Genomic DNA, 72,089 nt, shown 5'->3' on the forward strand with positions numbered 1-72,089 from the left:
TATTGGATTTCAGTACCACTCCCTGCTCAGTGGTTATTTCAGGAATATGAAGTTTTTTCCTTCTCCCTTTTACGTACGAATGGAAAAATTTAGTATTCATGTCTCCTTCTTTGAACCACTTCATTCCCGATTTTTGTCTCCAAAACTCCTCCTCTAATCTCAGATATTTATTTAGGTCCGCTTCAACCTTACTTAATGCTGCCCTGTTATCTGCGGATGGATGTATTTGCAGCTGCGCCTCCCTTACCTTAATAATGTCCTCCAACGTAGCAATTTGTTGAAAAACATTGCCAAAAACTTCCCTACTCCATGTGGATAATGCTTTCTTAACATTCTTCATTTTAACATGAAGTTCAAGAAATGGATTACCCGCAAAATCAATTTTCCAGCTATCCTTTACAATTTTCTTGAACTGCTGATGTTTACTCCAAAAATTCATGAATCTGAACGGCTTGTTTATGGGAACTTCATCTGTGCTGCAGCTCATATGAAGTGGGGCATGATCTGATCCCTGCCGGATGAGATGTTGTACCTCAGACACAGGAAACACCTCCAAGAACTCATGATTCACCAAAATTCTATCTAATCTTTTAAATATACAAGCTTCCTCAATCCTTTCATTCCACCAAGTATATTTACTTCCTGAAAACTGTACTTCTGACAGAGCATTACTGCTAATGAATGAAGCAAAATCAATAGCTTCATTTATAGTGAACTCCAACCCTCCCAGCTTCTCCTCTTCATTTAGAATAACATTAAAGTCTCCACCAATGACCCAAGGGCATCGTACATTCTCCGCTATACTTTCTAGCTCCTCCCACAACTCGAGTCTCTCCATAGCATTGCACCTCGCATACACTGCTGAAATCAGAAAGTCCTTCTCATTCTTTTTAAATTGAATAGTCACCTGTTGCACTGTGTCCAAAATTATGCTGCCTTCCCCATCTTCATTCCAAAAACACCAGATTTTACCATTCTGATTTACTCCAGCCTTATCAAATCCAAGCCTCATTTTATATTGTTCTAACTCTGATGGATTTTGAAATGGTTCCATTAGAGCTATAAATGAGTAATGATATCTATTATTCAAATCCACTAACCTCTCAAAAGATTTTTGAGTATTAATGGACCTGATATTCCAAAAACTCATTTTTTCAATCATTGATCAACGCTAGAACCCCTGTCCCTGCTACTCCTTGTTTTGACTTGTAATGGAATTATTGGTCTACCTTTCCTTGCCCCATATTTTAAGTTGTTACTATGCCTTGGAGACAAATCGCCAGCCTTACTGATTTGTTGAATGTTGTAATCCATGTCCTCATCTTCTTCTGTGTCTTTTTTATGTTGCATTACTTCATCCTCCTCTTCTATTAAATCTGGTCCTATGGGGATTTCTCCCTCTTCATAGTAATTGTCACTCACCTCTCCATAATCTGATATAAACAGATTTCCTGAATTGGCAATACTTTCTCTCCTGTCCATATTTCTACTCCCTGCATCTGTACTCTTTGTCATTAACTCAACATTGTCATCTTTTTGTACACCATTAGGGTCTACCTGTTGCTCCCTATTTTTTGTCATCAATTCTTCAACATTGTCACCTTTTTGTACACTCTTAGGATCTGTACGTAACACCTTATTCGAACTTCACTGATTGTACGTTCACTGCTTGATGCATTTCCTGCCTCATTTGTGCCTAAAATATTGTTGTTAACACATTTGTTGTGCGACTGCTTGTTTGGCTCATTTTCTATCTCATTATCAATTATCTGTTCCTTTTCTTGGTGCAGACTTTGGTCCTGATTTCCAGTGCCCAACACGTTAAACTTGTTGCCTGTTATAATGCCCACTCTATTCCATACCTTTTGAGGCTCTTTATTTCTTCCTCCTCCCCATTTTTTGCTTCTTGGCTCCACGAATACATCCCTTTTACGCTTATCTTCATCTAGCACCAGTGTATCCTTTCCTTTCCCCTCCTCTTTGCTTAGATTGCCATCAATCTTCTTTCCCTCCTCCTGACTTGATTTCTCCTTGTATGGGTGTAATTCTGGATGCACCACATAACACTGTTCTTCATTATGCCCTTGAATCATACACGTTTGACAGTACTTTGGGACATAATCATATTTGATTTTGATCCATTTCTCCACTACTTCCTTATTTTGCATCCTCATTCCAATTTTAATTCGTTTAGGGAACTCCCTTAACAAATCAACTTCCACCTTTACTCTAGCACAACTTGGCCTCGTCTGATTCTTCGTGGCCGTATCAACTTGTAAGGGTTTCCCCACTGCTGCTGCCAGTGAGAAGACCGCCTCCTTTCCAAAAAAAATTGGTGGAAGAGAAGGGAATGAAATCCAAGCTATCGCTGTTGATGTTTCCTCTTCCGGGTTAAACAGTGGATCCCACTTTAACGTTCTCATCGGGTATGACCAATTGTTCTGAGTAATGTAAAAAGCAGGTTTCAATAAAAGGTTGACATAATCTTCTAATATTGATGCCCTGATCAACACATGGCGATTACTCAATAATCCGATATTACAATCTCCCTTTAACTCACATTGCTTTGGGATGAGTCTTCTCAAATCTTGTATATCTGGCCAGCCATATGAAAACTTCCCAATTACTGCATATTCAAGATTTTCATTAACAATCATCTGGGTCATCTCGTCATGCTCCCATATTACTTGTGGCTCTCCATGTAGATATGTGATTGGTTTTAATGGAATAGATTGATAGTGGACTGCTTTTGGTTTCAATTTTTCAGCATAAGTACCTCCGGACGCAGAAGTAATAAGGCCTACCTCAGGAGGAGGTTGACATGTGGCCGTGGTGGCCATGGTTACTGGATGCAAATTGCCGACGGCGGTAGGGTTTAAACTTCGGCTATGCTATTTACCCAATAACTCAATATTAAAAAATCAAAACGGATTTTTTTTTATAAAATCAATTAAAACATGTTAACCCAAATAGCCCAATAGCAATGACCAATAACATTTTTCAATTAGATTTATCAATCGGTTCAATTTTTGCACACCCTTATCTATAATCCAAATGTGCAAAATTATCAACAAATCTTACTAATTAATTATAAAAAGACACTTATTAGCATGATTCTCTAGCAACCCGCAACATCTTTCTCTTCTAGCACTATATTTTATAAACTTTTTTTTACGGACACTTCAAAATGCCTTCTATAGACAAATTCATATAAGTGGCAATATCAAAATAAATTCTTTACATTAGTTTTTCCCTTGCTAGACTCCGTATTGTTTAAATTATTTTTGTTAAAATACCATTATATAATTGCAGGGTATACAAAGCATTGTTGTAAACATTGATTTTTGTAAAGATCATCGAAATTGACGAACATAAAAGAGAAAGTTACTATTACCCGTCAGAATGGTATTTTACCTATGTTATTTTACCTTTTAAAACATTTTTACCCTTTTAACTCTAATACCTTTTAATTAAAAAATAGAAAAAAGATCAGTTTATTTTAAAATTTAAAAAATATTATAGACTGTTTAAATTTTTGGCTAAATTCTGACTAAATTTTCTGGCCATTTAGCATTATCCTTTTTATATTACTTATCAAAACTACTAAAGGTCGTAACTGGAAACTTTCATCGTGGTACAATTTCGAAGAAATAGGTAAGATGTATGTAAGACACTTATTACAGGGAGTGTATGTAGTTCCAACTTTGATTCTAAGACAATATTATCAATTTCAATGTTAACTTTTATATCACAATTTGATCTCATGTCAAAATGAACTAATACATACTTAATGAAATAATACATACTTAGGAAAAAATAAAGGAAAAAGTTAAATCTTATTCTCTTTTCTATAGTTTTTTTTTTTTTTGAGTTTGTTTTTGCTTCTAATGTGGAAAAATGAAGAGCAAGAAGAGCCTAAAAAAAATTGAATCCCTTACTTAACTCAAATTCCTTTCAAAATCAATTGTTTCTTCCTGGGTTGGAATCTTATTAATTGGATTGTCTTGAATTGGAGTTTTAAGGGACAAATCCAATTTAGGATCACATAGTTTTCCTTTTTTATCATTTCTGCTCTGTAGCCTTGAATATCATCACATGTTTATCTTCCTCACCAGAGACTCTCCCCAAAGTAGCAGCATATTCATCAGTAATTTGTGTCATCATTGCACACATTCAAACTGCTACATTTGAATTATTTGTGGCCTGATATCCTTTGAAGCTATTGAGAAACTTTTTGATAGCTCCCCACATTGTGTGATGAACCTCCAATTATGCTACATATTTTGAGATGCCCATAACAATCTACATAATAGATTTATAGTAGCACGTCCCCTCTCTTCGATTCCATTGCAATGGTCAATTTAATTTCAATAAAGTCACTCAATGCATTTAACAAAAAGAAAAGTAAGGTAAATTTTGATATCAACAAAAACATATTGGGAAACTTTCTGGACCACCCTCACAAGCGATAGTACTAGAGTTATACCAAGTAAAAAAGTTAATATAAATGGAATTACTAAAAATGAGTTATTAATGAAGGAATAGCAAGTGTTTCTTGATCCAGCATATCCAACACTTGATCGATATTTATAGAACAAAGAAAATGAAGTGCACATGCAAGTGGCACTCCTCAGTCTCTCGAGAGTTTTGTGCAAAATCACGAGGGTGGCATTCCTCAGTCTCACGAGAGTTCTGTGCAAGGATCACACGGATCGTGCTTTGAAATACAAACAAAAAAGCACAATCCCCATCATTTTTGCACGAAACTCTTGTGCAGAGTGTCACTTGCCTTTTCATATGTTACAACTTTGCCACTTTACCAACATGGGTTGTGGTGCACTGGTGGGAGTGCTTCACCCTTAACCAGAGGTCTCGGGTTCGAGCCCTGGGTATGGAGAAAATCTTGTTGGGAGCGCCACCCCCGAATGGGCCCTGCAGAGCGCGATCCAGATTTAATCGGAGCTCCAATGTGGGCTCCGGACACCAGGTGGAAAACCAAAAAAAAAAAAAACTTTGCCACTTTCACCAGTATCTCGTCCGGATGCATTCATGTTTCGCTTTCATTATTCTATAAATATCATTCAATTATTGGATATATACTGGATCAAGCAACATTTATTATTATTAGCAAAAAAATATTTTCTAAAAAATATTAGCAAGAATGCTTTTCTTACTAGTATATCTCATTAAGTAAGAAACAACTCATTTCCAGAGATTCTTATGTCTTTCCTTTGTTCCTGAACATCTGTAGTCTAACATTTCTCTTTTTCACCAGAGATTCGCCCCAAAGAATTAGGGGCTTCATCAGAAATTTTTGTTTTTAGAGGTGCTATCATTTTTTCCTATACTTGATATAAAATTCAATGAGATCATACATTTTATTCATCAAATGGTCCCAATAGGCAAAGAATTCAGATATAGCAATTTCAAGGGGTGCAATGATGGCATGAATCACTTCAAAAATATCATCTGATAAAGGTGTTGGTACTTTGGAGCGACTCTCTAGTGAAGAAGATAAATGTGAGACTATCGATATCCAATGTTAGAGAGAAGGTGGTGGCATCAATTAGAGATGTGTGATTAATGAGATGGGCTATGGAAAGTCAGCCAAGAGTTTCCTCCAAACAGTGAATACATAGTGTTTAAATTACTATTTAAGTGATTGAAAAATTAAAAGAGAAACAAAAGAAGTCAAATAATATTGGAAAAAAGAGAGGGTTTATTTATGAACTTAGTTTATAAATTTGATTTATATATTTTACGACCTTTGAGTTGGGGTTGAGAGTTCAAGAAACAAGGGTTAAAAAACAAAGGAATTTATAAATTCTTATGAATTGATTGAGTACATTAAATGATTGAGTTGTAAACTTTGATATTCGATGTGGTCTTGGTTTTAGGATACCAATTCTTCGACTTAATCAAAATTTTATTACATAAGTTCGAAAAGTAAAAGTACCCCCAAAAGTTCATGTCCAATTACACTTGACCCAAGTCCAAGCCCATCCTTTTTTCTCAATAGTATACATTGCTTGACGAGTTGCTAGAAGTAAGAGATGCTTCGAGAGGCAACACTAAAATTTAAGGTATTAAACTCAAATAATTAATTGTTGTGATGTGTTTTCATAAATAGGCGATGAATTATGATAGTTAAGTAGAAAACTAGCACGCCTAGTAGTTCAGATATGAAACTCAAAGAATCAAGACTTTAGATGTGTTTTTCTCCCTTCACTTCCGATTATACTTATTTCATGTTGGAAATCTCATTTTTCCAACATTTCATGCTTTCAGTCCTTTTCGCAGGTAGATATATATGTGTTTTCCATCCCATTTTGAATTAAACTTTAGTACACAAAACATAAAATAACTCATTTTTAATTAAACTAGTAGCGAAAAATAGTCCATTAATCAAGGCTTAGGCTCAAACTAAAAAAAATGAATCAGATTTGTTTCATCCATCTGCTGAGGACTTTGATACTTCCGGGTCGTCACAGTCAGTGGGCTCGGGTCGAAATCAAATTCGGGTCGGAAATGATATGCGTTTATGTGATTATTATACTCCCTCGGTCCCTTTTTTTAATTTTGTACTTGCATTAAGAAATGATGTAACTTTATCCTTCTACCCTTATTTAATTTTTTTGAAACTCAAGTTTTCAATCAATGAATATGAATTAATTTATTTTGATTAATTAATTTAACCAATGAACACGAATCATTTACTTAGCTTTTCTAAGTTTGTCAAATGTATATTTTCAAGGCTAATAAGTCACAAGGGTAAAAAAGGAACAATATGGTAATTTATGCATTGATTTTATAAAATGACAAGTAATATGGGATCAACTATTTATAGAAAGGGATGACATATAAAAAGGAACGGAGGGAGTATATGTTGTTTTTATCCCTTGCGTTTAATTTCTATTTACCGTACAACATGTTGGAATTTAAAGTTTATGAATTTTAAATTTATCACCGCACTTGCAGCTAGTCTTAATTATTGTTTATAACTAAAAATATTTATACATATTTAATTTAACAAAATTATATAAATATAAAATTTAACTAAAAATTATTGAGTTTATCAGAACTCGTATCTAATTCTAACCTCAACGGACGTGACTATCTATGGTTTTTGATATGAAAGACATGCACAACTGTCAAAATGGAGGGTGAGTTGTCTTGATGTGAAATAATAGTCAATTCGTTACTTTATGACAATGAGAATTAGAACTATTTTATTTAATTAAAGGGATATATTATATTATAAATATTAAAGCAAAGAGAGCTTGTTGCATGCAATAGGACTGGCCAGTTACATAATTGTTGCAAAAATTAAACTTTTTGAATATATAATTTCTAAAATATTTTTTCATATTGAGCTATTTATAAATATTGAAGGAACTATAAAAAAAAATGGGATTTTAAAAATAATGCACTTTGTTCCCTCTTTGCTTTGTATGCTTGTCACTTTATTCTACTTTCGATATTGATAACTTTCATGGAGTCAAGAGTGATATCAAAGGGGAGAGAATAGAGCAATTATGAGTATAAATATCATCATTTTTTTCCTCAAAAGTATATAGTTTGATTTTAAAATGTGTCTGTAACCGCTATTTTATCGTATCAAAAATCTCGAAAAGACCCCCAACACCCTCAACCCCCACCCCCATCCCACCCTCACAAAAAAAAAAATGAAAAACAAAGCATGAAAAAGGAAAGATAACTTTGCTTTTCCTTCAAAATTAAATAAAGCTAAAACATAAATCTTTTCGATAAGGGCGAAGATCTCATCCATCTACAATCCTCTTTACTAAATATCTCATCACAGCCATTGTCTGGTGGCATATCTTTAAATATATACGTAATTAGATAAATTATAGCTGCTAATGATAATTATGATCTAATAACTTATTGATGTCAGTTCCTCAAATGAATACTTGAACAAAGATGGAAATGTCAAATCTCAACATATTGGGCCAAGAAGCCTTAAACATCTATGGAATCATTTAATTAAATTTAGGCCCCACTTTTGGGCCCATAATTTTGGATTAGTATTGACCACGTGAGATGCATCTTTCAATTTTGTCAAATAGCTATCAATTCTTCCTTTAATGTTAAAGGTCCCCTCCCCTCTTTAGCATAAATTTGACTTCTTACCATAAAAAAAATCATATGGGATTTTCATGCCAATTCAAAGAGTAACATTAAGGCCTACTTGAACTTTTCCTTAATTGTTTTTAAGTGATTTCTATCAAAATAATCTTTTTTTTCTCTTTTATATATGAGAAAAAGATATCTTCACATGCTAATTTTGATACATTAAATATTTGATTTAGTTATTGAAAACAAATAATGTAAATGAGGGACAAAAATAAAAGAAACATATGAAATAGTTGCACTTATGCTTGCAATATCAATATATAGGTCCAACGCTAGTTCGATAAGTACAACCACCGTTTGATTTTGACACTCAAGCGGCCCGTCCTATTTTTGATAACTTTCTAATATTTTAAACAATTCACTTATTTTAAAATATAATTTTTTTTAAAATCCAATAATTCACTTATTTTAAAATGTAAGAACAGAGTCGAGTAAAATGAAACGAAAAAAAGTAAAAATACAATTCGAAGTATCAAGAATGTCTTTTGCAATAAGTTCTTTTAAACTGAATTTTAGGTAGGAATTGTCACTTTCCACTAGGTTTGTCACAAGGGATAGAGCTAACAACGTTGGAAAATGAAATTAAGACAAAAACTTTCATTGAGTTTGATTGAATATCTCACCCCTCTTGTTTTCTTTTATTTATTTTTAGCTTCACATCTCAACCATATTTAATTTATTTAAACAATTGTGAATATATTTCAATTAAATACATTGAGTCAATTTTCACAAAAATCTTCTTCTCCTTTAATAGTATCGGAGAATTTATAGCATGTTTGATCAAAAATTCTATAATAATTAATCTCTAATTAGTAATTTAATTTTATATACATACTTTGTCGGACCAATAGCATGATCTTCACTACTATAATCACAATTAATATTATTATCATGAAATCATAGTACTATTTCTAACCAAAAATAGACCAAATAATTTGTTAGTGAAATATCCTACCATATATATATAATTCCTACAACCCTAGAAGCTCCAAAAGAACTAAATTTTTTGAAGACTCAAACATGTTGGAAGACAACAAAAAAACCCAAAAAACATGTTGGAAGACAATTCACGTAATCTTCATTTTATAATAGTACTTATTCGTTTCAATTTATTTGTTCTATTTTGAACTTGTTACGAAATTTAAGAAAGTAAAAAAACTGTTGAATCTTGTTGTTTGTTCTATTTTAACTTGGTACGAAATATAAGAAAGTAAAAGAGACGGTTGAATCTGAAAATAGGGATTTAAAAATTATCAAAAAGAGAAAAAAAATTTGTAAATGAACCAAAATATAAAATATGACAAATAAAGTATTATTGCACTTATTAGTCAATGATTTTTAATTATTTTTCTCATTTGCAATCTTTTTTTTTTGTTGTTGATTATATTATATTACTCCCTTTATCCCAATTTGTGTGTTACATTTCGTTTTTTAGAGTCAAACAATTTAAGTTTGATCAGAAATTTGCGCATAAAATCTTCAATTTTTTTGAAATAAAATTTATATATTTGTAAAGTACGTAAAAAGTACTATAACTCACAATAATGGACAATACAAAATATTTTTAAAATATATGAAAAAATTATGGTCAAAGATAAACTTGTCTAAATCTTAAAATTCGAAATATGTCATATAAATTGAGACGGATGGAGTAATAGTTTAATAAAAAGCCATGCCCTAATCCAAAAAAAAAAAGGAATAAAAATAGAATTTTTCAATTCCATGTTGATCACCTTATCCAAAGACATAAAAGGCAAGTTATATCCTCCACACCATTTATGTAGAGTAATATCCAATCAAATAAAGTACTACTACTTATTAAAAGGTGATATAATACAAAGTTTCAAACCATTAATTATTTCCCAATTAAGCAATACAATATTTTCTACTAGTAGTACTATTTTCTTTGTACTTGAAGTGGTTAAAATAAAATAATTCCATTTCCAAAAGTGGACACTCTTTTTTCTCCCTTTTTTGACTCCAAGTTTTCAACTTACACATTCTAAAAATGGCAAATCTTTAACAATTTAGCTTTGATTGCAAATCCCAAATTGCCTTTTGTGGACACAAGAAACTTGGAATTTTGTGTAACACACAATCTTCTCAATTTTGCAGAATTATTTATTTTTAAAACTTTGTGTTTAATTTATTTATTAATTAATTAAAATGAAATGAGTAAAAGAAAAAAACAAAGTCTTATTTATAATATTTTTGTAGTGATAAAATTATCTCATTAAAAATAGGATTTAAGTTTCGTCAATTATTATTATGTTATCTTTTTTATATTATCTTCTCATCAGATCACCTTTACATGATATCATCAATAACATATCTAATATAATTCATGTCGAGTGAAGTTTTAATCTTAAAGAAAATTTCTATAAAGGAATTTTAGTTAATTTAATAATACAAAAATTATCTTATACCAACGACTAATATACTTAAATTCTTAAAAAAGAAAATATTTTTTGAAATAAAATGTCATTCATGATGCAACAATAATAACAACAATAACAATTCGGCCCCTCGCTCGTAAATACTAACACACGAAAATTACTCGATTAAGCAAATTTATACTATTTAATTACTCATCATTGCTATAGTTTGCTATAATTACCACTCGCGACTAACATTATACATTAATTACGTGGACTGATTTCGAGTTTGTATAATTAACCACGTTTATATATGTATATTTCACCACATTTTATAATTCACAGCTAACAATTCTTTGTTTGATTTGTATTTGTATACGATTGTTTATATTTATATATGAAGATGATTTTCTTTGATTGTTAGTTTTGTCATCATACACATTCAATCTTTTTGTGTAACTTTTTAAGTTTGTATAAACGTGTAGTTTTTTGGATTTTGTATAATATAATTTATATAATGTAATTTGTATAATATATTTTGTATAATTGTTTAAAGTTTGTACGTTTGTGTTTGTATCAATTTGTTATTTCGAGTTTTATTATTTTGGTATAATTTCCGACTTTATATTACTCAATTATACAAAAACACATGAATTATACAAACGTACATGTGAATTATACAAACGAGATACGAATTATACAAATTATTGTGCTCTCTCGCTCGCCTCTCTCTTCCCTCTCCCAATCTCGCTTGCCTCTCTCCTCCCTCTCCCAATTTCTCTCGCCGGAATATTCAAATACATATGTACAATATACAATTATCTAACCAATATGCATATACAATTCACCTCTCTCCCATTCTCTGCCCTCTCTCGCTCGCCTCTCTCCTCCCTCTCCAGTCTCGCTCGCCACTCTCCTCCCTATAACCTGTAGCTACAAATCGTAATTAGCAAACTATAACTATGAAGTGTAATTAGGCTATTTTTGAGTGGCTATATGTGAAAGTTCCTCATTATTTGACTCTTTAATCGTCCCATACTAACACAATTAATAATGATTCGATTTCTTAATCCACAACAATTATTAGCGGTTATTCTCCTCAATCGTTTGATATATTCAGATTAATTTTATAAATAATAACGAAGTCATAATATTAATTAAAGAGTATCAATATATATACTCACCGACTTTTCTAAGATATTGAGAAAGATAGAGTATACGCATATCTAACTTGTGCGTCAATCATGATAATTATAAATAAATAAAATATAGACAAAAATAGTGTAGTCTTTCATATTGAAATTCACTGGTTTGGAATAGTCCACGTAGCATTTTCTCAACCACTAGTCAAATAAAGTTAGTGTATACTGCCTTTGGGACTTCACAATTTTTGACAACTTAGGTTGTTTCTTCTACTATACAAAAAAAACACATTGTACATACCAAAATTATTATATTTTTTTGCAATTTCTCTAAGTATCTCAATTTCATCGTCTGTTTCTTTACATATCAAGAAAAAAATAGCTTTTTTTATTATTATTTTTGGTTACTTTTTTAGTACAATTACTTGTAAAAATGATGTGGAATTGAAAGAAATGATAAAGTTTTGATTTTTAAGAGATATAAATGAGTTTGCTATGGATTTTTGGAAAAAAAGGTACGTGGGTATTTCTTGATTTGTTTTAATTTATAAGAATTAATACTTAGTTGTTATGTTTTCTTGATTAATTAGCCATAAAAATTTATGATTTGTGGTGAAAATAATTAATTAATGTGATGGTTTGTTCCTTCTTCTTCTTGTGGAGAAAGGGAATTATTTATTGTGTTTACTTAGTCAATCAACTGAGCTACTAAGATTTCTGTGTTTCGTTAGTTAATTTTGAATCATGGGTTTTTTCTTTAATATCTTCTTTTTTTTTTACTTGAAAGTTTTAGAATATGCTATAATGAATATTTTTTCTGGATTTGTTAATATGTTTGAATTTATTTATACTTTTTGTAGAAGAAGTTGAAAAGTTCTTGATCAAGGGCTTTTTAAAAATCATCTTTTGATGTCTTTAAGACTGAAAAAGTTTTTTTTTTGTAGTTCATAACTATTGAAACTTGCTAAAAGACCAATCTTTTTTTCTTTTTTTTTTGTTGAATATTTTGTCTTATTTTTTGCAGTTAGCAACATTATGCATGAGCTAAATCATTGGTTTTGTTATATGTGATGATATTTAATCATAGTTGATTAGTTGATGAAATGTCTAGTTATTGATCTGAAAATCTAAATTGACATATCTTGAACCATTGCCCAACTAATTTGAATTCGCATTATATAGGTTATCTGAGTGGTTAAGCTAGCACTGGTTTAAGGGCTAAGGATTTGAACCATCGCGTCGATCGGGGTAGTTAATAGAAGTATTAGTTCATGAGATGTTGTAATTTGATATATTTTGGTTGCTCAATTGGAAACTGCAGATAAGAGGAATCTTAGTACCAAGTTGTGCTGAATCTGAATCTATGATAAAAGAGAATGCATTAGATAAAGTAGCATATGCTTGCCATGTTTTTTATTTTGCTATTATAATACTTTTCGATCTGTATTTGTAAAAAGAATGCACCATAAAAGTAGCATATTCCAGATTTTGTGGTGTTGGGAAGATGGGGTTGTATTAAGAGTCTGCAGTGTAAGATGGTTCGAGTCGTGGAAGAAGTCACTATCTCTTTTGAAAAAGAATGCACTATAGAAGTAGCATATCACTTTGATAATGCTGATGACAGCTATAAAAAGGAAAGTTGTGGTGCAGAATGAACTATAGTTCAGGAAATGATAAAAAATGTTTCGAGAAACATTTCTAACGTAGTTTTATTTGTGTCGTCTCCCAGAGAAGATTTTCATGTGATTTGGTAGTTGTCATTTAAATACTTGTTTTGCATGGACTCTTTGGCTATTTACTGAAATTGACTGAGATATATATATTTGTTTTTATCAGGCTTCATTACAAGCTGTAGTCTGTCTTGCTGATGACAAATTTCAACGACGATGATATTGATTTAGGACTTGCTCTAGGTTGCACAACCACTCGTAATGTTTATGCGAAGCTAAAAGACGCTGTAGGTGCAGGTGTAAATGCAAGCTCAACCGTGGGTATGACATTTGCAGCATCTGATCCCCTATCGGAATTAGTTTGGTCCCCTCGTAAAGGTTTGAGCCTCAAATGTGCTGAGAGTGGCTTAGCTGACAAGAAACCTTTTCGTCTGTGGAATGTGGGACCAACCACTTTGATTACCGCACCATCACAAAGTGACAGATTTAAGGGGACTTATGATGAAAATGCTGCTTATGAGAAGATAATCGATCAAGAAAGGTTGGAGACCAATAAAATGGTATTAAAAAGTGGAAATGAAATTGGTAAGGCTATTGCCCGTTACATGTATACAGTAGCACCATATTTATGGCGGTGTTGCTCACGTTTATTTTCTTTATATTATTAGTCACTGAGTAAATAGTCATCTGACAGGCTGCAGCAGCAAAGTGAAGATAATGAACACTGCTGACGGAGTTGATATGGTAGACGCTGATCAAGATGAGGAGAATGTGAAGAATACTGAGAAGGGTTTTTGTGTTCTGACAGTTGAAAGTTGTGAAAAGGATGCAGGTATAGTCTTCTATCCTAAACTCACTTTATTCCTAATGGTGTCTGTTATGTTAAGATTGTGGGGCGTATGTAACACCATCTTGATTTAGTCGACTGACGAAAGAATGGCCAGCTAGACTTTAAGATATCCAAATTTCCTAACATGTGTCTTATTTACTCACTTGTTTTAATGCAGGCAAAGGAGATTTTGGAACGGAGAGATTTCTGCTACATGGAGCCAGTTCCAAGGTTGATATGGGAACCACTGAACCTCTAGCAGGGAAAATTAATCAAGAAATTTCGACTAGCGATAAGTGTAGAAATGAAGATGTTTCCGGTGGCAGTCAGGCTCTAATTCCTACTGTCAAAGACTCAGAGGCCCCTGCATGTCTGCTTCCAAATTCACCAATCAAAATGGAAGCAGACAACACATTAGAATCTACCGGTCTCCCAGCATTAGAGTGCACAGATGAGAATGATGTACATCTTCCAGGGATTATCGAGACTTGTGATCAGAATGTGGAGCAACTTCTTAAGGGAAGTTCTGTTCCACCTGAAACTCCTCCAACACATAGCAGGTCCTCATCATATAGAAGGAAAGGCAAAGCAAAAGCATTGTCCGACGGAAATTCCAATACCAAAATGTCAAATGATGAGGAAGATAGCCATGAGAGTGTAGAAAGCTGCAACAGTACAGGGTTAAACCCAAAGGGTAAGAAACGTTGGCACTTTGAGCAGCAGTTTTTTGTCGGAAGTAAACGAATCAGAACGGATATGCACCGAGATCCTGCCACAGAATCGACAGTTGCACATAATAGCTCTTTTGTGACTTGGATTTCAAACATGGTAAAGGGTTTGTCTAAATCCAAACTTGAAGGGTCTCCTACTCTTGCTCTCACCTTCACTCCTAATAATGAGGAAAGTCATGGAAAAGAGACTAATCATCAGGAAATTGTTATGTATGATAAAGATCATGATTCCGGTAGCAGGTCAATGGGGTTCCGTTCTGTATTTCAGTCGTTATACTGTCCAACCTTAAAGGTGTCTGAAACAGAAATACCGAAAGAGGATCATTCAGTGGGAGAGCCTAAAAAGCTTTCATCAGCTGACAAAATCCTCATTGATGTTCCTCCAATATCCTGCCATCCGGGAGGCGATATGTTAGATGCACACATGCTAATGTCTAATGACAACTCCAACCAATCTACAGTGGCTTGCAAGGAAGTTCCACTGATGGAAACTCAGATTACACCAGCAGTTGTTGCTCCTCGGGAGGTTAGTAGAACCACTTCAGCAGAAAACAAAGCTTCTAATGACTCGATGTCTAGACTTAGAACCAGCACTTGTGAGGAAAAAAATACCTCTCATTCATCTGAATATGACATGTCTAGTAGAAATCAGTCTCTTCGTAGCCTGTGGATTACTAGATTCTCCAACAAAACTCCTGGAACTGTTGTAAACATAGATAATTCCAAGCCAACTACACATGAAACAAGTGTGGTGTGTCGGATTGAACAGGCAAGCTCCGATGTAAAGGAGACTTCGGATAAAGACCAATATGATGATGTTGCAGCCAGCTCGAAAGAGATTCGTGATAATAATTATGAAAGGTCCATGAATAATCTGCATCCTATTGTATCTTCAGCCAAGTTCAAGAAGTCAGAGGCACTGGCCTCACTGTTTTCTAGGAGATTGGATGCCCTTAAATTCATAGGACCTTTTTCAACAAGAAATGAGTATAGCTACACAAGAACAACTTGTTTCTTCTGTGGCAAAAGTGGCCATGACTTACGCAACTGTTCAGAGGTGATAGAATCTGAATTGGAAGTTCTTATTAGAAGCATCAGGGCTTACGAAGGCGCTGAGGAATCTTCTTGTTTGTGCATTAGATGTTTTCAGCTTGATCATTGGGCTATTTCCTGCCCAACTTCAGCTTCAAACAGGAGCGACAATTTGCGGGTCTTATCTGGCAATGAATGTTTGCCTTGCCAACTTGAAATAAAGCAAGGTCATCCCATTGAACTTGCTAATCGTGTTCATCACAGTAGAGATAGATCATCTAGTGACCTAATGCACAACAGAAAACAGTTTTTGTTTGCAAGAACTTCTGGTTCCAATCAAGTTCCGAAGCAGAGAGCGTTTGATTCTACGGAGAACAGTTTGAAAGAAAATATAATTTCTTCCAATTTTGTTAGTAAAGAGATAGCAGATGTTCCAAGAGGAATTTTTGATGTCATCAGGGGTCTTCGGTTGTCTCGTATAGATATTCTCAAGTAAGCAAATCATCTATGCAACTCAGTATATCAATTTCATGTTTATTACTTCTTTAAATGTGGAATTTGTGCAGTTTAAATTCTAGTAAGGAGCAACGAGAGTTCAAAAAATTTCCACATACTAAGCTAGTAGTGTTAGATGCAGTGACATACATAATATTTTGCACAAGCAGTGTTGATCTATTATCACAACTCGTCATATGTTGTTTTGATTCGAGTATATAGAGGTTCTAAAGCTATACTTCTTGCCCCAAATGAATTTATTCAGCATTGTTTTCACCGGTAGTCACTTGTTACATCTATTTACACTGTTTGGTTGCCTTAGATGGATGAATTCCCACACTTCACTATCGCATTTGGACGGGTTTTTCTTGCGTTTGAGACTAGGGAGGTCGGAAGCAGGGCTAGCGGGTACAGGATATTATGTTGCATGCATTAATGGTAAGCTTTATAGTAGTTAATGTTCATTTCAAATTCTCTTCCATCTTTCAATGCAGAATAGATAGTTATTTTTTTATCTGTTTACGTTTGCCACGTCTTCCTATTTATGGAATCCACAGGTCTAAAAGGAGAAAATTTAGAGAGAGATTCCAATAACTGCATATATGTTAATGTCTGTGGAGTCAAATGCCCTGTGGGAAGCCAGTATATCTCCAACCAAGACTTTTTGGAGGTAATATAATTTTTACTTACACATCATACATAGTTTCGGAGATTCCTACGTCTCTGAGCTTGTTATTTTCTAGTTTAATTCTCTTTCTTACCAATTTTTATGGACCTTCTAGTGATAGTTTTTATTGTGAGGGTCATATCGTGTTAAGTACTCCCTCCGTTTCAATTTGTTTGTCTGATTTTGACTTGGCACGAAGTTTAAGAAAGTAAAGAAGACTTTTGAATCTTGTAGTCTTAAACTATGGATATGTAGAAGGTAGTCATATCATGTTAAGTACTCCATCCGTTTCAATTTGTTTGTCTGGTTTTTTAACTTGGCACGAAGTTTAAGAAAGTAAAGAAGACTTTTGAATGTTGTAGTCTTAAGCTATAGATATGTAGAATGTAGTCATATCATGTTAAGTACTCCCTCCGTTTCAATTTGTTTGTCTAGTTTTGACTTGGCATGAAGTTTAAGAAAGTAAAGAAGACTTTTGAATCTTGTAGTCTTTAACTAAAGATACGTAGAATGTAATGTCATATTATGTTAAGACAAACATATTGAAACAAATGAGAGTGCTTTTTTTCTTTTCTTTAAGGAAGTAATCCTTTTGATAGATTCATAATTTTTGACTTGGGATCACAATTAATCTAGCTTGATGTTGCATCTTGTCCTTGAGTTGGTTTTACTTGATTCCTTACGCGAGTGAATCTAGTTAACTGCTCTCGACTCGGGCCATATGGATGTGAATAAAGTACAGAAACTTGTACACGTAATGAATTGCAAATCCACTGACTTTAAATCTCAAATCCGTCTCTAATTCCTTACAGGATGAACTATCCACTTGGTGGCACAAAATGTTGGAGAGTGGTGGAAAGGTTCCTGAAGAAGGCGATTTAAGGCTAAAACTTGACGAGCGGATGAAACTAGGGTTCTAAGAACTCATCAGAACACACACCAAGTCCCGAGTTTGGATCGTCGAAACCAAACCAAGAAATCAGCTATTCCACCATCTTGTAAATAAGATTTTGGGTGCTATTTCACAAATTCTTTGTTTCTTTTTTCTTTATTTGGTATTCTAGACATTTGAGATTTGAGAGTTCTTTTTAGTGATCATCTTGTGTGTATAGATGAATGTACTTGTTATCATAAGGCTTTTGAAATGTTAATTAGATAACATGAGAAAAATTGTTTGAAAAAAGAAAAAGTTGTTGATAAACAACATTATTTTCCATTATGAGGCATATTGATCTTTTTTTGTGTTTGGACTTTGGACCAGTAGTATATATTCCATGGTAAGTGCCTTTGTGAGAGTTTTGTTGGAATCATTTTTGGTCTTTTTTATTTTGATGATCTTGTGAGAATATAAAAGATGTCCACCAGTTTGAACTTTTGTCTTTACTTCTCTTTTTGGCTTTAGATTTTTGTTGTGGCTATAGATCGTCACCCCTGAATGGGTCCTACAGTGTGTGATCTGAATTTTGTCAATTCCAATGTAGACTTCGAATATCGAATGAAAAATAAAATAAAAAACTCTTTTCTTTTCTTTTCTCTTTCTATATATATTTTGTATTATATTTTGAACTCCACAACTATGATAAAAGTATGTATAGCTCGCCAACTGAGTTGCACCCCACTTGTATGCTTATCTAAGATTAATTGGATTTCTTATCGTCACTCTCCAATCTATCCTTCCCATGATTAAGAGAGGGTTTTTATTTAGTTTTTTTAAGTGTTCGATAAGTAAAATATTATCTCAGAAGTATTTATTCATAATTTAATGGTGGAATGTGATGAGGAGTAAGGGTTTGGCCGTTCAGGGCTATGATGGTCCAGGGATAAGGGTTGGGGGTGTTGGATGAGTGGGTCCTGGAAAGGAGTCGGTGAATTTAGAAACTAGAAGGTTGCGGAGTTTGTTTTCTCGACTTTCATTTTAATGGAGGAGTTATTTTCTCATTTTTAAGGAAGTTTATTTTTCGTCGAAGATGAATAAAAGGAATTCACGATGAGTAAAATTCTTCGTCAAACTACTGCTTATGGCAACATAATTATTGTAAATGAGTTCATTTTTATCAAATAATGTGGCTTTTTAACATTATAAATATACATATAATATCGATATTTTACATCACATTTTCTTACTTCCTCAAAGTAAAGTTTAGTTGTGGAAACCAAAATGGAGCCTACAAACATTGAAAGGTTGCTAAAAACTCCAATTGAAGAAATGAAGTATCATGAGCTTCAACAATTGGAAGAGCTCCTGAATGTAACACTTGAGAAACTTGATGAAGTTTTGGCAAAGCTAAAAAAGGAGTGTGGTGGTGTTTTTCCATCTGAAATCCTTGGAAGTGATTTGGCTCCTTTAGAGGATGAGTAAAATTCTTCATAAAGATCGATGTTTGACCAACTAGGTCTTGCTAATCATATCTATGATTTTAATTTTTCATTTCAATATGTTTATCATTATATGAAATGAAATAAAACTTATGTCTTTTATTCAGTATGTGTTAACTTTTCATTCATTGACGTTGGAATTATATGTGTTGAATTCTCAAGTAATAAAAGATAAAAATTAAATAACAAAAGGAATTAAAAATTATGTTAGTTAACTGTTTTAATAAAACCTAAACTCATTTAAAAGTAGGAAAAATTGCGTAAAATAGCAAATATTTAGACCATGTTAAATGATATAGCTATTGTTTGGGTAAATTCTAATTTGCATCAATAATTTCTTCATATCTTGTTTTTAGCCTAATTTGTATAGTTCGCCGATTTGTATTAATTCAGAATTTGTAGAATTCGATTCTGGATTGTACAAATTCAGAATTTTGTATATGCTTACCCTATCTATTTGTATACGATTTATGAATTCATAATAAATTACCATGTTTGTATATTGTCAAGTGAAATATACAAACAAAGTTATGAAAAATCTCTAAATACATAAATACAAAAAATTTATATACTTGCCCTATTTGCATATTCGCAAGTGAAATATACAAACAGGTAAAAATATACAGCCGCAACCTCCATAGCAAAAGGAACTATTGCTATGAAACGCAATTTTCTCTGAAAAGTATACCACTACAAGTCTTGGGCCTAAAAGTTGGCTCAAAAACAAATCTGTTCCACACTGAATTTTCCCACATCTATAATGGGCCATCTAGTGGGCTTTTCATCCAAAATGAAATATTTTGATAATGGGGAAATATGTTTCTTCCTTTGTGTCAATCTGAATTTAGAGGTGGATTTAAAAGTTTTTAGTATAGGAGCGTACCCTTAAAAAAAAGAAAAAAATGTATTAAGAGTCAATTGATCCCCTAGTCCTTTAGATAAATATCTCGAACACTCAATCAATTAAATTGTTTAGCTTTCTTGTAACATGGGTGTCATTAGATAATAATATACTAATTATAAAAAAAATATACATATAAAACAATTAGTTTTATGAAAACATCACGAATTCACATGTACCATTTTTAGCATTTAAATTCGCCCATGTGTTCGATAGTTAATGAGTTAAATTCTTGACTCAACAAGGTAACTAATCATTTGCAATAATGAACTTATTACTAATTAAGTAGTGAATGACAATAATTTGACAAGATGAAAGATTTGTTTTGAATATAAATTGATTTTTCAAATCAGTTGATTGACATAATTATTACTTGAAATTATATGTTAAATTTATCTCATCTCTATTAGAATAGTATGCTTAAAACGACAAAATAAAAGTCAAAATAATTTTAAAATATTTTTGGCTTTTATAAATACTTATTTTACTATATTTTGAATTGCAGAAGGTTGACCAATTAATTAAAAATGTGAAAGTCCAAAATTGAGGGTCAAACAATTTATACAAAGGATCTAGACGTGGAAATGCACTAAATACTATATTTTTTTCTCAACTTAAAACAAATAAAAAGGAATCCACGATATTTTGCTACCGCTTATGGCAACATAATTATTGTACATGAGTTCATTTTTATCAAATAATGTGGTTTTTTAACATTATAAATACACTCGTGACATCGGTATTCTACATCACATTTTCTTACTTCCTCAAAGTAAAGTTTAGCTGTGGAAATCAAGATGGAGCCTACCAACATTGAAAGATTGCTAAAAGCTCCCGTGGAAGAACTGAAGTATCATGAGCTTCAACAGCTGGAAGAGATCCTGAAAGTAGCAATTGAGATAGTTGATGAAGCTTTGGCAAAGCTAAAAGGGGAGCGTGGTGGTGTTTTTTCATCTGAAATCCTTGGAAGTGATTTGACTCCTTCAAAGGATGAGTAAAATTCTTTGTAAAGTTTCGATGTTTGACCAACTAGGTCTTGCTAATCATATCTATGATTTTGATTTTTCATTTCAATATGTTTATCATTATATGAAATGAAATAAAATTTATGTCTTTTATTCAGTATGTTTTAACTTTTCATTATTGACGTTGGAATTATATCTGCTGAATTCACAAGTAATAAAAGATAAAAATTAAATAACACACAAAATTAAAAATCATGTTAGTTAGCTTTTTTAAGAAAATCTAAACTCATTTAAAGTAGGAAATAACAAATATTTAAACCATATTAAATGATTTAGCTATTGTTTAGGGAAATTTTAATTCACATCTATAGTTCGTCATATCTTGTTTTTAGTCTAATTTGTATAATTCGTCTGATTTGTATAGTTCGCTGATTTGTATAAATTTAGAATTTGTAGAATTCGGTTCTGAACTGTACAAATTCAAAATTTTGTATATGCTTACCCGTATACGATTTATGTTTTTATAATAAATTACCTTATTTATATACTGACAAGTGAAATATACAAACAAAGTTCTGAATAATTCCTAAATATGTAAATACATAATTGGTATATACTTATTATATTTTTATATTTACAAGCGAAATATACAAATGAGTAGAAATATACAGCCGCAACCTCCATAGCAAACTAAACTAAAGCTATGAAATGAAATTATTAAAATTACAGCTATAGAATTTTATTATGTCTATTATGTTTGCTATTTTTGAAATTTTCTCTTAAAAATATACCTCTACAAGTCTTGGGCCTAAAAGTTGGCCCAAAAACAGATCTGTTCCACCAGTGAATTACCCATATCTATATCGGGCCCTCTAATGGGTTGTTCATTCAAAACGGAAATATTTTGATAAAGGGAAAATATGTTGTATAAAATATAGGAACCACATATTATAAGTACTAAATAACATCCTATCCCTTCTAGTTTTCTATTTACCAAAAATCCCTTAAAAATGATGTTTGCGGGATACATAGCGTTGTGCACGGGATACATTAGGTTTGATACATTCCACATAGCGGGATACATAGCGTTGTGCACGGGATATATAGCGTTTGATACATTCCACATAGCGGGATACATAGTGTTGTGCACTGGATACATGCGGGATACATAGGTAAATAAGGGATTTTTGAAATTTTTGAAATAAGTATGGATAAATGGATATTAAGGTAAGTATAGGAGTGTAGTTAAGTAATTTTAGAGGCGGATTTAAATTGAGCGACTTACGATCAATCAAAACATTTTGAATATTTTCCTGCACAGCAAACAAACTCTAATTATTCACATTTCATCTGCTCCCATATTTCTTCTATAACCTACCAATAAAATGTCCAAAAAATAAAATAAAAATTGTCATAATAAAGATACAAATATTGTCTTAATTACACGTTATGTGTGATGGTAAAACTTGGTATTTTTACCTATTAAATGAGACATTTTCTAATTTTAGAAGTTTAATTTTAATTATATAGAATAGAGTAATCCAAATATCATATAATTTCTTAGAATAATCTGTCAAATTAAACCATTAACACTTCTAAACGAGGTTTTTAGTTACCTTAACATTTTTTATGAAGTATTAAAAATAAGATAATTTTATTTTTTCATGTCTTTGATTGAAAAAAAAAGAGTACTCATTTTTTTCTTTTGAAACATTTATTTTCCGGAACTCATAAATAAAAATGAACATAAATCATTAATAATTTTATTTGCACTTTAAATACATAAGTTATTTATAATTTTATTTAGTTATAAAATTTTATCATGTATAATTATTATTTTTTATTAATTATTTCACTTCTAAATTATCTTCAATATATTTTTTTAGATAAAGTTTCTTTTATATATAATTTTAACAAGTTTAAATGTTTAGAAAAATATAAATTACATTATAGAGGGTCTAAGTGTAGGATATTCATAATATAAGGAGTGTATGTGTTTGACTTTAAGATATATGGAATCTATCCATAATTAAATCATAGTATAAACTATAAGGGTCTGTTTGGAAAGCCACTTGGTAATTGGAATTGGTGTAATTACTAGGATAGTAATTACTAGCCTAGTCATTACACTGTCTAGTAATTACACTGACCTGTTTGGTTGCCACAGTGTAATTACAGTGTAATTACACATGTCCTGTTTGGATGCCACAGTGTAATTACACATGTTCTGTTTGGATGTCAATTGCAATCATAAAATTATAATAAATTTTAAAAATAAAAATTAATTATTTAAAATTTATACTAGACAAATAAGAAACTTTATAAATGACATTAAATTAAATATTTAAGACATATATTATTTTTTGAAAATATATTAACTAATAAACATATTTTCTGTAACTAATATTATGAAAAAATAATTGATTTATATTTTTTCAAATTAATATATTTCAATTGAATTGATCGTAACAACTAAAAATATAATGTTTCTACGAACATATTGAAATGCATGTTTGATAAAAAGAATAATATATAAATAAAATGTCAGAAATTATTAAATGTTTGACAAAAATATAATCTATCAAGTCTAATTAAAAAATGACGTGCAATGTAAATTCAATATTACTAAAACAAATGAAACTGAAAATATAACATAGGTTATAAATTCAAAACAAAAAAATTTAACATAATACTCTTATAACAAATTTCAACATAGCAATAAATATGATTTATTTTTATTTTTTCTTAATAAAGAAAACGTAAGTCTATAACCTTATTTAACAATAAATTCTATTTTAATTTAAAAATTAGAATACTAATAAAATTATGCTAATGAGAAAATAAGCATGGCATAAAGAAATAGATAATACGAGAAAATTACATAGAATCACGTAAAGTAAGGTTGAGAACAAGAAGAAAATGAAATATATAAAATAAAAAATAAACTTTTACAAATTTTTAGAATAATAAAAATAAAAAAAGAACTTAAAATAATAGAAGTAAAAAAAATTAAAACAAAATAATAAAAATAGAAATTAAAAAAATTATAATTAAAAAGTAATCAGGTGGTAATTACACCATGTAATTACAAGCAATTCAAAGCCTATGCCTGTGAATTGTAGAATGTAATTACCCCCTGCCAATTACACTAATTACCTGCTGACCAAGTAATTACATATCCTTCCAAACAGGACAAGACAATGTAATTACACCAATTACACCAAATCCAATTATCGGGTGTCCTTCCAAACATGCCCTAAAGGTATTTAGTGTAATTAACTCTTTAACTTAAAAGAAAATCTCAAAAAAGGGAATACAAATATATATTGTATATTAGGTCAGACAACAATGCTACCAAATTGGGCCCTATTTTGGTTTCTTGCCTAGTTCGACCGAAGTTGGGTAATTATACGTTTAAGATAACATAATTTTTTAAAAAAATTATTATTTAAATTATAAAAAATCAGTTTTCCTATTCTCTTTCTTAACATTCGGATAGAACACTCCACATTTATCAGATACTTTACAACTTTGTTTGGGTACAATATATCTGATACAATGTTATTATTGATACATAATCTCAATTATTTTAAACTTAAATCAGTATGAATCTAGTTTATACTATCTGAAAAATAACTTATGTATTTCCTATGTATTGAGCGAAGGAGCAATGTATCCGCGAGTTCTGAAAGCAGAACAGTCTTATCAAAGCGTTCTCTTTAACCAATCAACCAAGACAGATGGAATGGGGGCTGAATAGAGAAGTTCTCTTCCCACGTAGCGCTAAGAAGCAAGTTCCGACAACCTATGATGAAATAGCATAAAACAAAAAAGGGCTACGCGAATAATAGTGTTAGTAGTTTGTGAGGCTAATTTTGAGGTAGATAGTGGATTGATGTTCACTGTAGCACTATCTGACCTTGAAGGTTAAGTTAGTGTTTCGAGATTATTGTAATTCGGGAAACTTTTGAAATAGGATATAATTAGCGCCCAAATTGTTGAGGTTTCTGCACTTTATACTAATTTTTGTGTAAATTACAACTTATTCTTCTCTTTCCTAACCCAAACAATCTTTCAAAACATACTTTTCAACATAGATTAACACAATACTTTCAACTTAAGTCATCATGACTGTTATATCTAGGCCTCACAAATATATTGTATTTTTTTTTAAGGAAACATGCATGTTCAAATCTAAATGGATGTTGTTGGAATTAGTTGACAATAGTCCAAAAGGCTTCAATATGGAGATTTGGTTCATTTGAGATTAGTTTGCAATAGTTATAGAGTAAATTTGTTGAATAAAATACATTGAAGAATGTCGTATGAAGTTGAAAAACATGGTCATTTAAGGCTGAGAATGTGAGCAAGAAGTAGAAATATCTTAGTAACCATTGTTTAAGCTCGAAGTTTTAAAATTTGAAATTGAATTTCGACAAATAATTAAGTTATGTTTCAAATGAATATTGTTGCAAAAGATTTGAGTACATATTAAGGAATCTAAATATAGAATTTAGGGTGATTCGACGTAGTTTTTGAGTGATTTTGGTGTTTGAATTTATTTATGGAAGAATGTAAAGTCAATTTTTGTATAATGATGTATATACATATATGAACATCTCTTATAATTTTATATAATGTTTGTATATTAGTGTATGATATTGTATATCAAATTTTAAAACTGTTGTAACGGGAAAAAATAAAATTTTGTATGATATTGTATACCTATGTTTTAACAACTACTAAAAGAAAATTGTCAGCTATGCGACTAAAAACTTAAAATTTAGCTGCATAAATGCAATAAAGTGTTGTGAGTGTTATTATTATTATTTTATTTTATTTGCAATATTATATGTCCCTAAAAAAAATGATCAGGGGGTATAGAAATAACAATAAAGGGATATTGGTAATATTAGCAAGAATTTAGTTATTAGAAAATACTCGAGTGATCCAAGTTATTTTAAGTAGGCGTTTAACCATATAATAATATACATATTTTATACATTTTCTATATATTGACTAAGAGATCCAAACTACATATTTTATACATTTTCTACATAATTTTGAATCAGTAATTGTGATTCAAATATTAGTTCAATAAATCAATTCCGTTTGATGGTGAAAATTGTATTTGAAGATAATCCATTAAACAAACTTCAATAAGTGATTTGAATTTCGAAAATACAAATTTGGAGTTGTTTTATTAGACATGTTAGAGATAATCTAAGGATATTGTTGACAAAATGAGAAGTCATTTGGATATTTGGTTTGATTTTGAACAAATTACAACTAAAAAATTGCGGGATAAGTTTGTCTATCGACGTTTATATACTTTTATATAATATTATACACTTATATGCAAGACATGTACATTATATATAGGTGTATAAATTTGTGTAAAATCTGTCTATAAACTCATATGCACTATTATATAAAAACAGATTTAATCTATTGTTAGCTTCTTCTGAAGTTTAATTCAAATTGATTTCAAATCACTTAAAATTTAAATTACGAACTCATCTTGATGTTTTCAATCAATTGGAACAACAATCAATCCACATATAATTTTAACTTTTTAACGGCACACATAACTAACTAATTTCAACTCTTAATAACCTTCTATGATGGACTTCTATTTTTCGAGTTTTCAGTCAATTTAAAATAAAAAATGCAATTCTTATATTCGAACTTTTTTATATATATAAAAAAGTAGATTTTAAGTAAATCGAACAAAAATAATAGATATATTTAGGATGGTACAAAAAATTGCCTTTCAAATACAGAATATCAACAATATAGTTCAATAAAGTAAGTACTACACAAGGATGTTTGTACAAGATTCTAGATGAAGTAAAATCACAAACTAATTACCTCAACTGATAGAAACAAAAAATTATTCAATATGAATACAATAAGTCCTCCCTCACTAAATTAATACATGTGGGACTATGAAATATTATCTAATCGATGAATTAATATTTATTAATTTAAAGAGTATTTTGAGATTTAATGAAGGTTAATTTTGATTACATCAAAATCATTGCATTTTACTAATTTATGTGTCATATTTATTGAATTCACATAAAATTTTTTTATTATACATTGAGTACAATGAATATATCAAATTTATTATATCTTACTAACTTATGTATCATATTTATTGAATTCATATAAAATATAAATTCATTATACATAAAGTACAATGTATGTGTATGATTTATTGTAATATATTTTTTTGTTAAATCATTCATTGCAAAATAAATTCAAGAATTTGATTATTCATTATAAAAATAAATTATCATACATGATGTTCATTATTTCTTAATAATCAAATTTATTCCTTGTATCTTTACTAAAAACATTTAATGTATAATAGTGAAAAATAAAACTATATAAAGCAATATTAGAATTTTTTTGAAACCATATCCGAATCATAATAGTTAATCCTAAAAATTAAATCTCATTAAAATCCTAAAACTATAATTCAAATTATTTAACCTTCATTTCCCCCCAAAAATTTACTTTTATCCCAAAACCCCCAATTCTTTTCTTTTTTCAAAAAAGGAAAATATATATTTTTAAAAATAGAAAAAGGTACCATTTTGTTCGATCCGCGTAGTCGATCTTAGGACTCTTCTAAACTGTTGATATCTTTTAATCGAACGGCTGAGATTCAAATCTATATCGATCCGCGTCACTCTCATTTTAACCAATCAGATTTCATTACTTCCCTTTAAATACCATTCGAAGTTTGAGCCATTTTCATCATTTCTCATAACTCAAAAAACAGTACAAATTATCTAGCGTCAATTAAGCTCTGCTGCAACAATGGTGTCTGCTACTGCATCTGCGAAGAAAACTTCTGCCCCGAAGAAACCCAGATCTCATCCTCCTTATGTTGAGGTATTAGGATATTAAATTCTGTTTTTCTTCTTCCTTTTTTTGATAAAGATTTGTACTTTTTGGAATTTTTGAGTTCAATTTATGATTGGGGTTGTTAATTTGATGTTTTAAATGATGGGGTTTGTGTTGCAGATGATATCTGAAGCAATAACAACGTTGAAGGAAAGAACTGGATCGAGTCAAGTGGCGATAGCCAAGTTCATTGAGGAAAAGCAAAAGGGTTTGCCTTCAAACTTCAGGAAGCTCTTGTTGGTTCAATTGAAGAAACTTGTTGCTTCAGGAAAACTCACTAAAATCAAGAGTTCTTTCAAGATTTCCCCTGTTGTGAAACCTGCCGCCGTTGTGAAGCCAAAGAAGGCACCGGCTCCGGCAACAAAGAAGAAGTCCACCTCCTCAACCGCCGCTGCCGCCGCAAAGCCAAAAGCAACAACCCCGAAGAAGAAGGTTGTGGTGAAGAAAGCCAAACCCGCGGCAGCACCACCAGCAAAGAAAGCGAAGAAGCCAGTTGCTGCTCCGGCTAAAGCGAAGAAAACCCCGGTGAAGAAAGCTGCAGTTGCTAAGGTGAAGAAAACTCCAGCGAAGAAAGTTGTGAAGAAGCCGAAAACTATTAAGTCTCCGGCTAAGAAAGCGAAGAAATGAAGAAATTATTCTGAATTTGGGTGTTTGAATCTGTAAATTACTTTCACATTTCTCTAGTGATGATATTAAATCCACCCTTTTTCTTCATGAGTTTTTCATTTTTCTTCTTCCCCTTCTGTTTGCAGTTTTTACTCGTTCTCCATTGTTAGGGTTTGTTTGTTTTAGGAGTATGACTTGTGCTCTGTCGTTTTCATTTAATAGTAACAGATTTGTATGAAGAAATGAAGAACAGTGTTAGTAATATTATTTTAATCCAGAAATTACTTCTATTTGTGTTAATTAATTTGCTTAATTGATGTCATTTTCCTTAATTATGCTTGTTCTTATCCATTTACGCCAATGGCACATAAAGTTAGTATAATTGTCCATGAATCTTTTATCATATGCTGTAACATTTAATTTAACAGATATTACACAATTTATATTATTATTATTATTATTATTATTGTTGTGTTAATTATATTTGTTTAAGTTTATTTGAAAATTTTCCCTCCACAAGAAGATGATAATGGATAAAAGAGAACTGAATTTAATGAATAAAAATTAAGAAAAAGCTGATTAGATAATTGATTAGTTTTCAATAGTTTACAAATAACAATTCAAAGCTAAATCTTTTAGTTGAATTTACAAAATTAATCAAAAATATAGTTAATGTGTACTTTTAAAAGTGTTTGCTCTTGAATCTTCTTCAAAAACATAGAGAAAAAAATTATTGTTTTAAAAAATACAATGCATCCAATAGTTGTGGATTAATGAGTGTCAAAGTTTACATAACTTTATGTCCGCCTTATTTTTGTTAGATAAATTGTTTTCGATAGATTTTTGGTTCAATTATTTTAAAAATTGTTAAAAATGTGCAATTTTTCTAAAAATTGAATTTCTTTTACGTCTAATTGTTTGATTTTACAAATAAATCAAAATAGTAGGTATACCTTACAAAATGCACCTAATGTTTACCTTTTTTTTGGTTAGATAAATTACTGCCTAGCTAACTACAATAAGTTATAATTAATTCTTACCCTAGAAAAAACTTAAAATTAAAACTAAATATACACACAAGGAAGTTAGCAATCTTTGGTCATTAACCAGAGATACGAGTCTCGAAGTTTGAGGTATGGAAAAAATCATATTGGGAATCCTTGCTCTCAAATGGGTCTTCGAGTACGCTATCCAAATTTAATTAGGATCGGGTCGGAAACCCAAAAGACGAGGAAGCAATATTTGGTCATTGATCATGGATCAGGTACTTTGGGCCCAGCCCTATTTCGTGAAATTAGACCCATCACAGCCCATTGAGCACAAAACCTTATCGTAGCTCAAACGCCACTTCATAGTCCACCAAAAAACCCTAACGCCGCTTACCTCCGCCGCAAAGGTTTCCGATTTCCCATCTCCAGAACCATGGCGGACGTTGAAGCCGATGTGACGACCGGACAGCCAAGGAAGAGGACGTTTAAGAAGTTTAGCTACAGAGGCGTTGATCTCGATTCTCTTCTCGACATGTCCACTGACGAGCTCGTCAAGCTCTTCAATGCACGTCCCCGTAGAAGGTTTTTTGCTAATTTCTTTTCAATTTAATTCATTTCTTCTTTATTTATAGCAAAATAATGTGAATTATACTGTTCATACTGTTAACTGTATCTAATTTTCTGTTTGCTTGCAAAATGTACATATTTCATTTTTGTTTGATTAACACTTCGATAATGACCAGTAGTTGCCTCATATGGTAAAAAATCCCTGTATCTCCAATATATAACTTATATCCATATATTTCTGAGACTTAAGATTATGTTAAGCATACATTTGTATTCTGATGCCAAGCATATCCCTGTTGCATCTGTGTCAGTTTTTGTCAGGACGTCTGAATTTGATTTGTTGCAGGTTCTAGAGAGGTTTGAAGAGGAAGCCAATGGCTCTGATCAAGAAACTGCGGAAGGCGGTATGCATATGATATTTGTGCTTGATACTATCATTGGCATGTTGAACCCCCCCCCCCCCCATCGGAAAAAAAAACTTATACCTTTCATAGTAAATTAGTATGGATATATCTGTCTGTTAATTATCTTCTATTCACCTTGTGATGCATTTTGCTTTTATAACATTTGCTATGTATGAAATAGTTTTGTATGCTCTATCAACAAAGGAACAACAGTCACATGCTGAAAAAAAAACTTTTCGAGTTCTTGTTAAAATCTGAACTGTTTACGTTCATGCATATTGTGTTTCGTGTTCTTTTTTCGCTCTGGCCTGTATACATGTTAGTATTAACTTCTATCAACTTTGATATTCATCCTAAAGGAGACCCTTGCAGCACCAAGTTTGAGCTGAAGTAAAATTTGTCATTTTGATCCTCTAAGTCTTATATGAGTTGCTTAACTTAGGGTTAGGGATGGCAATGGGGCGGGAGTGGGTGCGGCGGGTTATTGTGTAAGTGGGGCGGGGCAGGTTAGAGCTTTGCGGGTGTGGGGCAGGTTTGAATATATCATTTCAAAATTTATGTGGGGTGGGGTGGGTTGCGGGTTTGGAATAAGTTTAAAGTCGTAATTCACACAAATTCTCTGTATCAGTTTTGCACCTATTTGGGCCATTGCCATTTGATGAGTTTTAAGTAAAAATGAATATTTACGTAAACTGTTTTGAAAGGCTAAGAAACTAGAAAGAAAAAATTATCTCACTACTTGGCATTTAATTTTTTGTTATTACATCAAATGTAACCAATTCAAATCTACCAAAAAAAAATTGTTGCTGACATATCTAAAAGAGTTATAAAACATCGTAATGTTAAAAATTTAAATAATGTTACATGTTAATTTTAGCGATTAATAGTTAACAAAATTTTAATTTTTTAAGTTGAAAACTTATTGAGCCTATTATTTGAAAAGTTTTTTACAAAATATGTGGGATGGGGCGGGTTTTTGCGGGGCGGGGCGGGTTGAAAATAACAAAATATGTTATGTGGGCGGAGCGGGGCGGGTTGAGATCTTAGCGGGTTTAAGCGGGCTTGCCCTGCAACCGCTCAGCCCCGCCCCGCAACCGCTCCGCCCCGCCCCATTGCCATCCCTACTTAGGGTGAAATCATTAAGTGTTGAATTTGTACTAAACAAGTTGGTTTAGATCTCCATCAACCTAATGACTTAAGTCTTAAGAATCTTTCCATATTCACCTCCTTTTGTGTAAGTTATACAGATGGAGGTGATCGATGTGGTGTAATGTTTAATTCAGTTCGGTGACTTTACTAGTGAAATGCCTAATTTAGCGTGTCGTTGGGAGAATTATTGTTAATTGATTTGAGCATAACATACTAGATATTTGGATCTAAAACCTGTCCTATATATTTTTTAGTGTATATGATTGATTGCTATGTAGACAGAGATTGATTTAGAAACACTACTAGTAAGATTTCATGGTTAAAATATTCTACACTGATTATAATTGATAAGTGGACTTGAAGTGAAGATGATGACAATTTTCTCAACACATGAAAATAGACGTAATCTTGGGGATGTATGGAGTGATGGTTTTAGCTGTTTCTGGGTCTACAAAGCTTCTCCCAAGTTACTGAAATGTATAGTTACTTGGTTTATTGAGTTACCTTTCCTGTTGATAGGTCTCCATGATCTTGTCAGTGTTTGTTTACTCTTAGCAGATATTCATATTGCGCATTAATCTTTTTCATCAGCAGCTACTAATAGATGCATTTTTTTCTGCAGAAACGCGAAGCTCCACAAGGTGAAAAGCCAGAGCCTGTCAAGACTCATCTTAGGAACATGATCATCGTTCCTGAAATGATTGGAAGTGTTATCGGAATTTACAATGGTAAAACCTTCAATCAGATTGAAGTCAAGCCTGAGATGATCGGCCACTACCTGGCCGAGTTCTCTATCTCATATAAGCCTGTCAAGCACGGTAGACCCGGTATTGGTGCTACTCACTCGTCAAGGTTCATACCACTCAAGTGATTTTCCCACCTGTCTATTTTTCTTCTGTTTTAGCCTTGTCAACGCCCTTTAAAAAAACAATTTTGATGCAACATATGAGTTATTTAAAACAGTTTTTTACTGTAGAACTCTTATTTGTTCATGAATATCATTGTTTTTGATGGATTAGTAAAAATTATAATATACTCTACCCTCCTATATTCCACTCGTGGGATCACATTGGGTATGTTGTTGTCTTTGGTTTTTGTACTAAAAATTATTATACTTGGTTTTTGTACTAAAAATTATTATACTTGGTTTTTGTACTAAAAATTATTATACTTGGTTTTTGTACTAAAAATTATTGTACTGTGTTATATCGATTTTATATTAAACTAAGATGGATTTAAATGGATTGACATATACATTGATGACCATCTCCAACCCTACTCTATTTTACACTCTATTCTCTGTATTTGGAGAGTAAAATAGAGAATGCCCTCTCCAAGCACTCTATTTTACCCTCTATTTTCCAATTATTTGTAGAACTACTATTTATGCTCTCTATTTCACTTTTTGAATATTATATTATTATTTTTATTATTTTGTAATTAACATATTATTTTTCATTTAAGACTATTAATTAAATCTCTAATATTCGTAATTCTTTTAAAATGTAATATACATTAAAAAAATATATTAGTTAATATATACTACTTTCATCTTGAATTAATAATATGTATATTTTTTTTAATTTTCATCACTTTGTGATATAATTTGATGTTATTATTAATTTTCACTATGAAGAAATGCACAAAATTTAAAAGAAAAGATAAAAATTTTAATTTAAAAATACAATACATAATATAATAATTTAAATATAAGATAACAATACAATACAATACAATACATAACATAATAATTTTAAGAATCACAACAATAATTTAGTAATTCAGTAGTACGTTTCTGGATTTAACAATATTCAAAAAAGGAAGTATGTAGTGTATGATTTAGAGAAGTTGTGGTTGTAATTACTATTGTGCTTGTCGATTTCTTTTTTCAATTATTCGTAGTTGTACTTTAGAAATTTAAAATAAAATATAATTTAATATTAAATAAAGAATTTCAAAAATTAAAATTTATATAGCATGAAAATTATATAGGATGATTATTAAAAGAAAAAAATATTTATATTACGAAATTAGAAAATAAAAATAATAATATAATATTGAGGAGAGAGAAAAAGATTTTTTTTAGAGAGTAAGATATAGAATTAATTGAATTGGAGTTGGTTGTATGAAAAAATAGAAAACTCTATATTTGAAAAGTAAAATAGAGGGTAGGGTTGGAGATGCCCTTACATAGCTAATTTTGCTCAAGATTGAGAATAATAATTATTGTTGTATATTTTAGTAGTTGTAGGGGGTATTTGGATAATCTTTACAGGGTTATCTACTCATTTTGTAAACACTGTTTTACGACTTATAAGTCAAATCTTTTGATGAATTGTTTCACTTTTACCCTAACACCAAGAATTTAAGTTAGGGGCATAACGAGTTCATCCAAACTTCCTTCGTTGTATTTCAATTCAATCCACATACCAAATTGCATATTTATAAGATTAGTTCCAACACCTAAAAAATGTATATCAATACTTATTTCTTATCATCAATTTATAATCAGTGAATCCAAATCGGTTCAGAGTATCTTAACTCTCTTAACATGTGTGTTTTATTTTTGGGATATCGATGCTCGTAACTAGTCCTCATATTTAACATTCAATTATTTGAGACCACAAAAAGATAGAGATAAAATAAAATTAGGAGGAAAAAGAAGGGAAAGTCCTCTTAGTAGATCAATTGGTCAAAATGAGACGCCAAATAAAAATTTAGTTACCCTCATATTTAACATTCAATTATTTGAGACCACAAAAAGATAGAGATAAAATAAAATTAGGAGGAAAAAGAAGGGAAAGTCCTTTTAGTAGATCAATTGGTCAAAATGAGACACCAAATAAAAATTTCTTGATGAGTACAAGTTGCATAATTTTGTGTGACTTAGAATTATCAAGTCATTCTATCTCTGCTTCAGATAGACTTATAAAAATTTCTTGATGAGTACAAGTTCCTTTCAACTTCAGATAGAGTATTTTGTACTGCTTTTTCTATCTCTGCTGCTCCACTCTATCACAAAAAAAATTGACCATAAATTACTCAATGAATGAGAAAACTTGACAAACATTAAAAAATAAAACAAAGGAAGAAAGAAAGGAACAAGCCATGAACATTTCCGTTATCAGAAACTTATTGATCCGACTAATTTAAATCGAAAATTTTAGTAACTTAATTGACTGACTATTTGAACTTCAATCCTATTGATGAGAGTTCGATTTTCTACCTTATAATCATCTCTCTTTTTCCCCTTCAAATTAATGTCGATAACATTTTATAAGAAGAAAACATTACACTTCTAGTTTATAATTCTTCTCACTCAAATTATTTGTTATGAATTTTTTTTCACAAGCTCCCCTAGGAACAATAATATTAAGGGTGTTTGAATTAAGAGAGATTTATAACTATTTCACCCTTCATTTGTATTTGAGTAGGCATAATATATAAATATGACCCTTAACTTGGCGTCAGCTGGCAACTATGACCTTTAACTTTGGATGTGTACAAGTAGACACTTAAACTTGTATAAAATTGAACAAATAGACACATTCGTCCTACATGGCACCCTACATGACAATTTTGTGTCCTACGTGGTATCCTATGTGTATTATGCCATGTAGGACAAGTGTGTCTACTTGTTTAATTTTATACAAGTTTAAGTGCCTACTTATGCACATCCAAAGTTAAAGGTCATAGTTGTCAGCTGACGCCAAGTTAAGGGTCATGCTTATGTATTATGCCATTTGAGTATTCATCATAATTGAGGCGTTTGTAGTCTTCAAAAATAATAACAACTATTAAAGGATAAGATGAGAAAAACAATTAATTTTGTTTTGAACTTTTAAACGAAAAATAATTTGAGATAACTATTTTTAGAAATTACGATAGATAATTTTAGACAGAGGAAATATAAGATAAACACTTCCTATTAAGCTAACACTCAAATTAATGGTCTCAACACAACCAACTTCCATAGAGCAATACAATGACCTCAAGTGTTGGTAAAAGAGTTTTTTAATCATATATATATAGAGTTTGAATCAAAATTACTGATACTATCGAATTCGTAATTGAATAATATATTACCTTAGTTTCTATTTCAATCAATGTTGAAAATTCTTGGTGAGAGAAACTTGATTGAATGGAAGTTGCTTTGGTTCCACAATTCCTCAAGCACTTGAGAACCTCTAACATTGAATCTACACCACAAATTGGATAACCAACTTTTGCTTTGATTTTTGCCTTCTCAAATTCCTCCTCTTCTTGATTACTTTGTGCTAAAATCAATTGAATTTCATCATTTCTCTTTTTTAAATTTTCCTTGTATTTTTGTAGCTCTTCAATTCTCCTTGTTGCTGTTTGGACTATAGCATTTTTCTCATTCTACAATTAATCATAATGAGAACTTGTTAATTGAACCTTAAACAAAAGTGTTACACAAATTGCAATGAAAAGAGGTCTCCGATTTGAGTACCGGGGATGGAGTGACCGTTAGACTCTTATATTGAACTTTCTATGACAAAAATTAAGAATAACTAAGATAGTAATCGCGTTTCAAATATCAAATGCTTGAATATAACATAAATGTAATTTTTATAGTACAAGACCTAGAAATTTGATTCAAGAAAATAGAAAAACACTAATAAAAATGGAAAATTTTCATCAGAATATAGTCGAAAATGTGAAATTTTCAAAGGAAAGTCTGTGAGAAACATTTCTGACAAGTCAAGTTTCACGTTTTTTTTTTCAAGAAGTGGAATTTCTTGGTAATGGAAATGAACTAACCTTGGTACCCATTGGAAGCAATTTGTACAAGTTCAAATAACTTTGCTTTTGTTTTTCTCTTCTAATCCTCTCTTTAATCATATGTTTATGAACTTTCTCTTGTCCATTTTTGGGACTCCAATTCTTCTTCAAGAACTCAATCATCCTCTTGTTCATGTTTTGACGATTCATCGATACATTTCCATAGCTAGAAACTCCAAATCCTTCATTTGGTTTGCTCCCAAAACTCACAAAAGCACTTTTGTTCACCACAAAATTATTATTATTAGTTTCATCATCACAAAACCAAGAAACTTGAAAGAACTCTTCCATACTAGCCTTTTCTTTCTTTCTCCTTTTATCGAGAATTTTAAAATTTGGTTAATTTAACGATTACCATCTAAGAAAAAGGAAATATTTTCAGAACTTTCTGTTGATACGACATGTTGTTTTTATCATATTAGAGTAAGCATAAAAATAATCCAATTGTTGAGGATCTCTATATATATGACAGGATTTGGTGGATTTTAGCATATGGCTTGATAAATTCACATTTAACATGTGGTCAAATAATGTTGTGACTTGGTCTTTAATTTGTCTTGTAGAGTTCCTTGATTCAATAATTGGTCAAAAGTCTTCTACTTGATAGGAAATGTTTTATTTTATTGTGCTAAAATCCACATCTTTACAAAGTAAAATAGTATAATTTAAACTCCCACTAAATTAACTTTTGGCTTTATTTGATATTCTTTTAGTTAGTGATACTTGCACATGCTTCAATTGAAGGATTTAGTAAAATATTTTTCTTATGGTTTTGAATATTACACTAAACTTCATGTATTGTTTCATTTCTTTTGGAAGTGTTTGAAGAAAAAATGCATAAAATAAACACGAAAAGTGAAGTTAGTTGAAAGTTATGAATCTGGTATAACAATTGAACTAGTAGTGTGCTAAGAAATTCCGATAAGCGTATTCAAATTTAATTTAATGTACGTGGAAGTATTTCATTAATAAAGTATAATTTTGTTATTTTCTGATAAAAGATGTTCAATTGATCTTCTATATATACGGTTACACCACTAAGCTGAATGAATAATATATTTGTTATATATGTATGCAAAATAATTACACTAATGTATAAGGCGAAATTGTCCACTTTTAGGTTAGAATATACTTTGTAGTTTAAATTTTAGAATTTAACTTGAATTAGTGTAAAGTGTGTATAACTCAAACTTTAAAGTAAAAAACTCTATCCCCTATATATGGCCGTGGGTTTTTATTTTTAAAGTGAAAAAAGTGATATTTAAAAAATAGAGTTGTATTTGGTGATGAATGCAAGTTAGAATTGTTTATTAATTTTTGTGAATGATTTAGAGTGAAGAAAAATGAAAATAACTTTTCAATATTTTTCAAATTTCGATATCCAACTTCATGATAAATTCTAAAATTTGATGACCACACATAATTTTTAAAATTCAACTCCAAAAAAAATAAAAAATATTCATGACCAAACTACCACTATGTCGCTCAAATAATTAATCATAGAAGTAGCTAGGAAGGAAGGATTATTTTATATTATTAATAATTAAATTGGACCGTGTATGCTACAAGTCAATATAATAGTACATAGTTATTTTAAAATTTGTCTACCAAAGTGGACTCTCTTTTATCATTATTCTTCCAAAAATGTGCGTTAATTACTAGTGGTATGTAGCTTATCCATAAACATAAAGTGTGAATGAATTATATTTATTTATTTATGATGTTTGTAACCTAATTAAATAAAAAAGTCAATTGATTTTGGCATCCACTACAATATTGTATTTAAATTTTATACATAATAGATTTGAAAATAAAATATGGAATCTTTACAAGTTTTTTTTTTTCCGAATTAAATTGTAAATGATTATTTTAAGTCATTTCCTCGATCAATAAAACACACTTGTTTCTTTTCCGAAAAAGACTGTAAAGTGTTTATATATCATATTAACTTTTATCTAGCTCGTCTAATTTGAAGTCAATCATTACTTAACTGTTTTAGCTTTAGAAACTCATCTGAACATCTCGAATACAAACGAAATATGTTTAAACGAAGCTTGTGTTTGGTCACAAATTTTCAAATATTTTTGGTAAATTAGTTTTGGATGAAGTTTAAAAATGTGCTGACCATAATTTATGGAAACATTTTCTTGACTTATATCATAAATTTTAAAAACTACAAAAAAATATTCATAAGTTTGGCACAAAATCATTATTTTTATAAGGGAAAATGTTCAAATATGTCATTGAATTTTGCTAAAAAAAGACTTATTTATGTCATCTGTCAAAAGTTCAGCTCATCTATATCATTTTCGTTTGAGAAAAGACTCATCATCCAAACCACTATTTGTTAACTGAAATTGCATAGATGAACCAAACTTTTAACGGATGACATAAATGAGTTATTCTCAAAGTTTGATGGCATATTTGAGCCATTTCGCTTTTAAAAATTGATTTAATTAATGATGCGGCCGCATCAAAATTGTACACATATAAAAAATGATTTTACAAAATTGAAACTGTTTTTAGTTTACAAACAATGGCATGGATGAACATTATCTCAAAGTTCGATGACATAATTGAGGCATGTAACGACCCAATTCACCAGGCCGTGGGGCACCTACTCTAACACATAGATAGGAGAATCTTTACGAGAAATTTTAAAACATGAAATGCGGAATTGAACAAATTAAAACTAATCACTCGACCCTATGCCAAGTGACATAGCAAAAGTAGTATCAGTACAAACAATACGTACTAGTAGGCATCATCACTCGACCCCAATTCAACACATAATATTATGCAAATAATTTTAAAACACATGAAACTTAAAGATAAAATAAGGAACCTGCTCCACTCAGTCCCCACTCTCACTACAAGTAGTATTATTTTAAACTCATACACTCAATCTCAAATTACCCCATCTCCTTCCGTTGCCAACTCCGCCATCTAGGTCATTAGCCGAACCCCTTCTTATCACATAGAGATTTTCCGAATACAAGGACACTACTAACCTATTCTCCCCAAACACTTAGGCCAACACCCTGACCCTGAACCAATTTTTCAAACATATAACATACTATTCTAACCACTATATCAGAAACATAATCCTTCAGTCCGCATAAATACTTAACATTCACAATCCGTATAGTCCACACATTACCATTAGTCACACTTGGGTCACCACACCCTTCAGATGCACGAACCTCTAAGGATCCCTAAAATACCACTACGGTATTTAATATGCACTCCTGATCTATTCAACGACAACCTCAGTATATAAATACACAAATCCGACCAACCCTTTAGGGATTAACACGTGACAAATGTGAAACGATAAATAACTTTGGTACACTCACGAAATCAACATGTAACAACCACATCATGAAGAATTAACATGGTTCTTTCATGAAACTCACACACATATTGTTAGTATATTGACATGGTATTCGAGCCACTCATATATGGATATTTCGTATCAAGCGTGGTACCAAGTCAACGTTAGTATATATCAAGAGTGGTATCCGAGTCAATCATGATGATATTTTATACTATGCGTGGTATCCGAGCCAATTATTAGTATATACCAGGCATGGTATTCAAGCCGACCATCAAACAACATCACAATCATAAATACAATAAATAATAATCGCACTTGTACACCCATGTAATACATATTCATTGCATACGAATGACAACCTTTATTATTCAAATTATGCTATTTCATTTTCCCTAATCATATTTCATGCATGAAATACTAATGTAGCAGTTGACAATCACATAAAACATAAACAAGAAAAACGAACAACCCACACCTACTTAAAAGGATTCCTTCTCGAACATCTCCTGATCATAATTTGATTTTCCACAATCACTTTCTCCGGGATTGTCATGATCAGAGCCTACACTATAGACGTGACCGACACTGTAGAACCATTACTGGTCCCTAAGTGAACCTTCATCTTGGCTGGCTACAATCGAAAGATTAACTTAAGCATACACAAACATCAAACTAAATAGAATGTTTAACAATGATTTACTGAATTTCAAAACTCTCTGAATATACTGTCACGACCTAAAACAAGTCAGGAGTGACACCCACACATAACCTTCTAGGTGGACGAACTAACGAATTCAAACCCACGACCCATACGAGTCATGAGTGACACACTCTTAACCTTCTAGGTCAGCGAACCAACAAATTAAACTCCAACTTATATTAATTGTAACTTATATTAATTGTCCAGCTTACGAAATATAATCATAATGCAGAAACTCAAACCTAATTAAAGTAAGAAATACAAATTCTCAAGAGTCTATTACATATCATTCCCAAAACCTGAAAATCTTCACATTAAGGACATCTAATCCCTAAATACTAAGTCTGTGAGTATAAAAAAACAAAATAAATGAACAAAATAGTTTGTTTTCGAAAACTAAGGACATCATACCATGACCGAAAGAATCCAACACGAGTTAGAAGGAATAACTCCCATGGAACCTGATGTGGATGAGACTGGCTAGAGTTGAGGGTGAGTCGAAGTCGCTGGTACACTCGCTGCACTCCAAAAAAGGAAAACGAAGAAAAACACCAAGTAAGGGCCAATACATGTCAACATGTTTTGAGTAGATATTATCGACCAACTCAAAATAAAAACTAATATGCATAAAGTAATAACATAAAATCAACTATATCACTTAGGAGGTGTCAAGGAACAAGAAACATGAACAAGTGATGACAACAATATAATGAAGAAAGTATGTAATTAGTCAATAATATCAAGAACACACATGAGGACTCATGCCTTCACGCCTCGCTCTTTTGGGAAATGAATTCTTTGAGATTGAGTATATTAGTTATTTTAATATGCTTTCTTTTAATATTACCATGTCGAAATGTGACACCCGGTCCAATAATATTGTATCGGCCCGTGGCATTCGATCCAAATATATCGTACCGACTCGTGACACCCGATCCAACAACATAGTTAATTCATCATTATTTATCATCTCTTTCCACTTCCTAACAATATTTCATTGAGCCTTATTTATGCAAGACATCACTTTAATAAAATAAGTTCAAGATTGTGGATTTTGCGGTCTTGGGATAACAGACCAATCACAACAACATATGAAGAATCCAAACCACAACAATTAAGTACATTGAAAATTCACAACATTACTCAATGAATATCAATCATTGTTAAGAGTCTCTCTATCACATATAATAAACCATAACCTACCTCCATCGAAGAACCGAAGTCAAGCAAGCTAATTCCCCAATGCTTTCCTTTCCTCAATGTTTAGAACATTTCCAATTTATCAAGTATATAGTTTTCGTAAGCAAACACGTCTGTAGGAACCCATATTACTATATGTCTAGCCTAAACCCAAAACTCTCCAAAAAACCATAATCAAGTTCCTAATTTTGAGGTCAATTTATATGTCAAGTCTCATATTTCCTCAATTTAAAGCCTAATGTTGAGCCTCAATTCCTCCAAATAACATAAAACTAATGTATTCATATAATATGATACACTTAATATTTAATTACCTATATCAATATATCAAAACTTAAATAATAATATGATAATAAAATCAAAACCCGAGAACAACTAATTATGGAGAATGTTTGTAGAACCTAAAATATTTATCCATATCCTTATAAAAACTACTAATAGCATAATTTTTAGCTACTATCAATCGTCAAATTACAATAATAAGTTGCGAAGATTCATTAGTGAAAAATAATAATAAAGAATAACAATGATTAACAAGCTATTTTTAAATGTAAATCATCTTTTGTAGATACTACTTACTTAGATCAAACTTCTAAATTATTTTCCTAATATAAAAGGTTTGACTAAAAAATCTGGTCAGAACAAGACCAAAATCATAAACTGCATATATTTCAAGATAGTAGCATGTAACTTGGTATCTAATGCACCCCCATTTAGTTACATGCCAAAATATTTACTATCGACAACTTAGTATTCTCTAATTCAAACTATTCAAAAATTTACAAAATCTGAATTTTCCCTATAAATAGGAGTCAATTCTAAGCAAAAAAATGCACGACAACAATAACACAACCATTTGACCCCCTCCCAAATAAACACATTTCTCCTCATTTTTAGCCATGAATAGAAAAGAAATTAAAGTTTGCTTTGATTGAAAGTAAATTGACAAGGAAGTCTCGTACAAGAAAAGATAAAAAGAGTTCTTGAAAAAGACTCATGAACTAACACATTTTATGGTATTGAAATAACTATGATAATCTGTAGTTCTTGCCGCGATGTATTTGTGGTGTTTTCAAATCATGAAGTTGTAATTAATACTTTTACAGAGTTTAGGGATCTTCCAGTGTTGGTGCAATCAAAAAGTATAGTGACGAAAGAAAGTTCACCAAGCAAAGGATTGGAAAGATGGAGGAACCACCACTTAAGGTAAGGAAGAAATCACAGACACGTTGTATGAAGTGTTGAAGGGAATGTCAAGGAGAATGTCTTTTCCTTCAACACATGCTCATACATCTTGTTTGTGATTTCCTTCCTTACCTAACACAGTTGTTCCTTAATCTTTTCAATTGTTTTCTTTGTGAACTCTTCTATCGTCAACATACTTTTTGATTCAACAAATGTTGGAAGATCTATAAACTTTGTAAAAGTCTTAACCGCAACTTCTTGATTTGATTTTCATTGTGGTAAGAGCTATTGATGACCGTAGCCATTTCAATACCATAAAAATGTGCCGAGTTCATGTGCTTTTTTCAAGAATCCTTTTTGTCTTTTTTTGTATGAGACTTTCATGTCAGTTATACTTTAAATGAAAGCCAACTTTACTTTCTTTCTAGTCAAGGCTAAAAAAAGAGAAGGAATGTGTTTGTTTGGATGTGGATCAAATGATTATGTTGTTGAGTGCTTCTTTGCCTAGGATTGACTCATATTCAGAGGTAAAAAATGATTTAATTAATGACATGGCCGAATCAAAATTGAACACATAGGAAAAATGATTTTACAAAATTGAAACTGTTTTCAATTTAGAAATAATGGCATGGATGAGCTTTATCTAAAAGTTTGATGACATAATTGAGGCATGTCACGACCCAATTCACCAAGTCGTGGGGCACCTACTCTAACACATATATAGGAGAATCCTTACGAGAAATTTTAAAACATGAAATGCGGAATTGAACAAATTAAAACTAATCACTTGACCCTATGCCAAGTGGCATAGCTAGAGTAGTATCAGTACAAACAATATGTACTAGTGGCATCACCACTCGACCACAATTCAACAGATAATATATTGCAAATATTTTAAAAAAACATGAAACTTGAAGATAAAATAAGGACCTTACTTCACTCATGTCACGACCCGAGAGCACCCCTTAGTCGTAACCGGCGTACTCGACCTCTCGGAGGTCTAATACAAGCCTCTTAGCATTCATTCATCGCATAAAACTAAAAATCACAAGGAATTAAAAACTTTCTTTACCAAGAAAACATTTCAATAAAAAAAAACAATAGCAAGCGGAAGACTTTCTAGACTTTATACATGATGTCTCAAAACCATCTAATACTTTAGAGTACAAAATTCGGGACCAATCCCATACACAACTTAAACAATACTAAAAAGACATAAAAGAACATATGGGGTATTGTCCTCGAATATATGAGGACTCACCAAGTCTTCATCTTCAACACTTAGAAACCTATCAAATAGCCATGACATGTCATCATCTCCTAATTAATCCCTACACTTTAGTCAAAAAGGGAAAGAAAGGGGTTAGCACAATTAAGTACTAAGTATGGAAGCCATGCAAAAACATGCTAAAAGGGACGTTTATTGGAGAAACATGCTTTTATGCCATTTGGTAAAACTTCATGAAAAAAAATACAAGTATAAGAGTCACAATATCCAACCATAACCAACATACAAGTCATTAACCACTTTAGCACATACTCCACACATAACCCATTCCTTCATCTTAAACCATCCACCTCAAGTAACCCTTGGACAACACTTTGTGCAATGTATGGATAGCGTCCAATACCACCATCCACACTAAAGCATCATCCTAAGGCCACCAAATGTGAATTTACCACTTATCATGCTTCATATCACAAGCCATCATGCACAACTAGTACCAATGTACAACACATGAACATAATTGACAAGTAAGCCTTTTCATCATTTCTTGACCTCTATCTCAAGTTACCCAAAGCCACACTTAAGTGAAACATGAAGTGACCGCCCATACAATCTCTTCATATACACCTAAGTGTTCCTAAGGGTTACCATAGATAAGGAAATTTACCATTATAATATAACATCAATAGACCAACATTCTTTAAGAAACCATTTTTGGAGACATTCAAGCACATAAGGGGACTTTCACATAATAGTCGTTAGACTTAGGGAACTCACTTTAGTATCTTCAAAGCCTACTCGTGCCATGTGTAGATAGCATCCCATACTACTACCTACACGTTGTAGAACCTATCCAATAACTAGAGTGCACATCCCACATGATGGGAATAGGCATAACCGACATAGACCATACTAGCTAGGTATGGAATCCGGAGTCTATCCTACTCCGTGAAGGTTGTTCTACTTGCCAAAGGTAGAACTAGTAAGTAAACCATGTAGGCACATGGTTTAGGGGATGTCCAAGGAAGTTCATTGTGCCTAATCTTATACTCAACTGGGCCACCTTCCTAACCACATCCACTCGGTGCTAGCCTTGTTTCCCATAGAGTATTCAATCACATATGTACTTAGAGAAGGTTCCTTTTCTAGTTCAACCAACTCATAGTACCTCTTCCCAAGGAAGGCCCCATTTCTTAGTCATGGCCAATCAAGGTTCATAAGGATAGCTCATTAAATCCCCCTGGAAGGGTGCCTTAGGCCTACCGATTTTTCATTAAGGGTGCCTTAAGCCTGCCGGTCCAAGGTTCATCATTTCACACATGAGAAGGGCTACCACCATTAGGTCTACCGATTTCATGGTTTTACATTTACTTAGGAAAGCTAGACTTATGAAAGGGCACCATTTCTTAGTTTTGCCGATTCAAGTCTTGGCCTAGAATTCCTCTTTTAGCATTTATAGAAAGGGCACCATTTCTTAGTTCTGCCCATTTCATACATTCATGCATTCAAGACTTTAAGTAACAAGGAGGGACACTTTAGTCTACCAACCAAGTCACAACATTTTCATTTAAGGATACTTCATAATCCAACATCATTTCATATATACATCATGAGAAATCATACTTTAACTCACAATGCTATCCACTTTACATAGGATCATCACAAGGTCACATAAAACTCATTCACATCATACCTTCACACATAGCTTCATATAAAACTCATTCACATCATACCTTCACATATAGCTTCACATAAAACTTTACATATAGCTTCATATAGGACTTTACATATAGCCTCATTCATATATAATAATATAACAATACAATAACACTCATATAATGCCCCTCATGGCCTCAATTCACAATAATACAATATTCCAACATTATGCAACAACTTCCCCAATGCCTTCATGGCTACAATTCACAATAATACCACACAAGAACAAGATATAACACTTCCACCAAAGGTGGATTCAACCTACCAACAACAATTAATTCAATAAAGAAAGTTCAAGCTTTCTTACCATAATTCAAAGCCATAGCCAAAATCACCAAAAATCCAAGCAATCACCAATACTTCACTCATAAGGCTTACCACCCTTAATTCACCCATTATCAACAATTAATCATGAATAAACATTAAACAACACAAGAGATATCAATACAATTCACTTTACACATAATTCCATCAACTTTGAATTTATAGAAATAGACCCACTTCATAAACACATTTTGGGGTTTTGTAGAATACAAGGATTCATGGAGTTTTTCATCTTAAGACATCAAATAAACATCAATAATATCATAACTTATCATTTGAAATCATTTCATGCAAGAACCCATGAGTTTGAGTAGAAATTAGGCTTTTTCACAAACTTTGGAAAAGTTGAAAACCATTTGAAATTGGCTCTAGGGTGATAGCTTGCCCTAGATAAAGAACTCCCATACCTTTACTAAGATTCCCCAAGAAATTTGATGAAGAAAACGTCTTGCATCCACAACCCTAGCTCCCACTTCTTCTTCTTCTTCTCTTCTTTTTCTCTTCTTCTCTTCTTCACTCAAGAACCCTAACTCTTACTCTTTTAAAATGGAACAAAAATGATCCACAATCAGCCTAACACAACAATATAACCTCAAAAGAAATGATTTGTGAAAAGACCAAATGCCCTTAAATTTCCGGACGGACTCCCTGCCAACTGCCCAACTTTCAAAGGGCATAACTCGCTCATACGAACTCGGAATCGAGAAAACTCGGTGGCGTTGGAAAGATCGTTCCAAGGGCTTTCCAAACATAACTGGAACTACTCCTGGATAATCCTGAGCTAGGAGTTATGACTGCTCAAAGTTGGCCAAAAACTCACTGATTTCCACACTTGGCCGAATTTCCAGATTCTGAATTTTTTTCCAAAAATGACTACTCCCAATTTCAAGCTTCTTCATATTCATTTTAAATTGTCGGATGTTACAACTCAGTCACCATTCTAACTACAAGTAGTATTATTTTGAACTCATACACTCCATCTCAAATTACCCCACCTCCTTCCACTGCCAACTCCCCCATCTAGGTCATTAGCCGAACCCCTTCTTATCACATAGAGATTTTAGTATTAAAGTAGCTCTTATTAAGAGCCGAGTATCGTAACCATAGGAACTCACGATTAGAATCACTTAATTTTTCCAATACTTTTAGTTACACAAGTGTTAGCAAGGTTACAAGATTGATTGATTTTATAATCTAAAAGTTAAATAAGAACTAAACAAACGCGATTCAATTTCTAAGGTTTCAAACAATGATTGGGCAAAGTCCAGAGCTGTAGCTTAATTCAGGAATCATGCACATTATCTTGTCAAACGGATATTCATCAACTATCAAATCAATGATTACAGGGTTAAATGTATGATTATGGTCTCCCAACCTCTAATCACCTACAATAAATGGTAACCTAACTACTTCGTTGATCGGGGATAGGTTGGACCAAGTATAGAACATTACGATTTCTTCATGTATAATGACCAAGCAAGTTTCTAGGTATATCCCTATCCTAGATACAAATTAACTCCAATTATTAAGAGAAAATCATGCTCCTTATGCCCCACGTTCTATCCTCTTATTCCTCTTTCGAGTTCAATTCGGACAATATGTTTATTTTAATGGTGATCAGGCATGAAATACGAAAAACAAGACATTAAGAGAGATTCATATGATAGTTAATGGCAATCCATAAAAAAACTCAATAAGTTACAATCATCGTATAGCCACAACCCTAGAACTAGGGAAATTAGCTACTCATAATAGTATTTTCGATCAAGCAAAGTTTAAATATCACAAATAGATCAAAAGTAGAGGAGTTTAGGAAAGAACCCTAAAAACTGATGAAATAACTCTCCAACTCGTCGTCCTTCAAAACCCAGAAAAAGAATAATTAATAAAATAAAAATTTAGTCTATTTATAATTAAGTCAAAACGGCCAAAACTGGCGAGTGGTAGCGCAAAGCGGAGAGGCTAATCAATTTCAGTTTGAAGATCTTTTTTCTTCTCTGCAACGCTGCCTTGACACAGACCGTTCTGCCTCAGATTTCATTTTGCGAACAAAAAGTAAAATCCCTCTCCACAACACGGAGAAGATACGACCATGCCTTCAATATTATTTTCTTTTCTTCTTTCTTGCTGCTTTTTGACTTGGATGCTATCATGCTTCCCGATGCCCATTTTAGTGCTCGTTTCTTCATTCAAGCCTACCTACACAACTAATAATGTGGGTTAGCATATATACAATCAAAAGACTCTACATGACTATAAATTAACACAAATTGATTTCAAACTTGGCTTAAATGTGGGTATTATTCGGTTCCTAGACAGATAATACGCCTTAGATCATCCACACATTACCATAAGTCACACTTGGGTCACCACACCCTTCAAATGCACGGACCTATAAGGATACCTAAAATATCACTATGGTATTTAATATGCACTCCCGATCTATTCAATGACCACCTCAGTATTTAAATACACAAATTCGACCAACCCTTTAGGGATTAACACGTGACAAATGTGAAACGATAAATAAATTTGGTCCGCTCAAAAAATCAACATGCAAAACCACATTATGAAGAATTAACATGGTTCTCTCATGAAACTCATACACATATTGTTAGTATATTGACATGGTATCCGAGCCAATCATATACAGATATCTTCATATAAAGCGTGGTACCAAGCCAATGTTAGTATATATCAAGAGTGGTATCCGAGTCAATCATTAGTATATACCAGGCATGGTATTCAAGCCGACTATCAAACAACATCACAATCATAAACACAATAAATAATAATCACACTTGTACACCCAAGTAATACATATTCATTGCATACGACTGACAACCTTTATTATTCAAATTATGCTATTTCATTTTCCCTAATCATATTTCGTGCATGCAATACTAATGTAGCAGTTGACAATCACATAAAACATAAACAAGAAAAATGAACAACCCACACCTACATAAAATGATTCTTTCTCGAGCATCTCCTGATCATAGTTTGATTTTCCACAATCACTTTCTGCAGGATTTTCATGATCAGAGCCTACACTCTAGACGTGACCGACACTATAGAACCATTACTAGTCCCTAAGTGAACCTTCATCTTGGCTGGCTACAATCGAAATATTAACTTAAGCATACACAAACATCAAACTGAATAAAATGTTTAACAATTATTTACTGAATTTCAAAACTCTCTGAATATACTGTCACGACCTAAAACGAGTCAGGAGTGACACCCACACATAACCTTCTAGGTGGACGAACTAACGAATTCAAACCCACGACTCATACGATTCATGAGTGACACACTCTTAACCTTCTAGATCAGCGAACCAACAAATTAAACTCCAACTTATATTAATTGTCCAGCTTACGAAATATAATCATAATGTAGAAACTCAAACCTAATTAAAGTAAGAAATACAAATTCTCAAGAGTCTATTACATATCATTCCCAAAACCTGAAAATCATCACATTAAGGACATCTAATCCCTAAATACTAAGTCTGTGAGTATAAAAAAACAAAATAAATGAACAAAATAGTTTTTTTCCGAAAACTAAGGATATCATACCATGACCGAAAGAATCCAACACGAGTTAGAAGGAATAACTCCCATGGAATCTGATGTGGATGAGACTGGCTAGGGTTGAGGGTGAGTCTAAGTCGTTGGTACACTCGCTGCACTCCAAAAAAGGAAAACGAAGAAAAACACCAAGTAAGGGCCACTACATGTCAACATGTTTTGAGTAGATATTATCGACCAACTCAAAATAAAAACTAATATGCATAAAGTAATAACATAAAATCAACTATAGCACTTAGGAAGTGTCAAGGAACAAGAAACATGAACAAGTGATGACAACAGTATAATGAAGAAAGTATGTAATTAGTCAATAATATCAAGAACACACATGAGGACTCATGCCTTCACGCCTCGCTCTTTTGGGAAATGAGTTCTTTGAGATTGAGTATATTAGTTATTTTAATATGCTTTCTTTTAATATTACCATGTCGAAATGTGACACCCGGTCCAATAATATTGTATCGGCTCGTGGCATTCGATCCAAATATATCTTACCGACTCGTGACACCCGATCCAACAACATAGTTAATTCATCATTCTTTATCATCTCTTTCCACTTCCTAACAATATTTCATTGAGCCTTATTTATGCAAGACATCACTTTAATAAAATAAGTTCAAGATTGTGGATTTCACGGTCTTGGGATTACAAACCAATCACAACAACACATGAATCATCCAAACCACAACAATTAAGTACATTGAAAATTCACAACATTACTCAATGAATATCAATCATTGTTTAGAGTCTCTCTATCACATATAATAAACTATAATCTACCTCCACCGAAGAACCTATGTCAAACAAGCTAATTTTCCAATGCTTTCCTTTCCTCAATGTTTAGAACATTTCCAATTTATCAAGTATATAGTTTTCGTAAGCAAGCACGTCTGTAGGCACCCCTATTACAATAGGTCTAGCCTAAACCCAAAATTCCCCCAAATCCATGGTCAAGTTCCTAGTTTTGAGGTCAATTTATATGTTAAGTCTCATATTTCCTCAATTTAAAGCCTAAGGTTAAGCCGTAATTTCTCCAAATAACATAAAACTAATGTATTCATATAATATGATACACTTAATATTTAATTACCTATCTCAATATATCAAAACTTAAATCAAATATGATAATAAAATTAAAACCTGAGAACAACCAATTATGGAAAATGTTTGTAGAACCTAAAATATTTATCCAAATCCTTATAAAAACTACTAATAACATAATTTTTAGCTACTATCAATCATCCAATTACAATAATAAGTTGCAAAGATTCATTAGTGAAAAATAATAATAAAGAATAACAATGATTAACAAGCTATTTTTAAATATAACTAGATGATCATCTTTTGTAGATACTACTTACTCAGATCAAACCTCTAAATTATTTTCATAATATAAAGGTTTGACTAAAAAATCTGGTTAGAACAAGACCAAAATCATAAACTGCAAATATTTCAAGATAGTACCATGCAACTTGGTATCTAATTCACCTCCATTTAGTTACATGCCAAAAATAGTTACTACCGACAAGTTAGTATTCTCTAATTCAAACTATTCAAAAATTTATAAAATCTTAATTTTCTCTATAAATAGGAGTTAATTCTAAGCAAAGAAATACACAACAACACTAACACAACCACTCCCAAATAAACACATTTCTTCTCATCTTTAGCCATGAATAGAAAAGAAATTAAAATTTGCTTTGATTGAAAGTAAATAGGCAAGGACGTCTGGTACGAGAAAAGATAGAAAGAGTTCTTGAAAAAGACACATGAACAAACACATTTTATAGTATTAAAATAACTACGATAATCTGTAGTTCTTGCCGCGATGAACTTGTGATGTTTTCAAATCATGAAGTTGTAATCAATACTTTTACAGAGTTTAAGGATCTTCCAGTGTTGGTTTAATCAAAAGTATAGTGACGAAAGAAAGTTCAACAAGCAAAGTATTGGAAAGATGCCGGAACAACCGCAAGGTAAGGAAGAAATCACAGACATGTTGTATGAAGTGTTGAAGGGAGTGTCAAAGAGAATGTCTTTTCCCTTCAACACCGGCTCATACATCTTGTTTGTAATTTCCTTCCTTACCTTACACAATTGTTCCTTAATCTTTCAATTATTTTCTTGGTGAACTCTTCTATCGTCAACACACTTTTTGATTGAACAAATGTTGGAAGATCTATAAACTTTGTAAAAGTCTTAATTGCAGCTTCTTGATTTGATTTTCATTGTGGTAAGAGCTATTGATGACTGTAGCCATTTCAATACCATAAAAATGTGCCGAGTTCATGTGCTTTTTTCAAGAATCCTTTTTGTCTTTTTTTTGTATGAGACTTTCTTGTCAGTTTTACTTTAAATGAAAGCTAGCTTTACTTTCTTTCTAGTCAAGGCTAAAAAAGAAGAAGAAGCAACGTGTTTGTTTGGATGTGGATCAAATGATTATGTTGTTGAGTGCTTCTTTGCCTAGGATTGACTCATATTCATAGGTAATGATAGCTCTATGACAGTTCTATCATCCGCTCCTACTAAAATACATCAACCGTCATTTCATCTGGCGGCTCATTTAAGGACTCCTCCTCAAATGGTTCCTTTTGTGGACTCCTTGTGGGTTTCTCCTTTTTCTTTTCAAATCTTTTCTCTAAAGGTTTTACAATTGTATTTGTCTCAGTGGTAGTATAGAGCGCCATGTCAGTTATCATAATATCATTTTCATATAGTCGATGTATTTTGATATTATTTGTGTTGAGGTGATCACACTTTGTTATTGTGTTACAATTTCTTGTTGTCACAATGGCGACCCATCGTGCATAACACCCACACTAATCTCCGGTTGGAAAACCGGCTAACTACTAACGCACTGTCCATCAAGCAATCAAAATAAACATACTGCCTTTATTTGTTTTGCCATCCACTACAATATTTTATTTTTATTATATACGTAATATATTTAAAAATAAATTATGAAATCCTTACATGTTTTTTTTTCTTATCAAATTATAAATAATTATGTTAAACCATTTCCTCAATCAATAAAATTTTTACGTATCATATTGCCTTTATTTGTTGACTATCTCGTCTAATTTGAAGTACATCGATATCTTTTGCGCGACTACATCATACATAAATCGAATTCCAAAAATTGTCAATTTTTTTCATAAATTTGATCATTTTTGTAGTGAAATAGATAATATATCATCCATATCGACATATCCTAATAAAAACCACTAATAACATATTATTAGCTATTATAAATCGTCAAATTATAATTAGTTACGACTATTTAACAGTGAAAAAATAATAGCAATAGTAACTAGCTATTTTTTAATATACTTTTTTTATATTCTGCGAATAATTTTTTCACAACAAACATACACTTCCATATCAGATAACCCAATATAAATTTAGTTGGAGTATAAATAAATGAATTCTTTTATAAAATAAGAAAGTTTGAGGTACATTTTAAAATTATAAAAGAAATCAATAACTACAATCTTGACCCAAAAATAAATTTTAGCATATTTTGAGATTTTGGAATTTAGTTTTCAAAAGTTATTCAAATTATGACCCAATAAATTCTAACTAAAAAATTCCCGAGAAGTACTTTTAAAATCTACGACCAAACAATTAGTGTATTTGAGTCGAGAATTTTTTGAAAATAACTTTTTTACCTCCAAAATAGTAATAAAATTTACATACACAATCTTTTCCCGGACTGATTGATTGAGATTTCATTAGATATATTGTTGGGTCACAATAATAAACAGGCCCAATACAGTCCAATAAAGCCACTTCAAAACTAATTTCAATTTTACTCTTTATTTTAGCCCTATTCCCAATTGGATAAACTACCTTATTATACATACATCACTACTATATATACTAATATTATCTTTACTTTTAAACAATTACATATATTACCACTTTTAGTATTTTATACCATATATTAATATATTATTTGAAAATACTATTAGATACCCACATCCCTTAAAACTATTATTGATTAATTATCTGTTTAAATAACTCTTTCACTCCAAATCAATCACTATCTCTTAACTCTCCCCTCCCATGTTTATCACTCAGTTATGTCTCCTCCTTTCTGATTCAAGAATTTCACCTTACAATTTCATTTAAACAATAGTTAATCTACTCTCTTCTTCTCAAGATATCATCACCACAAATTCTCCTAAACCAAAATATCATTTTGTATTGTTCATTTATCACGAGTTTCAATCACAATAACTGCTACAGAGAAAACTTTCAATTCATAGTGGGTCTTGATTGTTTGTCTCCGAAAGAAATGGATCTTAGTTTTGATTATGTTATGCCACAGTGCAAAAGGATCAAAGGGAATATTGTTGAGAGTTTTTGTTTGCTGGTGTTCTTCTAAGACTTTCTTTGGTTACTGTGATATGGATGTGGTAGTACCAATATTACTTTGATATAGCCTTTGAAATATGTGTATCCAATAAGTAGTAATCTTAATTACGATTCGAGTTGTATTTTTAGTAATGGGGTATCTGAACATGTATATGTATCCACTATATATTAAATTTCGGATACATGATTTTTAACAACACAATGATATTAATGATACGACAGATACTCTATAGTCGTGATTTGTTCATAGATTCATGTGTTTCAACTACATTCATATTTAGATACACATAATTAAATGTATATGCTTATTATGTATTCGAGATACATGTTTTTGGATATAACGTATGAAATTTAGATACACATAATTAGATGTATATGCTTCTTCTTTTTGTATATTCCATATTTAGATACACATAATTAGATGTATATGTTTACTGTGTATTCGAGATACATGTTTTTGGATATAACATATGCAATTGATACTTGATACATCAAATTCATACTAGATACATATAAAAGATACATGAAATTAATATATATATATATATAAAATTAATACTAGATACGTATAACAAATACATGAAATTAATGCTAGATACTTCTACGATACATATGAATGTACTTGTATGACACTCATGTATCTAAATGTTTAGTTTGTTGGATACATCATATATTGATAATAGATACATCAAATTAATGAATTTATTATTTTAAGAGTAATAATTTGAAAATAATCAAATTACATTACCAAGATATACATGTTTTTATCTTATATTAATAATATTAATGAATTTACTATTTCAAAGAATAATAAAATGAAATTAATTATCTATGTATTTTGAAAATCCTCAATTACTCCTCTAATTAAGGAAATAAGTTACAACCAATTAATTTAAATAAATAAATTTTGTATCTCAATTTTAAAATTCGACAGATACATGTATATCATGGATTCAGACTCATGTATCCTAATCATAAAATATGGTAGAGGAAGTAATATTTGATACTATTGGGAATCTTAATAATTAAGACCTAAACTAGTGGGATTTATGTGATTTGCCCTTCCCAATTTGCTCGAATTCTCACTCATCTTGTTGATTTTTATCTCACATTTGTTTCTTCCGGTGATTTGTGTTCGAGTTTTTTCTTCTCCGATCACCTTCTTTGTGCCTTCTGTCTTTGCCGGTGAGTTTTGGTTTTATTTTTTGATAATCAGATTTCTTTCAGTTGATCTTTTATTAAATTATTTTGATTTTTTCTTCTTCAATTTAGCTGCTTTTGTCTGGTATTTGGTTGTAAACTTGTAATCATTCTCTGCTTTTAATCGTTTAGTATTACCTGAGTACTGATGTGAGTTGCCTAGTATTTTAAGCATGCTCATTTGTGGTATGGAATATAAAAGAAGTAAACGCACAAAAAAGCCATCGAAATAAATTTTACTAGTGAAAGTAGAATGTAATTACATTATCACAACCATACTTGATGAGGTTTCATATTTTGAAATATTTTTCAATGACTTTATTATAAATATTAATAAATACTATATTTTTTTTTCTTTATAAGGTATCAAATAATTAGTCAAAAGTTTATCATTCACCCGATTTCGCGGCTCATTCTTAATGAAATTTATTGTTGAGAAAGTTCTTTGAACGGATACAGTGGAAAAAACAATTTAGATTGATGCAAAATGGAACGAAAAGTTTTTTTCTTGAGAAAGTTACCTGATATTATAAACAAAAGGAGTACACCAATAGTGTGCTCCTACATAGTTACATCAAAAGTATGAAAGGACAGCCCAAAACAAAATCTATCTCCTATATCCCTTATAAACTGTCTAAAAATAGGGTAAATTCCCCTATATCCTTAGGTATAGAATGGATACACCAAAAGTAAAATGTTGCTAAACAGTTCATCTTTATACTTTGGAAGGGAATGCTCTTGTTCTCAAAACATCTCTGGTTTCTCTCCTTCCAGATTGTCCACCAGATGCAAGCAGGGACAATATTCCATCTCTCCTTGTGTTCTGACTGATTTCCATCTCTATTCCAGCATGCTAGTACTTCTGAAGTATGCCTTGGCATGGCCCATCCAATACCCCTCAAATTAATGAACCATTGCCATAATTTTCCAGTCACTTTACAATGCTGAAAAAGATGATTTACTGTCTCTACTTCAGCTTCACAAAAAAAGCATCTAGAGCATAACTGCCTGCCCCTTTTCATAAGGTTGTCCTGGGTCAGAACTGCTTGACTTGCAACTAGCCAAGTGAAACAGGCCACCTTATGAGGTATCTTCCCTTTCCAGATCATCTTCCATGGCCACCATTCCTTGGTTTCTGTTGAGATATTCAACATCTTGTAGGCTGCTTTCACCCTGAACTTGCCATCTTTGTCCAAACTCCATAATAGTTTGTCTTCCTCAAAATTGAGACTCTTAGCTTGCTCTAAGGTATTATAGAACTGAATCATTCTCCCCACTTCCCGATCATTGAGGAGTCTTCTGAAGGACAGATTCCAACCTTGTGCATTTTTGACCTCTGAGATAGTAGCTAGCTTCTGTTAATTGAGATTGTAAATGTCTGGAAACTGTTGCCTCAGAGGTGTTTGCCCCACCCATATATCATTCCAGAACATGGTCTTTCTGCCATTACCCACTTTGATCACAGAGTTACCCCACATTTTTGGCCACTGATTTCTGATAGTCCTCCATAGTCCCTTTTCATAAGGAGTTTTAACTGCCTGAGTAGTCCATGGTTCTTCCCTACCATATCTTGCAATGATGATTTTCTTCCATAGGCCCTGATCATCTGCTGCCAGTCTCCATAGCCATTTTAACATAAGGCTTTTGTTTTGTGCTTTCAGATTCTTAATTCCTAAACCTCCCTCTTTTTTGGATGTTATGACACTCTCCCACTTAACCAAATGGTGTTTCTTCTCCCCTTCACCATTACCTTGCCAAAGAAAGTTTCTCCCGATAGCATCCAACTTTTTGATGATCTTCCCATGAATGGGGTAAAGGGACATCATGTAAGTTGGCATGGCATCAAAAACACTATTGATCTGTGTGACTCTGCCACCCAAAGATAAATATTGACTTCTCCAGTTAACTAGCTTTTTTTCACACCTTTCCACCATAGAGTTCCATATGTTCATGGACTTACTCTTAGCTCCCAATGGCATTCTAAGATAGGTGGTGGGAAGCTCTCCTATCTTACCACCTAAAATGTTTGCCAAAGTACTGATTTCTGGAACTTCATTCACAGGATAGATAAAACTCTTTTCCCAATTTATATGAAGTCCAGAGACTGCTTCAAATATGATGAAGATAACCCTTAGGTGTTTTAGTTGTTCCTTCTCTGCTTCACAAAATACCAAGGTGTCATCCGCATATTGTTTATGGGAAATAGACACTCCTAGAGAGTTTCCTTCATTCACAGTGAAACCCCTGATTCTGTTATTCACCTGAGCACTCTTCAACATGTCACTTAAACCTTCCATGGCCAAAATGAAGAGAAAGGGAGATAGGGGGTCTTCTTGTCTCAACCCTCTCTCAGAGGAAAATAAACCAGTTGGAGAGCCATTTATCAGAACCGAAAACTTTATTGTAATTATGCAGAACCTCATCCATTTTATCCATGTGTTGCCAAACCCCATCCTCCTTAATGTTCTCCACGTATGTTCTCAATTCAAATGATCATAAGCTTTTTCTATGTCTAGCTTGCATAGAATTCCTGGAGCTTTAGATCTGTATCTCATGTCCACACATTCATTAGCCACCAATATTGCATCCATAATTTGCCTGCCCTTTATGAATGCCAATTGTTGTTCATCCACTAGTTTTAACATAACTTTCTTGAGTCTCTCTGTTAAAATCTTTGATATGATTTTGTAGATACTCCCAATCAAGCTAATTGGCCTGAAATCTTTCAATTCAGATGCTCCAAACTTCTTGGGGATCAGGGCTATGAAAGTGGCATTGAAACTTTTTTCAAAGCCCTGGTCATGAAAGTTCTGGATGGCAGCAACCACTTCCTGTTTTATCTCTTCCCAGCACTGTTTGAAAAAGGCCATTGTGAAACCATCAAGGCCTGGTGCCTTATCCCCTACACATGAGAACACACAGTTTTTAACTCCTGCTCTTCTAATTGGGCTTGCAGAGCTGCATTATCTTCTTCATCTATCCTGGCTTGACCTCTAGGGTTGAACTGAGGTCTCCAAAATTCTGTCTCATTGTAAAGTTTTTGGTAGAAGGTAGTAACTTCATCTCTGATCTCAGCTGGTTCAGTCACACTGGACCCATTTATGATCAGTTTATCAATGTTGTTATATCTCTTGTGACAATTAGCAGTTCTATGGAAGAACTTTGTATTCTTATCCCCTTCTTTGAGCCACAGTGCCCTAGATCTTTGTCTCCAAGCCACTTCCTCTCTTGGCATTTTCTTCAAACTCCATTGTCAATACTACTCTTAAATATGACTCATCATCTGATAGGATTCTCTGATCTTGTATCTGGTCCAGTTCAGTCAGCTGGTTAAGGATGCTCTGTTTTTGCATACCTAGGTTGCCATGTGCTGTTTTACTCCATTTTTTCAACTTGACTTTCAATAACTTTAGCTTGCAAGCTAAAATATAATTTGGTTTTCCCACATAAATTGTAGAATTCCACCATTCTTTAACTTTTTCTTTAAAGTCTTTAGTTTGCAACCACCAATTCTCAAACTTAAAATTAGAGGTTGATCTCTCCCAATTACCACATTCCAACAACAATGGATTATGGTCGGAAGTTACTCTAGGTAAGATTGATTGTTTGATCTTTCTAAAAGCAACTTCTCATTCGTCAAATATCAGGAATCTATCTAATCTTGCTGCAATATCATATCCATTCCCTTTCCTCCATGTGAATTTGCCACCTACAAGAGGTAAGTCTTGCAGTTCCATGTCCTCTATAAATTCAGAAAATTCTTCCATCTCCTTGTTGAATCTGTTGCAGTTTTTCTTCTCAGAAGGGAATCTCACTACATTAAAATCCCCAGCCACCACCCAAGGTCCATTAAATAGACCCCTCACTGCCCCCAGCTCTCCCCATACTTCTTCTCTTTCTTCTCTACTATTTGGGGCATAGACACATGAAAAATGTCATCCCAATTCTTGTGCTTTCCCTGTGAACTTACAAGTGATGTTGTAAGCCCTTACTTCACATACTTCTTCCTCCCAGATACTACTATCCCACAGGATAATGATACCACCTCTTGTCCCCCGTGCCTCTAGTTGTTCATATTTCACCTTCCTATTTGCCCACAAATCTTTTACAATGCCACTTATATCTCTACTGATTTTTGACTCCTGGAAATAATACACATCTGCCCTCCATGTATTCATCAAGTTTTTGATTTGTAGCCTCTTACTTGGATCATTGAGGCCCCTTACATTCCATGAGACTATGTTAACCTTCATTAAGATCATCTATAAAGCATCCCCCCTACTCCTTGTACAATTCTTGAGTTCCAAATTCTTGAGTTCCTTTGGTACCTTTCCCATTGGAGTAATAGGAACTATTGCTCCCCCCGCTTTCTTAATAATTTGTCTTTTACTGTCGATTGCCATAAAGAGGTTCAAAGCCACCTCTTCACATCCAATGAAGTGTACCCCAAATTCTTTACTGAGTTTGATTATGTTTTCCTGGACCCATGAAGAAATTTCATTCTCTGCTGATGTATCAGTTCCATGCTCATTAGAGTTCAGTGGTAAGATATCTTCAATTGTGCCTTCCCCCTCTACCTTCTGCTCCAATTGCATGTCGCTCACTGTTTGTATCTCCTAATCTGTACTTTCCTCTATTTGGATAACGGACATATCGTCATCATCACTTAGGTCTGCGACAAACTCGAGATTGTTTCCCTCGTCTCCCAATTCAAAAGGAATTAGGATACCTTCTCTACCCTGTTCCGTTAGAATTCTGCAATTTGCTTCTATTTCATCATGAAAAGGCTCGGAAAGCCTTTCACTCTCACTAGGCTTCTTTTTTATTTGAGCTGCATCTTTATCCGTTGCTTTTCTGCCCTCCTGATCTCCGCTGGACTTGTTTGAAGCTCCCGTGTCTTGATTTCCCAATTCCTCAAATTCTTTATTTGTTGTTATACGAGATAGGTTTGCTTGTATCTCAATGTTAACTATGTCAAGACTTTAGGTTGCATTATTCTTCTGTTGTTGCCTTTTTGGGCCCAAATTTTCCTTTCTTTCAAGCTGGTCTGCTACAGCTGATAAAGGCCCTTTTCCTTTCCTGTTTGCCTCACGTGTAGAGTCACGTGATCTCCAATTCAAATTTTCGCCAGCTGCTGATGTACCCACGTGGTGGTCTGACTCTTCATTTTAACACTAAAGGGGGAAAGAAACCCTTGTTGCCTAACAGTCCATAATGTTGTTCCTTTTTCCTCGTCGTCTCCTTTCGAAAAGTCATCGGCGCTTCACACCAGATCGGCATTGTATACACAAAACCCTCACTGGTGATTTCAATCTCCTTCGGGACCATCTTCCCATCACCCTTCACCTTGATGCGTGCCCAGTGCATGTGATTTTTGAGGGTTGTTTCTTCCTCTGCTTTAATGAAACCCCCACACTGGTCTCCGATAAGCTTGAAGACTTTATGGGACCATAGGTTTAGGGGTAAACCCAACACTCTTATCCACACCCAGTCTCTAGCTACAGCTTCCGGCCAACAACCTGTGATTGGGCTCCACCACTTTAGGTTCAGTTGCATCTTCTTCCAGACCCATGTTCCTGCCATGACGTGCTCTGCAGCCACTTTTGTGGGTAGCTCGAAAAGGAAGTGCCCGTCGTTTATAAAGAAGACGCTGACTCCTATGGCTGACTTCCAAGTGTTGCATGCCCACCTTCTTACATCATTGAGGGTTGGAATCTCTCGAAGTGTGGTCTGGAATTTACCGACAATGCATCCCTTGAGGAGATCGGTCTTCGATGTCGGTGTTACATTCACCACCTTTAGGTGGTCACCTTCCACCAGTATGTGCGCCTTCTTCGTGGATTATGTCGTCCACCTATTGTTCCTTACTGCGTCCTTATAAGATACCCCTAGTGCCTTCCCTTTGTTAAATTGTGTTTTTTTGCTCTGTTGTAGGCTCATAGGTGAATTTTGCTATTTTATGAGCGATGTTTCCCCAACCCGTGTTGTAAGATGATTCCGGTGTAATGATGACTGCTTTGTTCTGTCCTTGAATAGCAATAAAACTGATATATTTGCCCTTTTTGTTGTATTTAAGGGTGCAAAAGAGATCCGAGTACAAGTTCTTTACTTTCCATCTTTTGACAGAGTCCCCTTGGACCTCCGACGCCTCAATAAATACTGAAATCAGCCATCTCAGGACTTTAATGCTAATCTTCCCTCTTCTCACTAACTTCCTGCTACGTTCAGTCCACTCGTACCATGTTTCTGCTCCTTCTTTACATCTGGTGATTTCATAAGACTTGAAACCTGCGTTATAAAGATGGTGTTTTCCCCCATTGATAAGATTCCGGCCAAGGTTGCCGGAAAAGCCCCCAAAGGTGTGATAAAATACGACTTTATGTTGAAAGTTGGCCAACCTCGAAAATCGTGTATGGGAGCAATTTTTTTGTGTTTTTGATAAAAATTGAACGAAAAGTTTATTATGCTATTATGAAGTATATGAGCTTTAACTCGTTCTTGTTTGACATAATGAAGGAGTAATTCAGCTATAAAGTCAAAAGATCATAAATGGAGTAAAAAATGGTATAAATTGTTGTGTGATGGGTTCGAACGCACTACCCAAGCGCTCTGTAGCAGCCCCTCAGCTGCTGTGCCAACTAATCACATTGTGTCCAAAGATCTCAACATTAATATATATACTATAAAATCAAAATTTAACTTATCTATACAATGTAATTTTCTGGGGAAGGGGTGTCTCTTTAATATATATACTATAAAATCAAAATTTAACTTATCTATACAATGTAATTTCTTTTGACACCCATCAGGCAAGGGTAGCTCTGCCCTGTCGAGGAGTCTGCAGGTACTTTGGATCCTCTGACACCCCATCGGGTTGCTTTTCCAAATTTCGCTGGTGTTCAGGTAGGTCGTGATGGCCTTGAGATGGCTGTCTCCTGTCCCCACACTATGCTTTTCAAATCATAAGAACTAGAAATCCTCAGTTTGATCCGAGTGGGGGGTGGGTTTTGATCTTTTGCTGCTCCCATTGACCACAGAGCTAGAGGAATACGAGAGGAAGTGCTGAGCAATGATTCGACATTTCGGTATTAGTGTTCAGTTTAGTTCCTGCATGTTATTCCTTCCTATTCATTTCATTTTTTCTTATTAGTGTTTTTTTTGTGTGTAATCTCTTGATTTTTTCTCAACAATTACCTGTTTACCACCAAAGCGACCTATCTCTTTCTTACTGGTACTATTGTTATTATGCTATCTTGTGGGTCCAACGCGTGTTGACGATTTTTTCAAGGATAGTGCCACGTAGGTCGAAATGGGGTAGAAAATTATATATAAAATAAGTTCAGGGGGTAATAGGACCTTATTAAAGGTTAGGTGTGTCTCAGAGATTTTGGGCATAGGTTGGAGGGGTACTTATACATTTTCCCTAAATTATAAGCCAAGACCTTTCCTTTTCTTGATAGCAGAACATGATTGACTGGCACTAAGAACTGATTTGGAGAAAGAAACTTTACTAATTAAGTTTGAACTGTGACCTTTCAAGTTTCAACCATTAAACTTAATGCGATAAAACTATAATATAAACTCGATGAATTTGTTGGTTTTTCTTCCTCTTTGGTTTATACCAATGGACAGTAGCTAGAAAGGATATGTATCCCAAGATGATTAAAATTTAACTTAGTTACCATGAAGGAGTATATCTCATTAGAGTAAAATGTCTATTTTCATTTGATAAAAATAAATTAGTAAGACAAAATTCTCAAAAAAATAATAATTAGTAAGACAATTTGCAACTTATAATTCCTCTTCTTCTTGAGTACTTCTATTAGAATGAATAAAATTTATGTTTTTCCTTCTTCACTATGTGCAAACACATTGTTTTGATTAGTGTTTTGTGCAATCATCTTATATTGAATTGCCTTAACTAGTTTAGAATTATTTTCAATGTGAGTCGAGTGACATATTGGTGAGTATTAGACAGTTAGAAAAACAAATTTAAGGAAGATTTAATAGCATAAAATTTCTTATGAATATGTTAACACCCAAAAATCGAGAAAATTATAATGTGCTTCTATAAAAGCTGCAACCACTATAATCATACACACATCACCATTCACAATTCAGTAACTCTTTGTATTTTTTAAAAAATGATTAACCATTATATTGATTTCTTTTTACGCTCATTCAAATATTATCAAAAAATTAATATTTCAAAATAGTTATTATTTAATATGTTTGTTTTAATATTTAATTTCATACACACATAAATTAAAAGATAAAAAATTATTCTTTCTTGATGACTAAAATTAGTAAGTAAACACATTTATTATTACTAGATGACCATCTCTTGTAGATACTACTTACTCAGATCAAACCTCTAAATTATTTTCCTAATATGAAAAGTTTGACTCAAAAAATCTGGTCAGACAAAGACCAGAACCATAAACTGCATATATTTCAAGATGATAATATCCAACTTGGTATCTAATACACCCCCATTTAGTTATATGCTAAAGTAGTTACTACCGACAATTTAGTATTCTCTAATTCAAACTATTCAATAATTTACAAAATCTAAATTTTTCATATAAATAGGAGCCTATCCCAGGCAAAGAAACACACAACAACAGTCACATAGCAATTTGATCCCCTCCAAACAAACACATTTCTCCTCCTCTTTAATCATGAATAGAAAGATAGTAAAGTTTGCTTCCATCCTTTGAGATCACCCTTACGATCTCAATGATCTAATTTGTTTAATCACATAAATAATAGAAAGAAAGCAAGATTCACCTTGTTTCTAGTCATGGCTAAAGAGGAAGAGAAATGTGTGCGTTTGATGGGGATCAAATGATTATGTTGTTGAGTGTATCTTTGCCTAGGATTAACTCCTATTTGTAGGGAACGATTACCCCATCGACAATTTGTTCATCCCCTCCTACTAAAGGGCCCCAAACAATTGTTTCATCTGGCGGCTCATTTGAGTACCCCTCCTCGTGGGTTCCTCCTTTTCTTTCGCAAATGTTCCCTCTAATGGTTTTGCAATTGTATTTGGCTTGATGGTAGAATAGAGCACCGTGTCGGTCGTAGTATTAGCTTTTTCATGTAGTTGGTGTATTTTGGTATTTGATATCATCTATTTTTAGGTGATCGCACTTTGTTGTTATGTTACGGTTCCTTGTATATATATGCTCTGCACTAGTTTGCTATTAGTTTTCATGTTTCTCTCCACTGCCCGTTTGTTATTGCTTTGATTTGCTTGAGCCGAGGGTTTTTCAGATCGCACTTAATGTTCAAGATCCAACATTCATAGCTTCTCCATTGTCTTCTCCAGTATTTCCTCCGGTAACACCACAAATTGGCCCTTCAATGAATATCCCCCAAATGGGTGCATCAGTGCCGATCAATTACTATCAGAACTACTTTGTTGGCTTTCCACAGGGTCCAACATTGTCTGAGTTGTGCCCCCATTGTCGAGCTACGAGCTCTACTGCAAGGTTTCCTTCTTGCCCATAAATATTTCCCCTTTACCATTACAAATTGAGATTGATTCACAACCTACTAATCATCTATACTCACACCTTCCTTATCATGACTGCAGGTGTTTGATAGCTTTGCTGAATACTCCAGTAGTTCACCATATATATATATGTAGGGAGCAGAACTATTTGGCAGACAAATTAGCAGGCATTACCAGTACAAACACAGGGATGTTCACTACATCTTCTTGACCAGCCTCTTGATTTTGTGATGGATATACTGCAGGCAGATATCGCAGGAACTCCTTACCTACGTAAAATTAACAATTGCCTAGGATCTAACTTGTGTAATAGTCGGCATAACTACTACTCCTTTTGCTACTGTAAATATGCCTTCTATCAGTATTGCTCTTACTCCTACTGATTTCGTTTCTGATCTGATTGTACAAACACTATGGGGGTTCGTCCCCTACTATGTTATGTTATAGTTGGCTTTGTGTAATTGCTTGCTTGGAATATATCGTGTAAATACAATTCAAAATTTTGGGTGAGCTGATTTAGATTACACAGATGACAAAAGTTAGAGATCCCTAAAATGCATGACATGATATAATTTAATGTAAACATCGAGTAGTCTTTGTTTAACCACTAAATAAATATATGGCTCAACCTTGAAGAAATTAAACCTTGCTCAGATATTGATATCCCTGCTCATTTTTCGGATGCTTCAATACTTGAGGAAATTAAACCTTGCTCAGATACAAGCATTCAATAGTTGGAAGACTATTCAAATGAAACAATTTTGAATCTAGTAGTTGTTTATATTATTTCTTGAGTTTTGCTTACACACCTTCACAACTTTTTAGGCAAAAAATTTTAACCCTTCAAGAGGTGTTGGTATTTTCAGAAATAAGGAAGAAAAGTCTTTTTATTTTTCAAATCTAATTGCATTAGCAGCAAGTAAAAAACTAATACTAGCATAATTAACTGTTGTCAAAAAGACAGATGGGAAATTGTATACAATGTTGTATTTCCTTGACAAATATGTACAGAGGAGCTCAATGAAGCTGTACCCCCCCCCACCACCTTCCCCACCAGGATTTCCTTTTCTTTTGGAGCTAAAAGCCTTAAAATTACAGCATATCATGTAAATTATCGACGATCAGCAAGACCAGAGCCCAGAGGCATTACATGGAACCTGCTCAATAATCAAATTCTTAAGTTCAGTTTTTTTGTTGTTCTGCTGCATCCTAGCTTCAACTTCCTCGATTGTACAAACAAGCCACGACATGCCTTGGAGAGTGTCAAGAACAGTGTTTTACTCAAACAAGCTCTCTTTCTGATTCATTTTGATGAACATACTGGAACTCTCTTTCTGGATGTGAAATATCGTCTGAATCATCACTACGATTGACAACATCGTTATCATTGTCAAAAACCTCTATGTATGCATCATCTCCTTCCTCCTGTTAATGAACCGAGTTAGGTGATTTGACAATAATAATGAAAGAGTTAAAATATAGAAAGGGTGCGCGCCTATATTATGCACATTGTGAAGAGGGAGGTTGAACTGTCCGGAATGACCTCCTTTCAACTCCTTATCCTTTACCATACTTTATAGGATGATGCAATTAAACAAGGTTATCAAGGAGATTTTCGTGATGTTTGTGCATTGTGTTTCTATGCAGTTCAAATCGTCAATAGACAAGAAATTCCGCATGTATTCCTTGAAAAAGGTATCCTTTGTAGAAGTTTATCCTGATACAGAACATGCTCTTTTTTTTAAAAAAAACGATGGTGGTGTCCGTGACAACTTTCGTTCACCACATTTAATTCCACCAGGTACCTGCTACCTCCCACCAACACAAGTACCGGTAACTCTGCACATGATGACAGTGTCTTCAACTGCAACTCATCACATCACTAATTTGCAGACTAAAATTTCAAGTTTTGAGTGAGTTACAACGTGAATTGTTATAATCTACACTTTAGAAGATACATGTGCCTATATAACAGAGTAAAGCTCAAAGTAGATAAAATGCACCTCCTAATTTCATGTTTTTCTTTTGCACAATTTCTACATCTAATTTTTTGTTACATCTTTTTCTCTTTGATTTTGGAAAGAGGCTTTCACCAATTACGTTTATCCATTTTACAAACATTTCGGAATTCATCTATACATATACATGCACCTGAATTGAGTGGGAGGATAAAGAACATATGCCAAACATCCGTTAATGCTTGATTAAGCCAAGGTGACACTAATTTAACATGTTTTGGCCTGAGCCAGAATAACGCTTTAACAGGAAAAATCTCGGTTTAGTCAGTTTCAGTCATTAGAACTGCTCCTTGAGGAGGAGAAACAGAAATGACATTCCATATGCAATCTAAAGAAAAAAGAAACTGAATAATCAAGTGCTGCTAAAATGCCAGATGGAGATACTAACCTCACTATCCTCGTCTTCAGAAGAATAAGAAGAATTTAGTTTATCATATAGTTCATCATCCGTAGAGTCTTTCAGACTAGCCAGTTGTTCCTACCATCAAAAGCATATGGCAGAAAAGGTTCAATAAAATCCAAATGAGCCAAAGCGTGAACAACTAACATAAGGATCTACTTAAGTTAACCAAAAAATACTAGATACGAGATGCAGAGTAGCAAAGAGATTATACAATTTCTGCTGTAAGCTGTCCAACTCTTGTTTGAACTGCTGAAATATGTTCCAGAAGAGCCTGTTACAGCAGCAAAGCCTTGTCATTAGCACAAATCTCTTAAAAAATTAAAACTTATTACATATGTACATGACAACTCTTACAGAGGCAGATTCAAGCAACACAAACCGAATGGGCTAAAAACTGCTTGTACATAGCACATAAAAGAGAAAAAATATTCAAAGACTAAAGGAATTAGGTCAAAGAAGGTACCTCACGTCTCTGAAGCTCTATTGAACGTGCCAGTGCCTTTCTTTTGGTTAAAAGATTTTTGGGCCTAAGAGTAAGTGGTCGACTGTAGTCCTTACCACGGAACACAATTATAGCATATCCTTTGGACACTTTGTCCACTGAAACCAAGACGCCTCCACTCTCTGCTTCAAGGGCTAGTGCAATTTTTGATACTTGTTCGAAATTCTTGGCCTTCACCATGATTTTAACCAATTCACGGTACTTCCAATGCAAGTGCATATTCTCCACCGTACCATCGAAAATTCCACGTCTACCTGAAAAGAGAAGAGCATTTCATGTCATTTTCTGGTTGTTCAGCACAAAAATCGAGTTTGAGAAAGAAAGTTACCTAAAAGTAAGAAAGCTTTCATCCTTAGCCCAAGCTTCCGAAACATAAATCTCTCCTCATCTGTTAAGCTATCAGGTTCTGCACGCCTATCCAAAGGATTTAAAGTTTCCTCCACCTTTGACAAGACACGCTCAGCTTTCATTAACTTTCTTTCAGCCTGAAAAGTACATTTTGCTTTAATGTCTCTCACTGGACTCTTGAATCTCCAAGATATTACACACTGATTTGAAATGAGCTATCTCACAATTTTACAATAGACAATTGAAAGAACTAAAATCATGACAAAGCTGCCAGAAAACAGAAAACCAGTAACAAATAGGCTTTTAATAAAAGTAACCTGGCTTTTGCAGAACTTACAAATGCTAGTTTCTTTTCAAGCTTCCTGACCAGGTCACCATGCCTTAATAGTTCAGCTTCTCGCATCACATTCTCCTTGTCCTTATCATCCAGCCTTTTCCCCCATCTAGCATCAGCATCCAAAGTTTCTCCTAGTGTGCCAGCAGTCCTTGAAGAATTAATTGTTGTAACACCTGCTGTGAGTAAGAGTGATGCTCGTAGCCTAGCTTTCTCTTCTTCATCTTGCAAGGTCTTTGCCAATCTCTCCTTCTCTAACAAGGCTTCTGCAACCTCTGGTGACAAAAAATCTTTCCCTCTGTAGAATACCAAGAAGTCCTTGTTTCTAGATAGTAGCATACCCCCTGTTAATTTCTGAACACAAAGCCAAATAATATGTAGATATTGTTAAGCTATATTACTATGCTATCGACATTCAGTTAATACAAAAAAATATTGGCCTGTGACAGAAAATATCCGACTCTTAATTAGATCTCGGGAAAGCGTCAAACTCAGTATGAAAAAACATTTTGATAACAGTGAGAATGGTTTCAATGTTAGAAATGGAACTTGTGAAGACCTTTTCAAGTGTAATATGAATTTTTATTCAACCTTGTGGTTCTTTTGTCTTCTAGCAACTATGATCCAGTATAGAGGCGACAAAGAACTAAATCCTAGTCAGCACACAAGTCTTCCAGAGAGCAGAAATGTCATTTGGAAGACTTGCTTTGGGTTTTGGTTGGACAAACATACAATACCGTAACAATATCCTTTTATGAGACAATATCATTGCAATATGTACTTTTGAAACATTGAGAATTTGGTAAATTGCATAATTCATTCATTCTATGTGTATTTAAGTAAGCTTTTCGTTGCCTTTTCTTTTGGAATGAAATTCTGTCTTGTCTGTTTTAAATCAGCAACTGTCCGTAAGGCCTATTGAACCAAACAAAGTGTGACTTGAAAGTAAATAACTGGTATATCACAGTAGAATACCAACTAGAAGGCATGGAAACGACACCACTTTTTTGTGAATAATGTACAGAACTACACCAAAGCACTCTTTTAGTACCTTAATATCCTCAGCCATTCTCTCACTTGTTGTAAGCTGAACTCCACGTTTTATAGCAATCTTTGCAATTGAACTTCGTTGCCACATCTTAACCATGACTGAGGCCAAACCTTGATGCTGCCTGCTTCTACCTGAATACTTGAACTACATAATATTTAGAGTATATTTTGAGAAATCCAAAATACTTAGATAAGTCCAGCGATGCATACCTAAAGCAAAATGTGGAGGTAGAACTCTGGCAAGCCTTCTTAAAGCAGTTGCTTCTCTTGCCGCAAGAGTAGATCTCACCCCATATGGAAGAATTCTGAAAGGAGGTTGATATCCAGGGACTATACCTGGAAGTAAATCTGCATCTACAGGAAGTGGACCAGATCCTGGCCAATCTGTATACCTAGGCCCCAAGCCATCTAATAGTTTGTCTACTTCATCTTCATAGTTCACTTCTGATTGTCTATCAATATTTTTGTTCTCTTCAGAAGTATCTACAGAGTCTTCTCGGAGGGAATCCACATCATTGCGAGGATTCTGATTACTTTCGCCATCAACTATTGGAGAGTTCTTATGAGGAATCTCATCTCTTCTCATTATCCTCTTCTTCATTTGCTCAGATGGAGTCTCGTAACTGACACCTCTGTAAAGAGCCACAGAAGTGCCAGATCTCCAAATCACCAGTCCACCAGTTTTCCTCTGAATAGTCGGAAAAAATGAATCAGTGAAGGCTAAAAGCTAAACAAAGACAAAATGTCATTGTGAATTATATGAGATCATAATGCTTCAAAAACTAAACTCTTTGCTCATTAAGAGACAGCTAATATTGTCAATATACACTCAAGCGGTTTTATCTCAAAGATGCTGCAAAATTAAAGAGATAGCCATCCATAAAAGCTCTAACAAGAATGCTTCTACACATGTTTCCCCGAGGAAACTCAATACAAGATAAAAGACTCTTGAGTAAGAAAAGTTGATACAAGATAAATCAAACAACTAAACACCACTATTTAGTATGCTTACTATGGTATTGCCTTTGAACCGTAGCAAAAACTAAAAATACACTTGAAATACCAATTTCAAAAAAAAAATGCACTTGAAATACTTCCTTTTCCCCTTAACTGAAACCAAAACACATCCTAAATTTGCTCAGTTGTGATGCAGACATTGTTATCAAAAGCAAAAGCCACAAAAAAGCTCTAAGGTCTGTGGGGGGCATTAGGTTCAAATAAATTGTGGGTTTTAATTAAAAAGCGCGAAAATGGAGGAAAAATACAAATATATATGTCCAGTCCAGGGCTAATAATTATAAGCATGAATGACAAATATATGAACAAAAAAATACGATAAAGTGAAGCGTAAAATTTTTTGTGTCGCCTCTTCAGAAGAGACTCACTGGCAAGGAAGCATGTCGTACAACCTTAATGATGACACTGAAGGCGCGCATTAAGCGTGGCGAAGCGTTCAACGCGTTTAGAGCCTTGCTTCAGGGCTTCAAGACTGATGCAGACATGGATAATTTTTCTCTATTCCCATTACCAGGAGAAAGGGGTAGAATTTTGTGCTCCACTTACATACATGGTTTACGCTTCATTTAGGAGAGGAAAATTATGTTCACATTCTCAATAAGAGAGTTCGGATACTGATTCAATCCGAGCTCTTAAATGCTCCAAAAGGAACAGATTAGCAAAACATCAAAGACAAACTGAAGCAAATAACACCAACAAGCAGAGGCATACAAGAACAGTTAAAAATAAAACTCTTTGGCTTACCTCTAGAATCTCATGCATTCTCTTCATATTTAGTGCAGGAGCACCTTCAACTTTCAACCTGACAACCTCAGATGTTTTCCACTTCTCACGAATGGTTTCTACAACTTGTTGTGTAACACCAGCACCAGTAATTCTCGACTTGTTCTTTATCCTAAGAGCCAAATTCGTCAACCTTCTGAGCTCAGAAGCAGGAAGTGTCAGCTCAGCCAAATGAGTCCTACTCCTACTAGCCATTGAATTACTCTCCTCTTTCTTCACCAATGGCTTTTCCCATGGAAATCTAACTACACCATCTTTGGCAATTACATTCTCATCCCCAAATGGAGATTCTTCAGAAAACCCACCTCTTACATTTGGCAATATTCCTTCTTCAACAAAAAATATATCCTCAATAGACCCTTTCTCAACAACTCTCTTTTCCTTCTTCTCCTTCTCTGTAGCCTCATCAGCATACCCAAATTTCTTCAATTTCTCAACAATTCTATCCATTGTACTACCACTAATACTTTCTTCACAGTCAGAA

The 72,089-nt window shown here is 32.9% G+C and overlaps 4 protein-coding genes, 1 long non-coding RNA gene and 1 pseudogene across 5 annotated transcripts in view; 4 read left to right on the forward strand and 2 right to left on the reverse strand.

Annotated features, from left to right (window-relative positions):
* The first annotated feature begins 13,507 nt into the window (after positions 1–13,507).
* LOC125839594 (uncharacterized) lies at positions 13,508–18,248 on the forward strand. The gene is made up of 6 exons (XM_049518587.1): positions 13,508–13,926; positions 14,036–14,173; positions 14,349–16,425; positions 16,751–16,866; positions 16,986–17,098; positions 17,908–18,248. Exons 1-6 carry the CDS (start codon positions 13,539–13,541, stop codon positions 18,013–18,015), a joined length of 2,940 nt encoding a protein of 979 aa, XP_049374544.1. The 5' UTR covers positions 13,508–13,538; the 3' UTR covers positions 18,016–18,248.
* A 9,855-nt stretch (positions 18,249–28,103) lies between these two features.
* LOC125839603 (histone H1-like) lies at positions 28,104–29,158 on the forward strand. The gene is made up of 2 exons (XM_049518594.1): positions 28,104–28,240; positions 28,373–29,158. The coding sequence occupies exons 1-2, from the start codon at positions 28,166–28,168 to the stop codon at positions 28,877–28,879; spliced, it is 582 nt and encodes a 193-aa protein (XP_049374551.1). The 5' UTR covers positions 28,104–28,165; the 3' UTR covers positions 28,880–29,158.
* A 1,106-nt stretch (positions 29,159–30,264) lies between these two features.
* On the forward strand, positions 30,265–32,843 carry LOC125839605 (40S ribosomal protein S15-like; annotated as a pseudogene).
* Positions 32,844–34,855: 2,012 nt separating this feature from the next.
* Positions 34,856–37,095, reverse strand: LOC125839602 (transcription factor bHLH92). Its single transcript, XM_049518593.1, has 3 exons — positions 36,753–37,095; positions 36,054–36,350; positions 34,856–34,979 (listed from the first exon to the last, which is right to left on the reverse strand). The coding sequence occupies exons 1-3, from the start codon at positions 37,062–37,064 to the stop codon at positions 34,884–34,886; spliced, it is 705 nt and encodes a 234-aa protein (XP_049374550.1). The 5' UTR covers positions 37,065–37,095; the 3' UTR covers positions 34,856–34,883.
* Positions 37,096–65,000: 27,905 nt separating this feature from the next.
* Positions 65,001–65,359, forward strand: LOC125839620 (uncharacterized). The gene is made up of 2 exons (XR_007443691.1): positions 65,001–65,127; positions 65,232–65,359. It is a non-coding gene; the product is annotated as an uncharacterized LOC125839620 (long non-coding RNA).
* A 985-nt stretch (positions 65,360–66,344) lies between these two features.
* Positions 66,345–72,089, reverse strand: part of LOC125839595 (CRM-domain containing factor CFM3A, chloroplastic/mitochondrial-like) — a 6,218-nt gene continuing 473 nt past the window's right edge. The window contains exons 1-9 of the mRNA XM_049518588.1: positions 71,567–72,089; positions 70,016–70,493; positions 69,807–69,937; positions 68,759–69,109; positions 68,402–68,558; positions 68,035–68,327; positions 67,783–67,842; positions 67,557–67,646; positions 66,345–66,575 (exon numbers count right to left, since the gene is read on the reverse strand). The exon at positions 71,567–72,089 is cut by the window's right edge and continues 473 nt beyond it. Of these exons, the coding sequence (XP_049374545.1) occupies positions 66,432–66,575; positions 67,557–67,646; positions 67,783–67,842; positions 68,035–68,327; positions 68,402–68,558; positions 68,759–69,109; positions 69,807–69,937; positions 70,016–70,493; positions 71,567–72,089 (2,227 nt within the window). The 3' untranslated portion in view covers positions 66,345–66,431. The remainder of the gene's footprint in view (positions 66,576–67,556; positions 67,647–67,782; positions 67,843–68,034; positions 68,328–68,401; positions 68,559–68,758; positions 69,110–69,806; positions 69,938–70,015; positions 70,494–71,566) is intronic.

This window comes from Solanum verrucosum, unplaced genomic scaffold (genome assembly GCF_900185275.1).
Source record: "Solanum verrucosum unplaced genomic scaffold, falcon-dt-bn FXZP01000306.1, whole genome shotgun sequence".
Classification (NCBI taxonomy): domain Eukaryota; kingdom Viridiplantae; phylum Streptophyta; class Magnoliopsida; order Solanales; family Solanaceae; genus Solanum; species Solanum verrucosum.

Excerpts from the sequence above, each read along its gene's own strand:
- LOC125839603 (XM_049518594.1), top strand. The coding sequence starts at position 28,166 with ATGGTGTCTGCTACTGCATCTGCGAAGAAAACTTCTGCCCCGAAGAAA. Across the intron at positions 28,241-28,372 it reads CTCATCCTCCTTATGTTGAG|ATGATATCTGAAGCAATAAC; the intron begins GTATTAGGATAT and ends TTTGTGTTGCAG.
- LOC125839602 (XM_049518593.1), bottom strand. The coding sequence starts at position 37,064 with ATGGAAGAGTTCTTTCAAGTTTCTTGGTTTTGTGATGATGAAACTAAT. Across the intron at positions 36,351-36,752 it reads TGCTTCCAATGGGTACCAAG|AATGAGAAAAATGCTATAGT; the intron begins GTTAGTTCATTT and ends GATTAATTGTAG. Across the intron at positions 34,980-36,053 it reads TGATTGAAATAGAAACTAAG|AGTGGAGCAGCAGAGATAGA; the intron begins GTAATATATTAT and ends TTTTTGTGATAG.
- LOC125839594 (XM_049518587.1), top strand. The coding sequence starts at position 13,539 with ATGACAAATTTCAACGACGATGATATTGATTTAGGACTTGCTCTAGGT. Across the intron at positions 13,927-14,035 it reads AAAAAGTGGAAATGAAATTG|GCTGCAGCAGCAAAGTGAAG; the intron begins GTAAGGCTATTG and ends GTCATCTGACAG. Across the intron at positions 16,426-16,750 it reads TCTCGTATAGATATTCTCAA|ATGGATGAATTCCCACACTT; the intron begins GTAAGCAAATCA and ends TGGTTGCCTTAG.